The 72,089-nt window shown below is 34.8% G+C and overlaps 3 protein-coding genes across 3 annotated transcripts; 2 read left to right on the top strand and 1 right to left on the bottom strand.

Moving 5' to 3' along the window:
• Window positions 1-23,389: 23,389 nt before the first annotated feature.
• Window positions 23,390-40,571, bottom strand: LOC139693222 (uncharacterized). The gene is made up of 9 exons (XM_071591327.1): window positions 40,341-40,571; window positions 39,993-40,163; window positions 39,175-39,384; window positions 38,526-38,738; window positions 34,473-34,596; window positions 30,703-30,869; window positions 29,179-29,308; window positions 24,133-24,270; window positions 23,390-23,709 (listed from the first exon to the last, which is right to left on the bottom strand). The coding sequence occupies exons 1-9, from the start codon at window positions 40,473-40,475 to the stop codon at window positions 23,390-23,392; spliced, it is 1,608 nt and encodes a 535-aa protein (XP_071447428.1). The 5' UTR covers window positions 40,476-40,571.
• A 5,543-nt stretch (window positions 40,572-46,114) lies between these two features.
• On the top strand, window positions 46,115-51,226 carry LOC139693221 (uncharacterized). The gene is made up of 4 exons (XM_071591325.1): window positions 46,115-46,267; window positions 48,105-48,218; window positions 48,974-49,087; window positions 51,221-51,226. The coding sequence occupies exons 1-4, from the start codon at window positions 46,115-46,117 to the stop codon at window positions 51,224-51,226; spliced, it is 387 nt and encodes a 128-aa protein (XP_071447426.1).
• A 3,995-nt stretch (window positions 51,227-55,221) lies between these two features.
• Window positions 55,222-56,437, top strand: LOC139693220 (zinc finger protein 431-like). The gene has a single exon (XM_071591324.1). The coding sequence runs from the start codon at window positions 55,322-55,324 to the stop codon at window positions 56,435-56,437; it is 1,116 nt and encodes a 371-aa protein (XP_071447425.1). The 5' UTR covers window positions 55,222-55,321.
• The last annotated feature ends 15,652 nt before the right edge of the window (window positions 56,438-72,089 follow it).

The raw sequence follows: 72,089 nt of genomic DNA, 5'->3' as shown, positions 1-72,089 counted from the left end.
TATATGGGTTACTGCCTGAGGTAGGGAGTGCTTTTCCCTTCTTATTCTTGCTGTCCTGGTAACAGTGGCTTCTTCCTTGGCACCTGTTCCTTGTCTGGCTCCGAGTTATCATTCTGGCCCTTGTAATTGTCATGCATGTCGTGTGTAGCAAGTTGCAGTGGCAATTGCTACATGCTCATCTCTTTGTATGGGTCCATATCAAGTCCACTATTCCCATGGTGTTTGATATACTTGTCACTACTTCCTGTTTCTCACTTTCAATTACCATTGATTCTCCTAGAGATGAGGAGTCTGTCTCCCACTCCTTGGGGTCTAGGGTCTGTGGAACCTTTGAGGAACTCAACAAGGACCCCAGGTTCATTAGTCATCTTGTTAAGATGGCTTGGTGCCACAGGGAGTGATGGCATGGGCACAGGCATTTGCTCAGTTGTCAAACCTGGCAAGGGAAGAACGTGTCCCAGCATCGTCTTATGCCCTAAAAGGGCTGCCCGGATTACTGAGTATAGGCATGCTTGGCTCCTGCCTGTCTGCCTGTCCATTGTTGTCGTGGTGGTGCTTGTACTATAATGGTGAGCTGTGGCTGGATAGTATTCAAGGGCAGCTGCAGCAGGCATTTTCTGATGGTGTCTGTTTCCCAGAAATGTGCCAGGATGACAGCGAGTACCCGGATTCTATTTTATACTACATGTTTTACCAGGTCCAGGAGTATCATTCAATAGGCCAAAGTGGCTATCATTACATCAAACTTGTGGAGGTCATGCCGGGTCAGCTTAGATGAATTCCTTCCATCCTTAACTTGTTGGCACAAGGTGAGGACCTAATCATTGCCCTCTAGTAGGGTGATCCATGTGGCCAGGCTTGCTGAGTGTAGTGCCACAAACGTCTTCTTCAGTGCTATGATTTGTACTGGCGGTAGCAGTGTTATCAGTCTTGCTGATTTACAGGGCTGGATTTGCAATTGCCTAGTGTTCTGCATCTCTTGAGATAAGGCCTGAAATTGTATCTGCAGGGCTAAAGCCAATGCGGTTAGATCCTGCTCCCCAAAGCTCAGTATTGGTGACATTCCTTGGTTCAGGAGATAATGGAGACATGCTTGGCTGTGAATGGGATGTGTGTCCAACTTCTGGAATATTTTGCTTGTCGCCAGATGTCTCGGACTGAAGACCTATGAGGTCAATTGGTTTGACGTGTGCGCGATGGGGTACCCACCACTAACAATGGAGAGATCTGGAGGCACTCTGTCTCTCTGAACCTTTTCGACCAACTTACCAACTCAGGCCTTGTCTCACCTATATATCCACCAGGTTCCCAAATCTGAGGCTGAGCAGACTGGATTCAGTATCCCCCATCATAATCACTGAGCATCAGGGAGCAGGAGCCACCCACATGGGCTCTTGCCACGCAGACACAATTTCAGGCCTTATCAGGGAATTATCAGGGTATGGAAGCCAGTTCCTTTTTCTGTTCCAGTTATGCTTTCCCTGGAAGACCTGTTAACCAAAAATGACTATAGCTTTAGTGGAAAAGCAGGTGCCCTGAGTACCTTGCCTGGGATTGAAACCCAGGACCCTCTGTTCAGCAGTCCAATGCTTTACCCACTGGACTACAGCAACCCATTTATTAATATATATATATATATGTATATATTTATGTGTATTTTCATATATATATATATATACATACTCATATAATTATCTTTGAAACACAATGCTTTTTGACCATGCATAAATGTATAAAAAGTATGGAACAAGATATTACAAGAACAAAGAAAGGATACTTACGTGAGTAATTTTGATGGTAGCCATCATAAAGTAGTCATTGGGATAAAAATGAAGACAGTTTTGGTAGGGAAATTGTGAGGGGAGAAGATCTATGTGTCGAATGGGAAATTGACAAGGTGGTGAGAGGGGATTGTTTAGTGGTGACTGAAATTGGACATGATTCAATCTTGGAGGTTTAAATGACTGGAGCACCCAGATATGTGCCATCTCATGCATGTAAGTTTATGCATGTGTATAGTATGTCTTCATGAGTGTGCATTATTTTATCTATTGAGTGTGTGTGCTAGTATTACTGTTATTATGTGCTTTTAGCCACATAGAGGTATGTTTTCGGTAGAGTTTTGTTGTGTATATATGCATGTAATCTCATCTGTTACTGTATTTTTGATACTAATTTTCGTATATTTTAGTATTTCCCATCTACCCTAAAATTTTTAAGCATTTTATTCTCTTGACAATGTTGTTAACTCTTTGATAGTTAAGAGATTTGAGAGAAAATGCTGATTACATTGCCTTGTGAAAACATTGCCTTATATTACAGCTATATTGTAACCATGAAATTGCTGAAATAAACTGTAGTCCATGGTTTAATGCCTGGTTATGTTTAAATATTATAATAAGTAATACAATTGAAGTAATATAAGGATATAAAATTCCACCAGCCATTTTTGAAGAGGGCAATTTCGCACAGAACTTTTCAATTGCTATTTATTCAATTTAAAATTCTATGTAGACTTTTTTTTATGGATCCTCTTTTACACTTACCTCATTTAATCAAGGCTTTACTGTTAATGAGAATTTTTTTTTTTTTTTAGTATTACAATCCTAGAATTGGTGTACTGCAGCCCTCCATGGTGCAGGGCTGCATCTCCTCGGGAGTTTAATGCGGTGGTTTCCCGTTGCCTTCCGCATCGCAGTACTTCGGCCGATTCCGTGAACTTCACTCTCGCCCGAAGCTGTGGCAGTTGATGCCGGGCCGATCTCCTTGATCTGCGCCATCATTGCCTTTTACTGAGAGCTGCTTCCTCTCAGTAGTGGGGTCATTTTGTGCTGCGTGTAAAAGTCGTCGACCGCTGAAAAATATTCTCCCGCAGAATATCCAGAAAAATCTTCTCCGTGCAATGGTCTCGAACCGGCGACCCTCGGAATGAGAGTCGAACACGCTACCACTGGTCCACCCCGGCCCCCTTAATGAGAATAAGTACACTAAATACATGCCTGGCTGGTATTACAGCTGTTCTGAAACAACTGCTTGCCGAAACAAACTTAAGTCCATATTTTAATGACTGTTGGTGTTGACATAACATAAAAGTAATACAACTCAAGTCAAATGAGCATATAAAATTAGAATTGCCATTTTTTGAGGGAGACATTTTGCACAAAACTTTTCAATTCCTATTTATATAACATCAAAGTTGTATGCATACTCTCTATAGAGCTCCTAAATCCCGGTTGCCATGTTTGATCAAGACCTCTTTCTTAATAAGCATTATAATGGTAATTGGAGACCCCTATCATATAAATTTTATCAGTCGTATTGTTTTCAAAAGAAAATTCATTTAAAGCTGGTTACAACTGTCAACTTGAATAAATGTCATTAATCTATGAAGATAGCAATGCATTTTGAATGAGATGGTCCTCAAGTATATAATTTGAACATTCTAAAAATATTTATGATAGATTTCCAGTACCCACTATTCTTATAAATATTTATTGTATCTTAAGTTTGCCAAATTTAAAATTATTTAATGGGTCACATTTTTAAAAGAGCTTTTCTGCTCATCAGTTTTCTCTAGGAAGCTAATTGAATCTGTTGAAATGTATGTGTAATTAGATATAAAAAGGGTAGGCTGATAACTAATGCAAATATATCCTTGTAGAACAGAGAGAATAAACTTCAGAAACACTCCTGGTGACATACCTCCTCATCTCTCATTTGTAGGTTAGAGGTCATTTCATTTATTCAGTATATTTTAAGAAATGCAAATATTTGGTGTATTAGTGCTTTAGCAATAGAATTTAAACAGGGTGCTGCTATGGAATTTAAGTGATGCCTATATTTTCTTAATTAGGGATGAGCTGTTACTTCACATGAGGTTGTAGGAATACAGCTGCTTTAATGAGGAAAAACCTCATTAAGATAAAGAAACTTCTAACAGTATGAAATAGAATGATACAAGTGGGTAAGGTAAATGCACTGTACCAGGCCCATATTTCATATTCCTAAATGAGAAAAATTTAGGATTTTTGTCTGGATTAGTCCTTAGACCAGTTTCAACTTAATCTTTAAAAGTAGTTTGTTTAGACCTATAGTTGCAGTACATTGCTAATGTTTCCTGTTGAAATAAATAAACTAAAATTTCTTGCAGCCCTAGAATTCCTCAATATAGATTCATTTTTTACTGAGGAAATTAATTCAAAGTTAACTAAATGTACAGGGACACTACATCTTTAATATAAACCATTTTAAAGTAGGAAGCAGAACTAAAATATGATCTTATATCCCTTGGAAATGATCCACCTGAAGGATGGCCATAAGGTGAAGCATCACATATAACATTGAATGGCCATGAGTTTATTATATGAAAAGGTGCAAAAAATATTCTGCAAGGAATTAGGGATGAGAAATCTCTGGGCCAGGTGAGTACGGCATTTGTGGAAAGCCATAAACAAGAAAATGTTCAAACATATTTAGCAGCAATGCTTCAATCAATTTAAGAGAAAACTGACCCATTTCTACCTATGAATTATCACAATATATGAGAAATGGCTAGCAACATTACAAACAAGAAACAAAACATCCATCAAAGCATTCGATGAAAGTCAGAGTCTTAGTGCCAAAGATACCAAGTAGAAAAATCTGGTTTGGCTAAGCGCCTTTATATCCAAACCTATCCAGAACCCAAAATTCTGAATGTCTAGATAAGTGAACCTTCTAGGTAGTCCTCCCTATTTCCCCTTCCTCCATCAAGAGATGGTACTCATGACAGAAATACCACAATGTCACTTTATCCTGAAGGCAACTTCCACAAAAGGTAACAGTGTTCCAATGCCTATTTTTGTGCAGAGCCAGATCCTTCAAAGTCCTAACATCCCAACCCACTTTCTTTATGATGAAGTCAGTTATACAATCCCCAGAGTTGCACAGAAAACTGGAGAATGCAATTGCAGTGTTTGATTCTTGACATACAATAGAACTTACATAGCATTAACACACCTTAATTTTTTCCAAACTAAATGCTGTGTGACTAAAGATGGATATCAGCTAAGTGCAAAACATTTTTGTTGCAATATTTCAACTGATTCAAGAGGAAGAAAATCTATTTTGTGCTACAATTTAACGCCATTCATGAGGTATTCATCCAGCACCAAATGCATCAAAACAGCAGATAAAGCAAATTTTGGAAGGGGAAATTTATTTGGCAAAGGGAATATAAAAGTTTGGCATAGGGAATTCATATCCAAACCCAGTTATTCCAACCCTTATTATGAATAACTTCTATAATATTCTCAACAGGCCACTTTTCTCCACTAAGCAGCAGAAGTTTCAGGAGAAATATAGGGTAATCTAGCTCAAAATTTCTGGATAGGTGAAATTTCCCATAGACCCCCGCTATTTCCAGCTCTTCCATTAATACATGGTGTTCCAGACTGAAATACCTCAACTTCTCATTATTCTGAATGAAACTTCAGCAGATGTGTAACTGGGTTCTAATCACTATTTTTGTGCATAACCAGGTACTCCAAACTCTTAATATCCCAAAGATGACGTCTGCAATGCAATCCCCAAGATTATCCACCAAGAACCAGGGAATACCTTCACAGCATTCCAGTATTAACATAGGGGCATTTATGTAAATATACCTTTACTTCTTCCTAACCAAATGCTGTGTGATATAGACAGATGCCTTGTTTTATCTTACTTTCATAGGCATCATGGAACAATTCATTCTTCACCAATAAACATTTGTCAACAAACCATGCCCAACTTTGCATATTTTTTCTTCAGCAACAGTCTAAACATCTAAACCCTGCCCACCTTAGGCTTACCACATTTACTGATAAAGCCAAAGAGAAAACATATACACTCCAATGTCCTGTGAACAATACAATTTCTTTTTTGTCTTGCACAACCAACTTTGCATTATATTCATCTCATCATCTTATTCTTCAAGAAAATTGAAAGCAGGTATATTTCCAAGGAAAAAGGCAAGATGCAAGTGTTTTGCCAAACAACAGATTAGATTGCACAGAAATGAACTTATTAACAATAATTGTAGCATGATTGATGGACAAATGGGTGAAATAGTTTACAGATGTCCATGGAAGCCTTATTTTTGATTCATGTGTAGCAGATTAAAAAATTTAAAAATTGATAGGAATCATTGTTTGAGTTAATGATGAATTAGAAGATTAACATGTAAAAAATTATGAAATTCTTACAGGTTGAAAATTTTTCTGTTTAAATTTGTTATCAAGATGTACATAATCATCCAGAGATTTTCAGCTTAATCTGAAATTATTTTTTATTTAAAAAATTACATAAAACAGGACAATGTCACTGTTAAAGAGTTTATGTTTTACAATTGGTTTTTTCAGAGTGTAAGGGAATATTTGGGAAGAGTTAAGAAATAACAAATAACCCTCAGCAGTCTAATGCACTTCAATTTTATGTAGCCTAAGCACTCTTCTGTTCACAATGCTCCAGGTAGTGAATGATTATTGACATAACTTACATTTTTATGATCATTTTGCAGTGTCATCATGTGCGATATTAGATGACTACGCTGAACGAATGCCTTTGAGCACATGTTGCACGTGTATGCCTTTTCTCCAGTGTGTGTCAACACGTGCCTCTTTAGTTGACTACTCTGAATGGAGGCTTATAAACACATTCTGCACTTGTGAGGCTTTCACCAGCGTGTGCCATTATGTGTGCCTTTAGTTCGCCACTCCGGGTGAATGCTTTCGGACAGATGTTGCACTTGTGTGGCCTTTCACCAGTGTGTGTCAACATGTGCCTCTTTAGATGATTACTCTTAATGAATGCTTTTGAACACAGGTTGCACTTGTGTGGCTTTTCACCAGTGTGTGTCATCGTGTGTGACTTAAGATTACTTCTAGAAGCAAAGGCTTTAGAACAAATATGACACTTGTGTGGCTTTTCACCAGTGTGTGTAATCATGTGTAAGTTTAGATTACCTCTGGAAGTGAATGCTTTTGAACAGACTATGCACTTGTGTGGCTTTTCACCAGTGTGTATCATCATGTGGGAAATTAGATAACTATGCCTTTTGAATGATTTTGAACACACCCGGCACTTGTGTGGCTCTTCGCCAGTGTGTGTCATCATGTGGCCCTTTAGAGAAATTCTTGCTGCAAATGCTTTACAACAAATATGACACTCGTGTGGTTTTTCGCCAGTGTGTGTCATCATGTGTGACTTTAGATTACTTCTCAGAGTGAATGATTTTAGGCAGATGTTGCATTTGTGTGGCTTTTCACCAGTATGTGTCAACATATGTTGCTTTAGACAATTACTCGCAGCAAATGGGTTAGAACATATATTACACTTGTGTGGTTTTTCACCAGTGTGTGTTAGCATGTGCCTTTTTATGGCCTTTCTACAGTATGTGTCAGGATGTGCCTCTGTAAAAGTATCTTTCCAGCTAAAACTTTTAAACACAATGCACATTGGAATGGCCTTTCCCCAGTGTGCGTTGACATATGAATTTTGAGTTTACTGAAATTCAGAAAGTTTTTGGAGCAGAAGTCACATTGGTGCTTTTTCTTAAGAGCATGCACTAATTTGATATGACTTGCAAGGTCATCTTTTCTCTTAAATACTTCCACACAAACATCACATCTGAATAGCATCACCTTGCTAAGGTGCATATGCATTACATGATCTTTGAGAAGGTCCCTTTGTTCAAATACCTTGGAGCAAACATCACACACATGCAGTTGAGTAGATGAAGCATCTTCTCCTGCATCATCCTGTTTTTGGTGTTTATCTGTAAGATATGAAGTATAAGTAGATATTCATTAAAAAGGTGCATACATTTATACAATCATACATCTACTCTTGCCTGTACATACTTATCAGTCTAAATATGTATGTTAGCAATGTCAGTTGCAATAAAATCTCAGGAACGAAGCATCTGTCATCACCTACTGCTGACCTGAATTAGGCCTTTTAGCACTTTTTGTTTTACCTTCGACAGTGTCAAAGTGCTTCTCTTTTGAGCCTGGGAAACGTAAAGAAGTTACAGGAAGCTAATTCCTGTGAGTGAAGATGGAGTGAACATATGATGTCATGCTCTTATTTTTCAAAAACTGCATCACAAAGAGGGCAATATGACAATTTGGCAGTGATCAGGTATGCAAATCTTTTTTTTTCATATGCAAATCTTCAGAAGAAATCCATAACTTTGCATATCATGTCTTGAGCAATACAAATGTTTTGGCTGCCAATTTACCCAACAGGAAATAAAAATGTATTGTAGTGTTTTGCTCTGGAAATTTTACCATCATGTTTCATTGCCAAAATGAAAAAAATATTGTTCCATTGACACGGCTGGTATGAACAACTGCAGCCATTTTTTTTCTGTTACTTTCGTCCTCCTTTCGGTACCTGCAAAACTTTACCCTTTTTGTTTATATGTCAATTGCTTATTTCACCAAGCATGCTCAACCAATGAGCATTTAATCCTTTATAAGTATATAAAGTATGTATTAAAAGTCACTCACAGCATCTTCAAATTCTGACCAATAAATGAGAGATAAAAATTATGTCATTTTGCTTAATTATGTTGGACATAATTAAACAATTAATGGACAAAAGAAAACAACAAATGAATGGCATTGACACCTTTCACATGATATTTGAATCTTACTTAGGATAAAACATAAGATACTGAAAGCGAAAACGGTTGTGTTTGGTTTTATCATTTATAATTCTTAACTGATAAAATCTAAAATCAGAGAAATCAAGCAAAATTGAGAAATGGCTTGAAAACAGCAAGATTAATTAAACATCTAGTCTGAGTAGCTTTATAAATAATAATGAATATATTAATAAATAATTGCAAAAATGATGATAATATTATCATCTTTTTTGCAGTTTATTATAATATTTTTAAAATGGCGCTTAAGTTATTTTTGAAACAATTTTTAAAAGTTAAACCAGTTTTTACACATTACATTAGAAGTACTGCAAGGGTTTATCACCAATGGTTGTAATACACCAGAAATAAGCTAAGATGAATTGATAGCACAGTCCTTAGCTTTACTTACCTTGTTCCTGCAACATCTCCCCTCCCAGTCTTACTTTCATCTGAGGTATATCAGCATCACAATCATCCTTAATCTCCACTTCCTCCTCAGAGGGCATATTTACTTCTGCATCTGCCAAATGATCCTGCAAGATCAAGGAAAAAATATTACAGATTTTCAGGATATGCATGAACAATGTTTTAAAAACATGTTATTTTAAAAATTAAAAAATTGTTAACTTGTATACATTATATTAGTATAATAAAATAGTATTTTAGCTGAAACCTCTTCAAAAAAATTTTTTTTCTTCAAACAATTGAATTGCATTGGTTAGGATGAGACGATTGATATATGCAGAGATTATGAAAGACTTGCTGGGAAATTGTGTCAGCCTGTTTTGTTAAGAAATACAAAATAAGTAACTGCTTACAACTCTACACAGTAAAAAACTTCAAACCTCTTCCTTTAAAAAAATAAAATGGGAGGAACAGAAATGCCTCCTGAGACTTAGCCTCAGCCCTATTGAACAGATATGAAGAACCCATCAACTGAGGCTGTGCAGTTTGCCAACTAGTGCTAACTTCATATGCATTATAATTTTGTTTAGGTAATGAGCGGTTAAGTTAGATTATGGATGGACATAGCTACCAAATAGATATTTTTTCAACTGCTTACAAAACAAAATCCAGTGACAAACTACATTATCTCAGTCTTTATCTCTGAGTACTTCTTCCCTTCACCCAATCCAAAATTCTTATATTGTTCCTGCCCTTTCCTCATTTGACTAGCATTCTCCCTTCTATTACAGTTTTTAGCCTCTTATTGCCAGTCAACATGGCTTTCCTCAACTTCTCCTGCCTCTATGATTTCTTGGACAAACTTATACCCTTGTCCACAATGTCTAGCACTTCCTGATTTGTTTTCTTTTTGGTCAATTATATTTTCTCTATCCTTTTAAATACCCTCATTTCAAAAGCCTTCAATCTACTTCTCTAAATGTCGCATACCAAATTTGAACAAGTTTTCTTTACATCCTTACTCCACATCCCTGTCATTAACTCCTTCCTTGTTATTGCCTCATTCGTAGTGCAGGTTTTCTCCTTACCTCACTGCTGCATTGACAGTATTGGTACTGAACACAATCGAGATCTTTAAACACTAGTTTTCGCCCTCCTTTTTTTCTTTTCTTCAAAATTCTAAAATACTTTTTCATTAATTTTGATTCTTATTCCATAGCCATCATATAATTGACAAACCTGCCTTAAATCTCTTCCTAGTACTGGCCAACATGACCATCAGTTCTTCACTTACACCTTCCAAGTCTGAGATATATGCAGGTTAATGATTAGCCTCCTGTTCATTCTATCTTTTCTTTTTTTCCACATTTACTCATTAGTTCATCCCAATTCACTCTATCAAATGAGCTTTTGAAATCAAAAAGAGATAGGTACACACTGATTGTAATCTAAATTTTTCTTGATTAGTGTTCTCATTGCTTCAAAAGCAATCAGCATGCCTCTCCTATTCTTGAACCTAGACTAAAAATCCCCTTAGTAATTATTTGCCCGAATCTATCATTTTATCGACAATACAAAGTGCCACTTTAGATGTGCCGTATTTCAAACTTATTGTTCTGTGGTTTTCCAATGATGTGACCTTTACCTTACTTGGAAAAGAACTAAAACTTATCACATAACGTTTTCCTGACACATTCCTTCCTCAGAGCTACTATGAATCAGTCCATATACTCTTCCTCTCATATTTACCAAAACATTTTGGTAATTCTGCAAACATATTGTCTACCCATAATGCCTTATTTAACTTAATCTGCTATTAAGCCCTTTTTATGTCATCATTGGATATGCCTGGACCTAAGGCATCTTCTTCACTGTCATCTTACTTTTCTATGCTTAAGCTTGGTGACCTTAGTTCTTAACCATTTAGTTCTTTGTATATTCCTTCCAAGTTTCTTGGATATTTTCTTTGTCTTAGCTTTTTTTTATCTGAGTCAAGTTCTAACACTGTGTTACCATGTTGGCCTAAGTTCTTTAACAGACAGTTTTTCACATTATTCCTTTCAATTCTCTTGGATCTTTTCTATGTCAGCTATAATCTCACTCAACTTATCTTTAACTGCTAGAATAGATCTTTCCTTCTTACTTTCTGATAATGATTTAACCTTCTTAAACAGTACTTTAATTTGTTCTTCCTTCTGCGGACTTATCATATTCTTGTATAATCCTGAGAACCCTCATTTCATATGCTACCAATAATTCAGAGCACCAATTACCTCGAAATATAATGAGTAGAGTCAATCCCAGCTTATGAATGGGCAAAGGATAGGTGAGGGAAATTAGAAGTAGTAGTAAATCAATAAATATTATAAAAATAAATAACTGAATATAAACCAATAAGAAATACAATAAAAAAACTAAAAATAATTGAAATTATTGGAAACAGTAAACAGTTAGAATGATGAAATGGAAGACTGTAAATAAATCACGCACTATCTATCTTGGACTTTATAGCATTGATACTTTCTGGTCACATGCACTCACGCTCTATAAGGTGTTATGAGACTTTTCTCTCTGCATCAGGGGCTCATTAATCACACAAAGGGAAATACAATTAAAAATTATTACAAATGGAAAATAATTACATACTCTCTTGCTTGGATGTATTATATAGAATTGATCCCTGGCTAGTATCAAGCACTTACATTCAATCAGGGCTTAGGAGAAATGCCCTCTGCACCACTGGCCCGTTAGTCATAAGGAATATAATTATTATAAAAAATTACAAAGTGTATGGATTTGATGTACCATACAGCATCGATCCTTGATAGTAGCATGAACTCACAATCTATCAGGGCTTACAAGAGGTTTCCCTCTCCATAGAGGGCCCACTAATTACACTATTATTAGTGAAATAAAATTTAAAATTAAAATAAATAAAAAGTAATCACCCACCCTCTAGCTTGGATGTGCTATATAGCCTTAATGCCCGATAGTCTCAAGGATCACATTCAATCAGAGCTTACAAGAGATTTTCCCTGAAACAGTTGCCTATCACCCACCAAAATGATTACAAACTATCTAGCTTCGATGTACTAAGCAGCATTCATCCTTACTTGTTGCTTGCACTTACACTATAGCAGGGCTTACAAGAGGTTTCCCTCTGCGTCAGGGGCTCACTAATCACACGTAGTGGAATAAAATCAAAAATTATAACAAATAAAATATAATCACCTACCCTCTAGCTTTGATGTAATATATAGCATTCAATCAGGGCTTATAAGAGGTTCCCTCTGCACCACTGGCCTATCAGTCACACATAGTATAATAATAATAAAAGCAAAATAATCACACACTCTCTAGCTTGGATATACTAAGCAGCATTGATCCCTGCTTATCGCATGCACTCCCACTATCAGGGCTTACGAGAGGTTTCTCTCTGCACCAGAGGCCTGCCAATCACCCACTTGCTTGGATAAGCAAAGATGCCTTAATCCTTCCAAAACTCAGTCACAGGTCGACCGTGGAATCTCTTGTGACATTTATACTGTGACTGGTACTTAGTGAAAAGGTAAGGGGAGTGCCCAGAGGCTCTTGCATAATAACACCTTGGAGGACATATTCAAGTCCGACAAGGAAGTGCAAAAAGCAGGAGTCAGTTGGCTTTATGATGTGGCATGAGAAAGGTATGACTCAAGTATTATGAAGCTGTTTACAAGGATAAAAAACATGATTGATTGTCCAGGCAACTTTAAATCTTCAGGTTTTCTTAAGGTTTAAACAAAGTTGAGAATACATTTCTTTTTCCATAAAAAGCAATGCAAGACCTTACTTTTTGAAGGGTCTTTGAAAAATGCAGTGAATGTGAATGACTATAGCTCATGCATATGACAATCTAATAATGGATAAACTTGAACATAAGTTCTCTCATCAAAGTAATACTCAAACCATACTGTCATGTCTTTTTCTTCTTCTTTTTCACAGTATCTTTCAATTAATCTACATCTGACTCGAATATAAATTTCCTAGCTATCAACATTTACACCTAGAAAAATAATTTTAACAGTCTGAACGAAACTAACCAAATATCAACAATAAATTTATTTCAACTGTGGCCAACCATGACATATAAAATCCTTCATCCCCTTCTCACTTTGTCAGTGGCTTTTGTTTCTACAAGAACACTCCTCCCCAATAAAAATACATCGACCAGCTACTTCACTGTCTCAGAAAAAGTGGGAAACCTGAAAAACTGCTGAAGAGTAACATTCTCAAACCTTCATCCCAATAAACTCTTCTTTTTGAACCAAACTGCCTGAAAAGCCGTTACCTTATCATCACTTCTTTATCCAAATATCATAAAATTAAACAATCTGTGAACTTAGCCTTTACTGTAACTTCTGCCCTGCCTAGTACATCAGTCAATGAAACACCACCATTTCCCTCTTCATCATAACCAATACTATTCTACCAAAACCATCATGATCTTTAACTATCCCATCCTTAATCACCCTGCCTCCCAATACCAATCTTTGATGACCACTTCTCTGTTTAGGTGATTGAAAACCTTTCAAAACCTGCAAGTAGCAGATAGTTAAGAAATGAGAGATGGTGCATATCTGAGTGCTCCTGTCATTAAAGGCATTCCACCCTAAGCAAGCCCACCGAATGCATCAAATACCTGGCTATGAATAATAAATTCATGTGTCAGGGAAATAACAAATAATATGATTTGTATGTAGAGGTATTAAAAAGAATAAAGATAAGGATAAACTAAGTTATCCCAGTAAAAAACAGGAATTGGAAGTTGTATCAGAACATTTTATCCAGCCCTATCAGCTGAAGAGTAGCAGAACACCTTATTAAAAACAGCATCTTTACAATTCTGACATATCTCCTTACTTGGCACAAGCTGTCTATTTCCTGTTCTTAAAATTATATCCTGCCTCAATTTTCACACAAATCTAATACATGTCAAGCTACATAATAGCCATTATCTATCTTAACACTTTAATTTGCTATGGAATCCTGGGCATACCTTATCTCCTCTTAAAACACTGACAAATCACTATATTCACCTATTTGAATACACCACCTATATCATGAGCAGTAATTCAATGCTTTTGCCTTTTTCATTGGAGAGGAACTAAAATAAAACTATATGGCCAAAAACATAAGTCAGAAAGACTAATATAGTATAATTAAATAAATAGCATAACATTTACAGCATAAAAAGTAAACAACTGTTCCTCTCATGGTTATCACGATTTGAAAAATTAAGCATCTGTCATTATGACACAAACGCTCTTATTTTTCCCTTACCTCAAGAGAAGTCCTTTCCTGAATTTGAATATTGTGGTCCACTTCCTCCTTGCTAGCTGGAATTTCAATAACCTCCGACTCTTCAATATCCACCTTCTCCCTTTTCACTGTGATCTGCATATATTTGTTAAAAATGATGAACAATAATAAAAAAATATGACTAGCTTTGCCAGTTTTACCATTTAGGTACGAGAATTTTGGAAAGATATTGTGTAACAAAAATGATTTATGTTAGGTTATCATTGGTCATATATGAAGTGAAATGTAAATATCAGACATTACACAATGACAAATTGAGAATTCTTCTTTTATCAGGAATCATTCAAAATTGTATGTTTTGAACATATGACCCTATAACTAACTATATAAGGATTAGATGCTTGTCAATTTCTTGGCAATTTGTATGTTTACCTAAGATTAAATGATAAACTACCATTGGTCCAATGTTTAAATGAATGAAATATTTCTATATAAAAGTCCATCTATTAAAAACAAATACATTAATGAATCTAACAGAGTAGTAAACATACCAAAATACAGAGGAATTACTTTGGCAATGCTATGGAAATAATTGTATCCATAACTATTTATGTATACAAAGCATAAAAAATGAATGCTAAGATATAATGATGAAAAACACCATAATCGTAATCAGAATAAAACACGTCAAAGAAAGCCAGGCTAAGTACTCTTACGCATGCTCTTTAATAAACAAATCATTATTCAATTTTTTCCCACGTACACATCTTTTGTATACAATGTTCACAATTTTTAAGTCATTTCCCATATTTGCCATTTAGTCATTAGACGTTTAGGCATTCCTATTTTAGGGATGAAATACTCTAAATTACTCTTAATTTTCCCTTACCTCAACAGAAGTCTCTTCCTGAATTTGAATGTAATGGTTCACTTCATCCTGGCTTGCTGGAATTTCAATATCCTCCGGCTTTCCAACATCCATCATCTCTCTTTTCATTGTGATCTGTACATAATTGTTAAAAATGTTGAAAATAATAAAAAAATATGACTAGCAACATATAAATTAATGAAGAGTGCAAAATCAACAATTTTTATAGAATGAAAATAATTGTGAAAATTGCTATTACTGAAATTAAACAGCAGGGCTTTTGTCCTGATATCTTATCCTTATGGCATACCATATTTTCATTTTCATCCAAGAGAAGATCATTTGTATTTACGTATAGTTGGGCTAGGTATCACAGCAAAACCAATTAATAATCTAAAAAATTCTAAAATACAGAAAGACTTTATGTTTGCTAATTTCAACATTTAAGGATTAGAAATTTTGAACAGATACTATCTTAAAAAATGAATTGTATTAGGTTATCATTTGATTTATATGAAGTGAAAATTTAAATCTCAGATGATCTCCAATGACTGAAGGAGAATTATTCTAAATTGTGGAATCATACAAAATTATAAGTGTTGAACAATTGAAACCAATAATTTAGATAAATAAGAAAAGATGCTAGTCATTCTCTGCATAAATTTGTTTCCAAAATGAACTGAAAAACTACAGGATAGAAAATTTAAGGAAAGAAATAAACCAAACATGTGTAAAAAATAAAAGCTTAACATTCCTCTTTGCAAAGAAACTCATCAAAAGTGCCCACTGAAATTACTTTGACTTAAATTATTTATTTTAACTGTAAATGTCAAAGTCTTGATGATTTGAGAAGTTGGAGATTTTGAAATTCATCTGTTGCAAAGATGTAATTGCCAATGAACTTTTGTATCCCTCCAACTCCCCACTCCTAGGCCTACCACTCTTGTAAGTCAACAGTCGACAGAAGTGTGTGGAATTGACAAAATCAATTATTTAATTTCATAATAGAACAAGATGGATTGGTAAGATATAAGCTCTCTTTGATGCACCAATGTCACTATGATGATCAATATGATGAATAAATTATTAGCAGAATCCTCATAAATTGCCTGTTTTGTAATATAAAATGTCTAGCCTATATATTAGCATGGGTAGATAACATTCATATCTTTGGAAAATTATTATAAAATGTAAGAAGCTTAAATTGTGTTGCAACAAAAATATTAAAAACCGTTTAAAAAATTAAAAACAACTGCTTTCCGACTATGTCATTAATTGTTACAGAAGATCTCAATGTGAAAATACTAATCAATATGAATAAATAAAACATAAATAAAGGATTTATCAATTTTCCAACGTCCACTTTACACCTATTTGGCACCTGCATTAATTTTTAATCCTTGCGCATCTATGATGCCTAGGTACAATTAAGCTGAAGAATTGCTAAAAAGTCATTGTAGATGTAACTCAAATTCAAATTCTGTTGAAAGCACTGATTAAAAACTACACGCTTGCACATTTTACTTAATAATTCTCGGAGTTTCTTAATGAGGAGGAAATTTCTTCAAAAAAATACAGTTCTACTGACTTTTGAACAAGAAGTGATTACTACAATATACTATTTTCACACGGCATTATATTTCACATAGGTCCATACGTAAATTCATAATCTTTCCCGCTTCTTTACAATTTATGAAGCCTAATTACCTTTTAATGAACTAATTTTTGAAAAGAAGGCCGTCTAAGTACTCTCGTGCATGCTCTTCTAAAAAACATAGAAGTATTCAATTTTTTCTCACGAACATCGTTAATGCAAACAATACTCGCAATGTTTAAGTAAATGCCCGTATTTGCCATTTGGTTATTATCAACTTAGGCATTTGTACACTTGGGATGAAATTTATTTAATATAAACACGTTTATTAAACAATATGACTAAATTCGTAACGGATATTGTTACCACGGACATTATAAAATGAAAACATAACTTGGAGACAACTCACCTTTTCGCGGCAAATATTTCCCTCTTCCTGTTTGTATTCCGTTTGCCTCTCCAACGTAAGATTGTTTTCGTAGCATTGCTGCTTAAACATATAGAAATCGGTCAGTATTTTAAAGCACTGATAGCAAATAAACCACGGGTTGATTCTATCCATCACTACCTACGAAAACAAGATTATTACGGTGTTATGCCACACACATCATCTCTCAACGGAACTCTATTTATTGACATAGTAATGCAAAGCTTTTTTATTGACCCAAAACAGGGAAATACCGAAACCTTTGTGGTAAAATTACGATAAAATCGTCATGGTGAAAACGTAAACATGTAATTGATTGGCCTACTTTCAATTCCAATAACTCTTCTATTGCTTCCCGCACCAACTGCTCAGCATCATCGTTTTCACTAAAAATATTTGTCAACCGACCACCACTGCCAAGACATAATCTACACTTTAAACTTTCTTGTCGAGACATCTTCGTATCACTTAAAATTGTCGACATTATTAAGTCGTAAGCAATAGATTCCAAAATGGCCGACTACGTATCGATGAGTCGTTCGTCCTGAATCGATTCCGAAGTGGGAGTTTGAAATTCGATCAGATTTTCTTTTGCCCTAAGTAATCACCAAATTCAAATAAATTTCTACTTTTGAAAATTATTCAAACTCTTACTTAGTTGACTAAAAATTTTTTTTTACTAATAAAACTCCCTAAATAAGAAGAGTTAAAAATAGTATTTCGTTCTCTAAAAATGACCCAATACAAACAATATTTTATTGTCTGAAGTACTTTATTTATTATTTGTACGTTTACCAACAAGTTTAATCCTATTAAAGTGATGCTTTAATAACACTGCTGAGTTTTCGGATAAAAAATTTCGTAAAAGCGTCAGTAAAAAAATGATTAATGAAATCATTTATGGCAAATATTACCTTTTAAAATGTAGAAGAATTAAGGGCAAATACAGCATATTTATTTGGATTATATTTTAACAAAAAAATTTGAAACAAATACATGGGCATGGAATCTAAAAAATACAACGACTGTTAGCCATCGTCAAAGGATTTGAAATAATTATAAAAAGCAAAAATTAAATGCACTGTTATTTGCTTTTATTTAGACCATTTAAATTGATGGTTCTTATCGTCAGAACAAAGTATTTTCTATTATCCTTGTGCACAGTAATATGCAATATATATATAAAGTTTGTGATATGAATTAATTAAATCCGGGTTTTCGTTAACTTAAAGAGGCAAATCCAAAGTCACTGTGAATTACTAGTAATTACATACCTTTTTAGTAAAAGCTAAAAAATAAATATTTAGATTTTTCTTAACCTGTTAAATTCAGTAAAAACTTGCTATAAATCCATGTTTTTATGGCAGCTTTGTATTAATATGATAATGAATAATAAATTCATATATATGTATTTTCATGAAATAAAGAGTCAATTAACGATATCATAGAACTGCATCAATGATGAATCCCTTCGATTTCTCCCAAACAGTCCTGAAACTCCTCCTTAATTCGCCCATATTTGTCCGTTTTAATCCATGTATTCTTATTCTGCTGCATTTTTCTCCACACTAATATTACAAAAGGCTCCATTGAATACCCATCATATGTTTCGCAGGACAGGTGACTCATAGAACAGACGGCATGCCATAGTCATCCTCCAAAAACTGCCCATATTGTCTCCTCTTTCCCCATTCGCACCTGATAGCAGTCTCAGACATGGGCAGTATGTGAAATAGCTTTCTTTCTCATCTGTGATATAATGCTTGGATACTATTCCCACCCACTTTCCTATAATCAAAGTTAGGTGTTCGTTATTATACATGTGATACGATCAGATTTTTCCATAAGTTCAAGATAATAGTATAATAGCTCTATGATATAATATTAAGATACTCTACCTCTCAGATTTTCCTATGCCCATTACTAGTTAATAACTAGTACTGCAAAACGTCAAGTGAGACTGATTTCATGAGTATGACAATGTAATATTCACCTAAAAACGTATGTATTTTAGATAAGTATGTATGATCATATCCGAATGAATTTAAATAAATTTACCTCAGGTTAATGAATCCATAAATAATATTAGCATGAAGTCATTCGTCTATATTGGAATATAGGTCATAACATTTTTCGAATATCAGAAACGGGGACGCCAACTATCGAATAATATATTTTGTCGAGTATTCTTAAAGAAACCGAATGAAAAATACGGGACAGTAGAACTAATAATATAATTTCTTTACTCTAGGCTTACGACGCCTGTATTATTGGTTAATCTTGAATGTTTGCATCGTAAACAATGCTTATTGTAAATCATTGGACACGGATCTTTGAAATGATAGAACGGAACAGAAATGTTTTCCTTCATTTATCTCTATGTCTATTCAAATGATTTCGTGGATACTACAAAAGCTCATAAATATCTTAAGAAAGGCGGATTCCGATTTTCCATGACTCAATCTCTAATTAAATCTGAGAATTCGCGAGAAAGGTTTTCATATGTGTTATCTGGAATAAGATCCTCTCTTTTAACACCAGCCCATTCCCTTTCCATTAAAAACAACTTCGTAACAAATGAAGTACGAAATGCCAGTGGCCAGCAGACGAGTTACGTATTTTGTGTGTTATTGCTATGTTGAAGACTTAAAATGCTGTGTGAAGTAATGTTTGAAAAACGGCTTTGTACTTCCATAGTTTGTTTTTAGGTCAATTTTTCTGCATACATGAAAACGATCAGCAATTCCGATAAAGCCGAATTTTAATTAGGCAGAGAGCGTTTCAACAGTCGTGAAGTGTTCATTAATGTTTCGGCGAGAAGACTAATTTACAATTCATGCTGGAAAAGAAAATAGAGGATTTAATAGATGTTAAAGTAAGTTCATAAGTCTATTTCGCTAGCTCTTTCAATTATGTGTTTAAGAAATTTCCCAGGCCTGTCGAATGAATGAACGGAACATTCACGACGTAATTATTTTTTTTGTTTTCCACTTTATATCAAAGAATACCTATCATGCTTCATCGCCTAATAAAGATGTATAAAAGGGTTGATTTTTTTCATTTACCCAATTACTAGATTACATTGAAATAGCCCAAAGTATTTGGGATCGGATTAAGATGATTAATTTCCGTATCAATGCATAACCTCACTTCTCAAATTAGTGTAACAGTTGACAAACGAGATGCGAAATCCCTGCTATAATGTTGTTTACTTAGTTTCATCGGCTGTTTTAATAAATTTTAATGCTAGTTCAATTAATGTTGACGTATTGCATTATTTTTCTAGCGTAAGATTCTACAGCAAATCATTCGGCGCACTCTAAAACCTACATAATGTGCGAGAAACACGAATATGAAGTCTGCAGATTGTGCTTAAATTGTCGCGGTCTGTTGATCACTGCTTTCGGCGACAATATTAAATTCCAAAAAATGCTGGAACATGCGATAGAGGATTTAATACATGCCAAAGTAAGTTCAGTTGTCTGATTTTTGTGTTTCAAAAATTTTTTTGGCGAGATATCTGAACTGAATTGGTATCTAGTTTATATATTCCGTCCACTGTTTAAATGTATATTGAAGTTTAGGCGAGATGAGTTACGTGGATTCTATTGTTAATACATAGTTATAGCATATTCAATTAGGTTGTGGAGGATACAAATCATCCCTGGTTTGTGTGTTATACCTACATGGAAAAGCTTACGGAATTCTGGCTGATTAAACATCGATGATCCCAGTGTTTTCTTTGTGTTATATAATCGCATCAAAGAGGGAAGCTATCATTCTAGGAAATACGTAATAACCAATCGAGAAAAGGTCAGTTGTATCTAATAATATGAACTCTATCAATAATGAAGGCAAATTTGGCCAAAAGTTAATAATTCCTGACACATTCCTTGATTAAAATGTGGAAAAAACATTTTATCGTCCCTGCGATCAAACACAGTCATTTAAATGTTATCGAAAATACTACTTTTTGAGGATTGAATGGGGTTAACATTGAAATTGGAATTTAATTTTGTGGATAATTTTTCAAGATATGCGCCTTTTTTTCAAAAGTGTTGAAAATTCAATGTTTCCATCACTTTGCAACTTGAATGTCAAAAAAAAACCTTTCCACATTGAGCAAAAAAATTGGCTTTTTGAGTGAATGATATAGTCACCCCTTCTTACTCTTTGATGGAGTTTTCATCATATATTTATTCGGTCCAATAATAGGGTCAAGCCGATGACTTTGGGCAAATAAAAATCAATCTGCCTTCCTGTGTACTGCAACAATGTCACCCTAACTCTCTAGACATTCCATATCCTTCGCACTAAATCTTGGCAGTGGTTCCTTTTTTTCTAAAAATGATTTACTTCTGTTTATTATTTAACTAATTACATATTTGGCTGTTGTCATTCTTTGGCAAGATAAATAAAATACAATATATTTATATTTTGGTATCCTTACCAAAACTTACATTTAAATTGTAGTCCACCATGCAATAATATGTAATCTTTTTATGAATGGTTGATGTCAGCAATTTAATTGTCTTTAGGTACAATTGTTACTTTTCTGCGAAATGAATGAGTCCCCCATGATTCTAATTAGAAATATATGAAAGAGTTTTGACATAAGGATTTGTTTTCTTGGTACTCTTATTTTGAAATTGTGAAGTAAGGATGTTGATGAATTATGGCATTTTAAAGATTGGCGATACATTTCTGGTGAAACCGAGAAAGAGTATTCTGACGACTTGATTGACAGTGATGTTATTGACAAGTCGGCTGTGTCATACCTGATGACATGATCATTGGCTAAGACGAGGTTGATATTGCCATTAGATGCTCTATTTTTACAGTAGAGGATTTTCATTCATGCATGAATACTGGAAAGTAGCAGTCATTGGTCAGACAATAAAGAGGCAGGTAATATGGTAACTTATTATACATATTCCAGCATTAAAATAATGCACATTCTTGTGGAAAATAAATTTATTATTTAAATCAATTGTACAAATTCATTCAATTCTTCATCCCCTCTTCCTTCCTAGTTCTCTCCCCCTGAAAGTTTAATATGACCAGCAAGCTAATGACATTAGGCAAATGACAATACGTCTGCATTACTATATACTGAACCAATTCCTCCCTTACTTTTTAGACTTTCCACAGCCTCAGACAGCATTTTTTTAATTCTTTTTACTCTATTTTCATTTGTGTTAATTTATTATTTAATTTTTAATGCTTGATTCTACTTAAATCTCAGTATTAATTATCTAACTAAGTTGTATCTGAGTCACCTGGCAATTTTCATTCAAACCTATGTCTCTTAGTGTCAACACAAGTAATAAGTAACAGATAATCCCCATCTTTAACCTGCGGAACTCAATTCCTTTCTCCATGTGGTGATTTCTTGTGTGTAAACTCTAGTCTCCAACCTAAACACCATCTTTTTGCCTTTCATCTCATTCCAATCTTTAATCATCATTGTCTGTTACAACTGCTGCCCTATTTTCCTGCATAAACTCATGGTTTATTATGTCCTCTAAAGGTGGTAAATCCTATCAATTTCTTTCTGCTTATGATTGCTTGGTATGTAGACCAGAATGATGATCAACGGTGTCGAGTCCGTGCAATTTCTTGCTGGAAAGCCTGGGTTTGATGAAAGTAGAGGCAGGGATGTGAGAAGATGCTGGGATATACCTTGGGGAGGAAAATCAGTCCCTCTCTCCCACCTTCTCCCCAATACCAAATTTTGAAATAGAACTTCTTTGAATGGATCGTATTTCATTTCGTCTTCTCTTAGATTTCAGCCATAACATTTTAAGAATCCAATCCACCTGCAAAGGGCAGGGCAGACCTGCCTGTCTCCGCCACACGTCTGACTCTGAAATCATTAGTTCAAGCTCCTCAGACCAGCTGAGTTCCATTACGGAAGAGTCTGTGTGGGCCAAGTGGCTAAAACCCAGTGTGGAAGAAGACAGCAGCTGCTCCTGACCCAACTTGAACACGTTGCTGCCAGAGATCAGTTTGTCCTGGGGTGCCCTCTCATTATTCCCATTGCACCTTGGCTCCTCCATATGAATGACTTCCAACCTGACCGCTGCCTCAGCAGATGATGCTGTTTCACTGCCGGGGATCCTGCCGGCACTACTGGTATGGAGTTGATGAGACAATTCCCACCACCTCCGCACTGTCCTCACTGACCGCTAGCAACTTCCCATTTCCCTTCTTTTTCTCCTTCTCTTCCTCTGACTTGCCTTGTGTGTCATCAGAGATCTCCTTGGAGATCACTGCCTCTCCGACTGACTCCTTGATGGAGAGGCGCAGGTGGGTGCACAGGGAGGACAGCACATGCCTCAGCTTGTAGTGATGCATCTCAGCGGTGCTGGCCATTCCATCCCATGGCCCACCCTTGGATGGGCCCTGGCTGCTTGGGAGCGGTGACCCTGGGGTCTTTTTCAGTATCTCTAGCAAGATCTCCATGCTATAGCAGTTGAGGCTCATTCTGTTCATCTGTAACTGGCGGTGGAAGGCAATTGGTTGGAAAAGTCATCACTGAACTCACAGAAGGGCAAACAGCTCCTGTTCTCTGAGCGCATGGGTGCTTTGGACAGCAGGGCCACTGGATCCTCCTCAGAGAGGTGAAAGCAGCCCATGTCCCTATCCTGGCCTTCCTCCATCTCTCCCACTTGACCCCTGTCAGCCACCTTCCTTGGCTGGGGCACTTCCTCCTGGGCAGGCACCTTGGGGAGAACTGGCACCCTGGTACCCCTCCAGGCCTTTAGCTTGGCCAGGCAGGCACCAGGTGCAGCAGAGGCCCTTTCCGCATCAAGCAACTCAGTATGTGGACACAGACGGTGCTTATGGAAGTTAGTTGTGATACGACCCACCTGACATGGTTACCAGGTGGCAGTGTCCGGTGAAATGGGTCCAGGTGTAGACCATCCCATCACCAACCAGCTTATCCCTCTTGGGTTGAGTCTTCTTGGCAAGGAGGACGGTGTTGGAGGCCCATCTTGGGGTGGCTTCTGTCGGGGATAAAGGTAAGATCCCTTTGTGGAATATGCTGCTGCTGGGGTTGGAGGATGTGGGCAAGGTAGAGGAGGAAGAGTTGGCTAGGGAAGTCAGTTCTGGGAGGAGGTTGAGGGGGTAGGTGGAGTGCAGGGAAAGTTGGATGGCCTCAGCCTGTATTTACAATGAGAGGCTGAAGGCAGGAATAACCTCTTGCTTCCTTACAAGCCAAGAAATAGAGCCATTCTTCTTCACCAGGGTATGGACCTTTGGAGTGATGGGTGTCAGTTTGATGCTTAGTTTGCCATCATCTTAATCATCTTTGTCTTCCTTGCCTCTCCTCACCTTTGTCTCCTCCTCTTCTTCATCGTCCTCATGTCAGAAAATGAGGAGTTTGGTGATAATTGAGGTGAAAACCTTAGAAACATGAAGTTGGGTGGTTAACCAGCACTTCCAAGCACAATTACCATGGTGGAAATACCATGAGGATCACTGCTGGGACTGGAGGATGGCATCATAGAGCCAGTCATAGGAGATGACATGTCCAACTGCCCAGAATAGGATGCAAATAGCTTACTGTTCTCATTAGCCTTCCACTTCAACACTTCATTCTCCAGAACAAGCTACTCATTCTGATGGCATTGCCTTTCCAAATCCTCAGACAAAAACTTCACTCTCTCTTCTAGTTTCCTTTCTGTGGCCAACTTCCTCTGGAGTTGAGCCTCTAGGTCCTCAACTCGGGCTTGCAAAGCTGTATTGTGTGCAAGGGCACTGTTCAAAGTCTGCAATTTCTGTCAATATTCTACCATTTTCTTGCTGTGGTCATACAATTTCACCCTTCATTTCTAATAAATGATTGAGGATGCAATCTAAAAACAGGAAAAAGGAAAAGGAAGGACATTTCCCACTTTCAAAGAAATAAATTTATCGAAGAAAAAAAAGGTACTGAGATAAGAATATTTAAAATAATCCATAATGAAATCAAACTCAAATGACACATTTTTCTTACTGATCATTTAGGTTGTAAGAGTTCCTCTCTAAAAACAAGCTTGATGACACATCTGCTACAACTTTGGAAGTAAGTTGAAAACACTTGCTATGGAAGCAAACAGTACAGTTTAATACAATTATCCTCACATATGAATTTAACATGACTTCTCCTAGAATATATTAATAAAAATAGACTTATTATCCATCAAATATTTATTCAATGAATAACCATAATTTGTTTGCTGTTGGGTATAATAATTACACAGTAAAGACATTATTTCACGAAATCAAAGAGAACTTTTCATTAAAAATGACAGGTAAATTAAAATTAATGAATACATTTTTAATATCAATTTAATGATTTCAACAGTAGATAAGGCAAAGTTATTCAAACAGACATGAGCCCAGGTATCAGTCAATTATCTGCAATCTAATATCTTCCATAAGTTTTTTCCCAAGGCAGTATATGTCCCAGAAGGAATTGAATGTTCAATGGTGGCCATATACTCATGAATAGGTGTTTACTTAATATCTATTTACAATTACATGTGCCTTCCAAAGTTGCAATAATTCATTCTGCAGATAGAAGTTGATCAGAAGTTAAGATTGAGATAATTAATGACTAACATTAACAGCTGGCTATTTGAAAAATCAAGGAGTCAGCTCTGTTAATTTAAGTTTAAATTTAGGGTCTAAGGATGAGAGGGATATTAAAATGGAGATATTATATTATTTATTGTGGATTGTGAAAGTCCAGTTGGTAGAGCATTGGACTGCTGACTAGAGGGTCCCAGGTTCGACTTCCAGGCAAGGCACTCTGGGCACCCGCAGCTCCACTGAAGCTAAAATGATTGTTTGGGTACCAGGTCTCCCTGGGAAACCATAACTTGCAAAGGGGAAGCAACTGGCCTCCCTACCCTGAGGTGGGAATCTTCACATGCTGTATAGGGCTTAGTACTGTGTGATCTCTAAACCCCGTCACCTACTAAACCGACCTTAGGGTTGATTTCTGTGTTTATGGTTTTTTATAGCATTCATCAAAGGAATTAGAGTGTTCTGGAGCTTTTTTTGTGATTGAAAGTATCCCAATGAGAAAAATTCTAGACTGAGTCAAGATGTAATTATTGATTCTAATATTAAGGGTTGTGGTATAATGTGCAATATAGAAGGCAGGGCATTGCTGGCACTTCAGGCAGTGAACCTCATGACATAACAGGCCTTTAATAATTTTAGTGACTGGATAATTCAGCTTTGATTTCATGTTGCTCAGAAATATAATCATTGAAATACTTTTGAAATGTGGGTTTTTAGAAGGTAAAGCGGACAGAAAGGAAAACAAACGAGTATATGCTATTGGTAGATTGAGAGGGAAACGCTGCAAAACATTTTAAGGAGGAAGAAATGATAAAGTCAGAGTTCAGGTCAATCTAATGGTTTCAGCCCAAAGCACCAACAAAATGTTATGGCTTGCAGACTAAACTCTAACAAAGAAACTGCCTTTTTACCAAAATGAACGCTCAAAAAAGTGAATAAAATGCTAGCCAAGGATATTGAAATGGCGTTTATAAATTCCCAACTGAAACAAGTAATTTGGATATTGATTTTACATATACTTGGTACATCTCAACTGATGGTTCATAATAACTAAAAAGGAGACACTGAGGGATGTCAAAAGGCTGTTCCTGATGAAAAAGTCTACCCATAACAGTAGTGAGACCATCTTATCTTGTTTCAGCAACTAATTCTTTTCCCAGGCATCCTTCATCCCAAGGAATCTTAATTACACACTCATCCTTAATTTTTAATTCTTAATTTACAGACAAATAGAATTTTCCATTTTTTGAAGGATCTTGCAAGATCAAAGAAAAGCATTACTGCTGCAAAGATGGTTTTATAATTCCATAGTTATAACCACTGATAGAATTCTTTACATTCTCCTAACCACTACTGCAAACAGAGGTACATAAACTGTAGTCATCAATGGTGACAATAACTCAAGTAAGGTGATGGGATAACAAAATAGAAAGTGAAAATACATATTAAGAGGGAAAATAATTAAAATTCAAATAGCAAAGTTCAAATGTGAACAATACTGATTTCAAAGCACAGATTGCTAACTATGCAAGCAACATCAATATAAACACTCACCAAATTCTCTGCTTTATCATTGCTGGACCTGTCACCTTGCATTGATTTGATTGGCAATTCTATATCCTTTTCTGGAGCAGTAGAGCAACTGCTACAAGTGTCAACCTCCTCTTTGACAAGGATCATATCATTCCGGACATTCACAGCCATATTCTCTTCAGCATCATTGGTAGTTGTATCATCAGCAATCTTTTTTAAACCTTACCAGAAAACTAAGTCAATATAAAAATGGCAGATGATAAAAATTTCAAAAAAAGAATATCACACCGACAAACCTTTTGAGATAATTGAAAAATGAGCAGCAGTAGAAAACCTAATTAATATCAGAGACTTAAATAATTAACTTTGGGAAATAATATTTGTTAAGACTGCAATACATAATTGTTGTATTCTTTCAACTAAATCTTCACTTTGTTGTCATTAATATTGACCATGCCATATCTTCATGTGCCTACTGTATAACTGTCATTTGTCTCAAATGCTGTTATTTGAAGCATATGATTAATAAATGCCATGGCACTACTCAACATCCATATTTTGCATGAAGCAAAATAAACCATGTCCCCTCCTGGCCCTTCCAAACCTTTGTTGCATTGGCTGAGGATATAACTCTGCTCCTTACAAACCACCAACAGGAAAGGTTGATTTTGTAGTCAATGAGAGTTAACAAATATTAAGCCATACCCTGATTTATGTGAAATTCACCTATTAGCAAGGTATTAAAAAGGGAAGAGAGTCAAATTTTCTTGTCATTCCAAAAATAGTTTTCAAGGGGGACATCTGGTACCTTTTAAGGATAAGACAGGGCAGGTGAATGGCAGACGTTGTCCAGAGGTATACATGAGTGGACATGATCTGAAGGCACTCTTCCTCTCTGACCCTTATTGACCAACCGACTAACTCAGACCTTGTCCCACCTATATATCCACCTGACTCCCTAATCTGAGGCAACGTGAGCATAGGGAGGCAGGATAGTCCAAGAAGGATAATCGCCTGGATTATATACCAGGGAATGTACCTCCAGGTCACATTCTGTGACCATTCTTTTATTAAGCTCATAAGTGGATAAAACATATCATGACACATAAGTATAACAACCTTTTCCCCTAGTCAGGGATGCAATTACAGCTTGATTATTGTAATAAATTATTACATTTGTATCGGGGTCCGCAATGCTGATTTTATTATGGGCTGCAAATAAGGCCAATAATGTCTCTGTCTCCATAATTGGTCTCTAATGCGCTATGGCCCATATTTCGGTAGTTTAAAACATCGGGATCATCCATGCCACCTGGAATGGGGTGGCGTCACTGAACACATCTAAAATGTACTTATAATTGGAATACACTCTGGATCCCTGCCATTAATTATCATCCCATAGGCACTCCAGCCACGTGATGGACTTACTCCCTTACCGTGTCCTGGACTAAGAATAGGGTGGAGTTTCAAATTGTAGGTTATCCAGGCAATATATGCCGCTGCCTTGGATATATCCTTTTGTTAGATTCACTGGACCACATCAATAATGTATCTGATCCACTTTAGCACGTATTTTGTCAAGCTGGGCAACATTAATGTAGTGTCCATATGAACCTCCTGATATTTTATTCTCACTGATGGCTTTAACGAGCTCTTTTCAAGATCAAGCAATATTCCTAGGTCCACTTTATGAACTGAAGTATTTGTTTCACCAATGTTGTTTGGTCACTACGCAACAGGATTAGCCAATCATCCAGATATGCTATCATGACTACCTGGAGTTTCTCCTACAGTTCACTTCTAATTGCCTGCACCTTCCATTGCATAATGGCGGGTGTCAATGTAAGACCCATTGGGAGTCTCATCCAAATGTAAAGGATTCCCTGGTGATAAACCCCCTAAAAATGGCGGTGCTGTTGGGTATCTGCCAAAAGGCATCTTTTATATCCAATTTAATCAATTGGATATTGTTGGGAATTGCCTCTAGATTCTGTGCGGCTGAGTGGAGGGTGAACTTTGGAGTTTGGATATACATGATGGATGGAAAGGGGAAAAGTCCCAATTTGACTCAGTGATATCATCCTTTTCAACAAAATCGAACTATGCAGAGGCTGACAAAAAAATTCGCAGTTCACTGGTTTTTTCTTTATTTATTTATAATATTTTCTGCATGTCTTTTTGATTCTTTATTATGTTTAAATATCGTACTGTAAATGAAAAATGTTTTAAAAAAACCTTAGTTTTGTGTCTAAAAATCGTAATATAATTGCTAAAAAAGTATTCTTCAAATTCATGATGCTGTCGTAATTACATTAATTTTTCAGATGATGTAAATATATTACATCATTATTAAATACAATATTATATTTAAAAATAAAAAAACTGCATATGGATATCTTAACAAATAACTTCATAATGGTTTTTTTTCTAAGGTGATACATTTTCTCAAATTACCCTTCGCATTTCTCACTAGTACCCCTGAGATCCCCGCCGCACTAAGAGGGTTAATTATTGTTATCATGATATACATAATTATGCTGAGATTTGTCACTTTATCAATAATTTTTTAATTGAAGAAATTACATAAAAAGGATAATAATGTCACTTTGTTACAAAGTTGAAATTAAAGTTTTACAATCCTTTCCTTAGAGTGAAATAAGCTCTAGGATCTTACATTTTTATGATAATTTTGCAGAGTGTGTCTTCATGTGTGAGATTAGATGACAACGCTGAATGAATGCTTTTGAACAGACATTGCACTTGTGAGGCCTTTCACCAGTGTGTGTCTTCATGTGACTCTTCAGATGATGAGTCAGAGCAAAAGCTTTAAAACAAATGACACACTTGTGCGGCTTTTCACCAGAGTGTGTAATCATGTGTGACTTCAGATGACTTCTCTGAGTGAATGCTTTTGAACAGATGTTGCACTTGTGTGGCCTTAGATCAGTATGTTTAAATATGTGATCCTTAAGAAAACATTTACTAGCAAATGCTTTTAAACATACATCACATTTGTATCTCTTTCCATCAGTATGTGTCAACATGTGCCTCTTAAGGCTACTATTAAGAGCAAATCCTTTGCTACATATTTCACACATGTGTGGCTTTTCTCCAGTGTGTGTCAAAATGTGCCTCTGTAAATGTATCTTTCCAGCAAAACCTTTTAAACACAATGCACATTGGAATGGCCTTTCCCCAGTATGTGTTGACATGTGGCTTTTGAGTTTACTTAAATATGGAAAGTTTTTGGAGCAGAATTCACATTGGTGCTTCTTCTTAAGAGCATGCACCAATTTGATATGACTTTTAAGGTGTTCTTTTCTCTTAAATACCTCCAAACAAACATCACATTTGAATTGCATCACCTTGTTATGGTGCACATGCATTACATGATCTTTGAGAAGGTCCTTTTGTTCAAATACCTTGTTGCAAATTTTACACACATTCGGTTGAGTGGCTGAAGCATTTTCTCCTGCATTATCTTGTTTTTGGTAATCATCTGAAACATTTGAAGGATAAGGTAAGGTTGATATTCATTTAATAATATATTCCTGCAATTAAAGAATTATTTAAACCAGTTTGGATAAACGTATTAATGTAAATAAATTATTATAGGTATTCATGTACACATCATTTCCTGTAAAAAGTCATTGTATGTATGTTAGTAACTTCAGCTGTGCTGAAATCCTAGGAACAAAGCATCTGTCATTAACTAAAGCTGACCTGAATTATGCCTGTGTATAAGGGCTTCTCTGGTTTCGCACCAGGTCAGGTTGGGTAGCACCAACATTTCGACAGCTAATTTCGCCATTGTCTTCAGGGTGAAGTGACATTGCCGGGATTGTGCCCAGTATTTATATGTTTAGCGTGGAGTCCGCTATCTTGTGATTGCCAGAGCCTGCATCCTGTTTGTGTGCACCATATTGAAAAAGATTGGCAGAATCCTTAAGAAACATAAGGTGGAGACAATACATAAACCTCAGAGCAAGTTGAAATCCTTCGTATCCACCGTGAAGGATGACCGGAATCTAAAAAGAGCTGGAGTTTACAAAACACCCTGCGAGTGTGGGAGATCATACATTGGGGAAACTGGGAGAACAGTGGAAAAGCAACTCATTGAACACAAGAGAAATATCCAACTCTGCTACCCCAAGAAATTGGTGGTGGAAGAACATTGCATCGAATTGGAACATAGAATAGAATTCTCCAAGATAAAGGTCCTTTGTCCGGCCAATGGATACTGGGACCGGATTGTCAATGAAAGAGTCCACATAAGATTGAACAAGAACCTGGTAACTTGAGACAATGGATTCCAGATTAGTAATGCATTGAAACCTGTACTCAAAAAGATCACGGAATCGAGAGAACAAGCATCTTAAGCAATCACGAGTGGGCAGACTCAAGAGCAAACATAAATACTGGGCACATTCGTGGTAATGTCAATTCACCCTGAAGACGATGGCAAAGTTAGGTGTCGAAATGTTGGTGCTACCTAACCTAACCTGGTGCAAAACCCGAGAAGCCTTCATCCACAGTATTTGCCAGGAAAGCCTCAGATCATTCGGAATCATGCCTTCTAGCACATTTTGTTTTACCTTCGTCAGAGTCAATATGCTTTTCTCAGGGTAGGGGAAGTGGAGAAATGATGTCATGCTATTATTTTTCAAAAACTGCATCATAAAGAGAAGGGTATAAGCCCAATTTGGCCGCAATAAGGTAGGAAAATCTTTCTTTTCATATGCAAATCTTCAGAAAAAATCCACCAAAAAGAAACGCAAGGAAATTTCAGACATTTAACAGAGTTGATCAATGGTTCTGTGATGATCTTCACCAAAGAGTGTATTGATTTTGTCAATATTTTCATCAGCTACTGATGTTGAAGTGTAGCCTGAATTGGGTTGGTCTTTTGAATTGAATTGGTTCTCAAAAGTATAAATCATTCATAGACTCCGGGTTTCCTTAGAAGAGATTGGCATATCAAGTCTTGAGCATTACTAATGGTTGCACTGGTATTTCATCCAACACGAAATAAAATTATACTGCTGTATTTTACTCTGAATAGTCCATCATCATGTTTTCTGCCAAAATGAAAAAAAATTGTTCCACTGAAACAGCTCTTATTGACTACTTCATGCCAATTTCTGTTACCTTTGGGTCCTTGTTTGTGTATCTCAAAATTTTACCCTTTCTGTTGTTACGTCAATTGCTTACTTCATCCATCATGCTTAATCAAGAAGCACCTTATCCTTTCTAAGTACATAAAGTATGTACTATGAGTCACTCACAATATCTTCAATATCTCCCCAATAAATGAGAGATAAAAACTAGGTTATTTACCTTGGTAATATTTTATTGATAAGATTTAAACTGATATTGCTGAGCAAAAAAGGAATATAGCATGGCCTTGAAGTAAAATGAACTCGGGTTTTTTATTGCAAATAAACAACCAATAAAGGAAAATAGCTAATAAAAGGGTTTATAATTGTCTCGCATCACTGTTCCACATGGGTTTACTTAGTGTTACCCTGATATTAAAACCGTTATTTTTTATACAAGGACTTCAAGAAAGATCAAGAAGAACATTTCTGAAGTAGTAAATAGCATACAGGAAAGGAAATATATCATTTAAAGAATGATATATTTTTCTCTGTGAAGAGAATGTTTAAAATCAGGGAAATTTCATATTGCTGCATATAATGTAAGGAAGAAAATAAATCAATAACAATGGATATGACATAATTAAGAAAAAAATAAGATTTAGACTAAGAAAATGTGAGTATGCAGCAGTTAACATTAAGTTGGGCAATTAATTAGTTTTAATTATCATACATATCTCAGGGTTTCCAGATGATTTGAAATATTCAATAATTGTGTTGGGAACATAAATTGAACATCTTTCTTAGCTAAAATATAATGAATTACTTAGTGGCAAATTGTTTTTGCAACTTTTTATGATGAATTATAATTAACTCTTTATGTATTTTTCAGAAGATATTTAATTAAAATTATTTTTAGTTGCATTAAAAAAAACTAATTAATCACATTTTCACACCAAATTTTTGCAGCATTAAAGGTATCTTGTATATGTATTAGCTTATCTTGATAACTTATTGACAAGATCAATGGTGAGGTGGTGCTGTGTAATGACCTTCTTAAATTCAATTATTTCAAAAAATTATTTTCCTTAGTTTTGATTTGGTTTCATTGAATGACTTATGTACACTTTCACAGACTTAATTAAAAAATATCAACTTTCGGCAAAATTTAATCAAGTTACTAAAGCAAATTGTTTATTTTGCCATACCAAATTATCCCATGAGGACCTTAGGGTAAAATTAAAAGGCACTAAACTAACTCACATCTTAGGATCATAGATTTTTGTGGCATTCAGATGAAAGACTTCTCCTTCTCAGGATATCACCATGCAGGTTCTTTCTCTGACAGCAGTTTAGCCTGTGTTTCAATGAGCAACTTCAGGTTTAAGTACACCAGATCAGGTAACTTTGCCATGAAGATGCTCATTGAAACACAGGCACAACTGTTTTCAGAAAAAAAACCTGTAGGAGGACATCCCGAGATGGAGTCTTAATCCCATCTTAATTTTTCATTAAAAGAATTGTGCAGACATTACAAATACATCAAAAAATTTTGCATGTCAATTTTTTATAAAGCTTAATATTTCTCACAAATGCTTTGGTGAAAGGTTAAAACCAGATATTGAAATGGGGAATGGTTGTTTTGGGTTATTTAAGTTATCATTCCTAACTGATAAAATCTAAAATAAGAATATTCAATCAAAAGAAAAGGCTTAAAAATACAGAAAGGTTAATAAAAGATCTTATTTGAGTAGCTTAATAAATAATATTAAATATATTAATAAATAATTCTAAATACAATGATAATATTACCATTTTTTTGCAATTTATCATACTATTTTAAATGGCCTTTCAGTTATTTTGAAAACAATTTTCAAAAAGTAACTCAGATTTTCCAAAATACCTTAGTAGTACTGCAGGGGTAAATCACCGATAGTTGTATTAAAACTATTGGTGATTAACCCTTCAATCCCACTAGTGTCAGCAGAGTCCTTAGCTTTCCTTACCTTGTTCCTGCAACATATTCCCTCCCAGTCTTACTTCCATCTGAGGAATGTCAGCATCACAATCTTCCTTAATATGAACTTCTTCTTCAGGGGGCATATATATTTCTGCATATTCCAAAGGATCCTGCAAGATCAAAGAAAAAATATCACAGATTTTCAGGATATCATGAAAAATATTTTTGCTAAACATGGTTTTTTTGAAATGAAGAAAAAAAATTGTTAACTTGTATGCATTATATTAACATAATAAATATTTTAGCTGATAGGTCTTGAATAAAATCCCCTAAGTAATTATTTGCTCGATTGTATCATTTTGTTGACAATCCAAAGAAGACCACTGTAGAGGTACCGTATTTCATACTAATTGTTCTAATATTTACCTTATTTGGAAAGTAATTAAAACTTATCACAGAAATTTTTCATGCCAGATTCCATTCTCACAGCTACTATTAACCATTCCAATTTAATTGTAGTTAACCATACTAAAACCTTTTGGTAATTCTGCCAACATTGTCTATGCCTAACACATTATTTAACTTAATCTGCTTTAAAGCCCTTTCTATGTCATCATCGGATATGACTGGACCTTAGCTATCTTCCTCACTGTAAGCTTACTTTTTCATGTATAAACTTGGTTACCTAAGTTCTTAACCATTCAGTTCTTTTTATATTCTTCCCAAGTTTCTTGGATATTTTCTGTCTGAGCATTCTTTATCTGACCCAAGTTCTCTTACTGTGTAATGAAAGTTCTTTAACAGACAGTTTTTCATATTAATCCTTTCAATTCCCTTGGATCTTTTCTATCTCAATTTTCTGACTCAATTTATCTCTGATTATTTGAATAGATCTTTCCTTCTTACTTTTTGATGATGATTTAACCTCGCTAAATAGTACTCAAATTTTGCCCATCTTCTGAAGAATTAATGTGTACTTGCATAATCCTGAGAGCCCTTATTTTATATGCTACCAAAAATTCAGAAAACCAATAACCTCCAAAATGTAATGTGCAGAGTCAATACCAGCCGTACTCTTATAAATGGGCAAAGGATGGATGAGGGAAAAAAGAGAAGATATAAGCAGTAAATCTATAAAAACTTAATAAATGAGTATAAAACCAATAAGAAATAAAATAAAAAAAATTAAAAATAATTGAAATAATTAGATACCATAAATGACAAGAACAATGAAATGGCAAATGCAAATAAATCATGTAGTATCTACCTTGGACAACATAGCATTGACCCTTGCTACTCCCAAGCAACCACATTCAATCAGGGCTTACAAGAAGTTCCCTCTGCACCAGTGGCCCAAAAGTAACACATAATTAAATAATAAAAACAAAAAAAAATACAAACTGTCTAGCTTGGATGTACTCAGCAGCATTGATCCTTGCTTGTCACATACACTCACACTATCAGGGCTTATTGGAGGTTTCCCTCTGCGTCATGGGCTCACTAATTATACATGGGGACATAAAAATAAAAATTACAACAAATGAAAAATAATTATGAACCCTCTAGCTTGGATAAACTATATAGCATTGATTCTTGCTAGAACCCAGCAATCATATTCAATCAGGGCTAATGAGAGATTCCCTCTGCGCTAGTGGCCCGTCAGTCACACGTAATATAAAAATAAAAAGAAAATAATTACAAACTCTATAGCATGAATGTATTAAGCAGCATTGATCCTTGCTTGTTGCATGTACTCACACTATCATGGCTTACGAGAGATTTCCGTCTGCATCAGGGGCTCATTAATCACATAAAATGAAATAAAATTAAAAATTATAATAAATGAAAAATAATCACCTCCCTTCTAGCTTGGATGTACTATATTGCACTCATCCTTGCTTGTCTCAAGCACTTACACTCAATCAGCGCTTACGAGAGCTTCTCTCTGTACCAGTGGCCCATAAGTCATAAGTAATATAATAATAAAAACAATAACTACAAATTATTTGGCTTGGATATATTAAGCACCATCGATCCTTGCTAGTCTCAAGCAATCATACTTTATTAAGGCTGAGGACAGGTTTCCCTCTGCGCCAGTGGCCCACCAATCACTCACTTGCTTGGGTATGCGAAGATGCCTTAACCCTTGCAAAACTTACTCAATCACCCACAGGTCTACACAAGGAATCTCTTCTGATGTTATGTACTGTGACTTGACCTTTGTGAAAGGGTAAGAGGAGTGCCGGGAAGCTCTTGCAGAGTAACACCATTACCATTAAGCATAGAAAAATATTGCAAGACCTCAATTTTTGAAGGGTCTTTGTAAAATGCAGTGAATGTGCATGCCTATAGCGCCTACATATGCCAATCTATTTATGGGTACAATTAAACATAAGTTCTCCCATCATAGAAACACTCAAACCCCACTGTCATGTCTTTTTCTTCATCTTTTCCAGTATCTTTCAATTTATCTATATCTGACTCTGATATAACTTTCCAAGCTATCAACATTCACACATTGAAAAATAATTTTAACTCAGTCTGAACGAATCTTACCAACTATCAACAATGAATTGATTTCAACTGTGGCCTCCCATCATATACAAAATCTTTCATCTTCTTCTCGCTCTGTCTGTGGCTTCTGTTTCTACAAGAACACTTCCCCTTAGATAAAAATACATGGACCAGCTACTTTACTGTCACATAAAAAATGGTTACCCTCAAATACTGCTGAAGAGTAAAATTCTCAAACCTTGAACCCGATATACTCCTCTCATTGAACCACACTGCCTGAAAAGCCCTCACCTTATCATCACTTCTTTTTCCAAATACCATAAAAATAAACAATCTGTAAAGTTAGCCTTTATTGTAATTTCTGCCTTGCCCAGTATGTCAGTCAATTAAACACAACCCTTTCCCTCTTCATCATAACCAATACCATTCTACCAAAACCATCATGATCCTTAATTATCCTATCCTTAATAATCTTGCTTCCCACAACCAATCTTCTGATGACCACTTCTCTGATAAGGTGATTGAAAACCCTTTCAAAACTGGCAAGTAGCAGACAGGTAAGAACTGAGAGATGGCGCATATCTGAGTGCTCCTGTCATTTAAGGCCTTCCAGCCTAGCCAAGCCCACTGAATGCATCAAATACCTGGCTAAAAATAATAAATTCATGTTTCAGGGAAAGAACAAATTATATGTTTTCTATGTAGAGATACTAAAAAGAATAAAGAGGAGGAACAACTAAGTCATCCTAGCAAACACCTAGCATGCCCACAATTCTGGCTTACCTGAACAGTCTTTACTTTGCACAAGATGTCTATTTCCTGTTCTGATAATTAAATCCTGCAATAATTTTCACACAAACCTAATACATGTCATGCTACATAATAGCCATTATCTATCCTAACACTTTGATTTTCTATAGAATCCTGGGAATATCTTATCTCCTCTTAAAAAACTGACAAATCACTACATTAACTTGTTTGAATACACCACCTTTATCATGAGCAGTAATTCAATACTTTTGCCATTTTCATTTGAATAGAATTGCATATGCAGACAATTGCAATAATGCTATTCAGAAAAACCAGTAATCTTGTTTATAAACACTAATACCATCAAGTAAATTGCATGATATTTACAGCAAATTTACAGTAAATACAGATTGCTGGTTGGCGCACAATAACTGATGTCCTGCTGTTTCTGCAACTTGGAGAGCACTGTAACTGGTTTTGAAGCATAGCTTAGAGTCCCTCCTACTTACCAACAGTGACTCAATTCCAATCCTTTCAATAGGAGTGGCATGGGATATGTGATTGCATTACTTTTGGAATACACTGTGTATATATATGGGAGAACATTTAAAGAGAGACTCATCCTGCATCTTATCGAATGAGGGCATTATGGTTATAAATTTGACCTCATATATAAGATCTGGGAGACAAGGTTTATATTAATTGATCTTTGCCCAATTAGTCTTAAAAAATTGAAATGTTCATCACATCTTTTGATGATAACACTGCTTTAAGCCAGAAAGGAAAATTGGATCAAAAGTATAGATTGATAATTATGCTCCCGAAATGCACTCACCAAATGACTTGAATCTTCATTGTCCAACCAATGACTATCATCTTCATGCACTGATGAGCCAGTATCAATTTTCAAAGGAACAGAGCATCCACTGGTAGTGTCAATTTCTTCTTTGACAATGATCATGTCATCTTGCACATCCACTTCACTGCTGTCGACAGCATCACTGGCAATGGTCACGTCTTCAATCTCTTTCTTGATCTCACCAGGGAGCTAATTCAAAGCATATCAACAATATGAATTAATATGGTTTAATGATGATTTATGGTTTTATGATCTAATATGGTATTATAATTGTATATGTTAAACATTTCAAAGTAAGTGATTCAGGGCAAAAAATCTTTTTGGCCAAACTTTGTTATGTATGTCTTGCTCGAAAATAATTTTGGAATCCATTATTTTGCAAAACAATTAACAATTATGACTTCAGGTGCTTAAATTGAATGCATATACAACTCATTCAATGGAATAAACATTATGATGGTTCACCATTTCAGTGCAGGTTTTTGAAAGGCCAGAGCAATTTGCATCCTATTGCACTTCTTCTCCATGCTTAAGAAAAAAGAACTTAAACTTCCAAGACACTATAATATTAATTGTGAAATAGAATTGGTTATGATTGCAATGGATAACTGCTCAATTCACTCACCTGAATATTCACTTCATTGCAATTGTTAACGGCCATAAAATTCATTCCATGGACTGGTGAATATGGGTTCTTCATCTCAACTGATGCTGTACCCACGGAATGTACAGCAGATTCCACGGTACTACTTGAAGACCACACTTTGTCTGATGTACCATCAACCATATGCTCTCTAGGATTATTATTGTCTTGGGTCAGGACATCACTCACCTCCTTATAAACAATAAAAACAGTAATCAAATTCAGTCGGTTTGGTAGGTGATGGTAGCATTCACCCAATACTAAGTCCTTCATGGCATTATGTTAAATTCACCTATTACCGTGGACCCCATTAAGAAGTATAAGGGAATCGAACCCAATCCCACTGTTCGGTAGTGTGAAATTGTCAAATAAGAATGGTTCTTGAATGATTTGAATTATTTTATACATAGATATGACAGGGCGTAATGAAAGGATGTTCAAAAAAATGATCGCATTTACTTTGACATGGAGCGCAGTTATGAACAGTGCGGGAACATGGTCATTGAAGATGCAAGATGATTGAAATAAAAGATAGGATGCTTTTGCATATGTCGGTTTGAGTGGTGAAATGAACAGTAATTTAAACAAAGTTACTTTTCAAAGCTTACATACTCAAATAGTGCACATTTTTGCCACAAATGATAATGCCTGTGATTGATAACAAACTTATCACTCACAGGCATTATGAGATACGGGAATGAATTGTACAGCATATAAATCAACACAGATGCGACGAAATATATTCTTTTGGGGCAAGATATGATTTTGTTACATCGTTCAAATTAACGGATGCAACTGACCTCTTGTCGATTAGTTAACCAGCCTTCCGTCACAGGATTGAACCCCTTTTGGATACGATTGTAGTAAACAAACAGACACTCTTCACATCGATGCTTAAATAGCCGGAATTCCGTAAGCTTCTCGATGCAGTTCGAACAAATCAACCAGGGATAATTTGCATCCTCCACAACCTGATAAAATACATCAAAACATTATTTTGACATTATAATGCTGAAATCTACTCTAGTCTACTAATCACTATAGTTTTCCCCAATACCTTACGTATTCCATGAACTAATTGCTTTTAAGTACAACGAAGATCTTCAAAAAATATTTTAGAAAGGACATCACACACACAATTCACTTACTTTTACATTTATCAAATCCTCTATAGTGTTTTCCAACATAAATTCCGATTTATTATTCTTATCGAAAATGTTTATCAGAACCCCACCACTGTTTAAACACAATCTGCATACCACAAAATCAATTTTATCACACATTATGAACGTTTTAGATTACGTCGGATGATTGACCGGAGAATATAACGTTAAATATATAAACATCTGTCAAAAATTACGTGAAATATTTCGATTATTCACACAATACAACATCAGAAATGCTTCGACAACTTGAGATTGGCATTTCATTCTTCTTATTTTTTCTCCAACACAGCAGTTCATGTGCAAGAGCAAAAGGGTCGATAAAAATGACCGACTCTTTGGAGGAAGAGGATCACAATTCCGCATATTACACAAGTAGCCGAATCCCACTCGGTGATTCACGTCTAATCCAGTAACAAAGTAAATTTAAGGCGGAATAAGTGTGTGTGTAAATAGATTTGAGCAGAATGGAGTGTCACAGGTGTCGGACACGGATTAACTGAAGTACCTAACGGTAAATATATGATAACATCGTTCCCAATTTACTTGAATTACTGTTCAAAATTGATAAAAAACCTTAGTAAACAAAAAAAACTCCCCAGCTGGGCACTTGCGTTTGGTTCTTCATCTGTTCATTTTATTTCTGCGGTATTTCTTGTAAATCAAAGCAATGATACGAGTAGAGTCGATCTGAATCTGGGTCAGAACATATGAACATATTTCGGAATTATTAGACGTATCACGAAACATTGACAGTTAAAATTACATAAAGATTATTTTGAGATCTTCATTATCTGATTAACCATGACAAACAACGTTCAATGTAAACTTGACATTGATTCAAATCGTCAGAAAAAGATTCAGTTCGTCAAAGTCCCGTTCCTACGGGTCGAAGATTTATTTTGATGTGTATTCAGGTGGGAACAGAATGAAGAGACGGTTACATGGAACTTGTAATATTTTTAATACACTATATGTCTACGGCGCACAATAACTTTCGCTTGTATAAATACTGGGTTATTCTTACATTTAGCAATCATCAGCAAAACGTATCTGAATCTTTTGATCAAGGGCTTTCAAATGAATAATCGGAACATATTAGACCTTTTTAGTTTTTTCGATTTGTATATAATACCAAAGAATGCCGGTCATTCTTCACTAACTAATAAAATTATATAAAACGGAATTATTTTTCCTCCCCTTAATTACTAGATTACATTGAAATACCCAGACATATATCTGATCGGATTAAGATTCTTTTTTCCATATCACTCAATTCCATTGAAGAGTGTGACAGATGAAGTACGGAATGCAATTGTCCAGCTGTTGAGTTGTTTACTTTGAGTTTTCGGCTGTTAAAATAAACTTTAGTTCTATTTCAAGTAAACTGTGACATATTGCAGAATTATTTAGGGTTAGATTGTAAAGTAAATCATTCGGAGTAGTCTAAAACTTTCATAATGTGCGATAAAGCCGAATTTGAAGTGTGCAGATTGTGTTTAAACAGTCGTGGACTGTTGATCAATGTTTTCGGCGAGAATAGTAAATTACAAATCATGCTGCAAAAGACTGTAGAAGATTTAATAGATTTCAAAGTAAGTTTAGTTGTCTGTGTTCAGTGCTTGGAATGTTATATGTGTAAAAAATCTTATATGAGATAGAAGTTCGTTTGTATATCGCGTATACTCTTTTGTAAAATAATGGTGATATTAAGACCAGAAGTTTAGTGCGTTATTTGGTGAATATCTGTTTATGAAATATTTAATCAGGTTGTGCAGGATGAAAGTCATCCCTGGTTGGTGTTTTCTTCCTGCATGGAGTTACTGACTGAATACCGGCTATTTAAGCGTCGATGTAGCGAGTGTTTGTCTGTTTTCTATGATCGCATGAAAAAGGGGTGCAATATTACGACGAAAGACTTGATAACCAATCGAGAAGAGGTCAGTTGTATTTATTAAATTGAACTATATCAACGACGAATACTATATTCCTCTATGAAAACGAATCTGCGGGAAAAGAATTTTGTCATCACCTAGGTCATGATTAATGCCAGTTATTAATAAGTGTGCGAAGATACCCAATCCTAGAAAGGGGCAAGATGAAAGTTTCTAAATTTTATATTCTAGGAAAATTTGTCACAAGAGATAATTTTCCTCGTTGTAAAAAGTTAAAAAAAACGGAAATGTATTCTATAAAATTAATGCATTAAATTGAACAATATCAAAAACGAATACAGCTTTGAGCTAGAGGGAATCTTTCATTGCATCCTCTCTGAAATGGATTTTGAAGTGTTTTCTTGAACATAATAAGTAATCTTACTAATAACCTTCTGAGTTACCTTGAATAATTTTTCCTTGTATGAGGTGCTTTGTGGAGGGCACTTTGAGTGAGTACGCCGTCCGTCGGATGGGACGTTAAACTGCGGACCCCTTGGCGCCTTTCGTAAAAGAGTAGGCTAATGCCGACGCCGGGTTTCTCTCCACCCTTCATCCTTTCCTATCCATCCCCTATGGCGCAAATGACCTTAGCTGTCGGTCGCCTCCCCTCAAAACTACTACTACTACTCGAATGCCTTTTTTGGTTTTGGTTAGTCATTGCCAAGTTTGTTGATGACTATCCGCTGTCTCTCTCCTGCAGAACTCAATTTCTTTCTCCCTACATGCATTAGTTGCGCATAAACCATAGTCTCCCTCGTCATCACCATCTCTTCCATTGCACAGTATTGCATATCTCTCTGCAGTCACTATCAAGGGTTTCCCTGAGTGAAACAACGATTTAGCAGGGTACGTAAACAACGTTATAGCAGGGCATTTGCATTTCGTTTTTCTTTTGTTACACTCAATTGAGTTGTGATGCTATGGATTGAAATGGAAATGAATGATCTTAATCCGATCCTAATATTTGGGGCTATTTCAATGTAATCTACTAATTAGGTAAATGAAAAATCTACCATTTAATACATGTTAATCATGCGATGAAGTATGGTAGGCATTTTTTGATATAAAGTGGAAAACGAAAAAACTAATTACTTGGTGAATGTTCTGTTCATTCTTTCGACAGATCTGGGAAATATCTTAAACACACAATTTAAAGAGCTAGCAAAATATTCTTTTTAACTTGCTTTAACATCTATTAAATCCTCTATTTTCTTTTCTAAGCATGAAGTGTAAATTAGTCTTCTCTCCGAAACATCGATAAAAACTTCACGAGTGTTTAAAACCATCTGCAGAGTTAAAATACGGCTTTAGCGGATATTCTGATCGTTTTCAAGTCTACAGAAGAATTGAACTAAAAACCAACTATAGAAGTACACGGCCGTTTTTCAGACATTACTTCACGCAGCATTTAAAGTTTTAAATATTGTAATAACACATAAAATACCTAGCCCGTCTGCTGGCCACTTGCATTTCGTTCTTCATTTGTTAGGAAGTTGTTTTGAATGCAAAAGGAATGGGTTGGTGTAAAAAAGAGAGGATCTTATTCCAGATCACACATATGAAAACCTTTCTCGCAATTACTTAGATTTCATTCAATGCGGAGTCTTGGAAAATCGGAATCCGCCTTTCCTAAGGTATTTTTGATCTTTTTTAGTATCAATGAAATCATAGAATTGGCGAATAAATAAATGAAGGAAAACATTGCTGTTCCGTTCTTTCATTTCAAAGATCCGTGTCAAAAGGTTTACAATAACCATTGTTTACGAGGCAAACATTCAAGATTAACCAAAAATAAAGGCATCTATCAGCCGTCGTAATTCTAGAGTAATGAAATTAAATTATAAGTTCTACTGTGCCAATTTTTCACGAGGCTTCTTTAAGAATACTCGTCAAAATAATTATTCGATAGAATTTGATGAACTGCTCTAATAGTTAAAAACTAGTAATGGGCCTAGGAAAATCTGGGAGGTAGAGTATCTTAAGGATTATATCATAGAGCCATTATACTATTATTATCTTGAGCTAATGGAAAAGTCTGATCGTTTGAACTACCATAATAACGAACAACTAGCTTTGATTATACGAATATGGGTGGGAATAGTATCTAAGGGATATATCACAGATAGGAAAGAAAGCTATTCCACATACTGTCCATGTCTGAAACTGCTATCAGGGGCGCATAGGGAAAGAAGAGTCAGTATAAGCAGCTTTAGGAGAACGACTATGACATGCCGTCTAATTTATTGTCACCTGTCCTGCGAAACGTATGATAGGCGTTCATTGGAGCCTTATGTATTATGAATGTGGAGAAAAATGTTGGAGGTTAAGCAGACATGACTGAAAACGGATAAAAATGGGCAAATAAGGGAGGAGTTTGGGGATTGCTTGGGAGAAATCCAAAGGATGGATCATAAATGAATTTTAATGATGCATGAAATCGTTCATTCACTTATTATTCAAAATAAACGTAATTTCATTTTAATATTAACACAGAACTGCCTTTAAAACTTTGATTTATAGCAGGTTTTTGCTGGAGTAAACAGGTCAAGAAAAATCTAAATATAATAATATTTTAGCTTTTGCTCTAAAGGTATGACTTTTTAGGTAACCATATACTATTTTAAACTCTTGCTATTTCAAGAGTTTGATTTGTTGATAAGAATGATTACACCCAATTAACACGTGACTTTGGACTTGCCTCTTTATAATTAACGAAAACCCGGATTTAATTAATTCACAATACAAACGTCACATATTTTGCAAATGACTGAGTACAAACATATTACCAAATACTTAGGAAAATAACTATCAATTTAAATGGTCTAAATAAAAACAAACAACAGAGCACTTCAAACTTTGCTTTTTATTATTATTTCAAATCATTTGACCTTCGTCTAACACTCGTTGTAATTTAAAAAATCTATGCCATGGTTTTGTTTCAACTTCATATGTTAAAATTTATTAACTGCAAAAAAATGACGTATTAAGTAATTTATGCTTGGTTCATTAAGACATTTAAAAGGTAACTTATGCCATAAATGATTTCATGAATATTTTTTTCACTCTGAATAGTGACGCTTTTTAGAAAATGTTTTATCCGAAATCTCAGCTGTGTTATCACAACATCACATTAAAAGGATTAAACTTGGGGGTTAACGTATAAATAATAAATAAGGTTAACTCTAATACTACGGAATTGTAATATTATTTTTAAATTGTCGTTTTTAGGTAACCATATACTATTTTAAACTCTTGCTATTTCAAGAGTTTTATTTGTTGATAAGAATGATTACACTCAATTAAGTGAGAGATTAAATAATTATAAGATGAGGAAATTTATTTGAATTTGGTGATCACTTGGAGCCAAAAGATAACCAGATCGACTCTACACCTCGCACTTAGTAATCGATTCAGAACGACCGACCCATCGATATGTAGTCGGCCATCTTGGAATCTATTGCTTACGAGTTTTTAATGTTGCCGTTTTTAAGTGCTACGAAGATGCCTCGACAAGAAAGTTTAAAGTGTAGATTATGTCTTGGCCGTGGTGGTCGGTTGACAAATATTTTTAGTGAAAAAGACGATGCTGAGCAGTTGGTACGGGAAGCAATAGAAGAGTTATTGGAATTGAAAGTAAGCTATCCATTGAATGTTTACGTTTTCACCAAGACGCTTTTATGGTAATTTTACCATAAATTTGTCGGTATTTACCTGTTTTGTGTCAATAAAAAGCCTTTGCATCACTATGTTAATAATAAGAGTCCTTTTGAGAGAAGATGTGTGGGGTTTATTAGCTTGATAATCTTGTTTTCGTAGGTAGTGATGGATAGAATCAACCCGTGGTTTATTTGCTATCAGTGCTTTAAAATACTGACCGATTTCTATATGTTCAAGCAGCAATGCTACGAAAACAATCTTACGTTGGAGAGGCAAACGGAATACAAACTGGAAGAGGGAAATATTTGCCGCGAAAAGGTGAGTTGTCTCCAAGTTATGTTTTTATTTTATAATGTCCGTGGTAACAATATCCGTTACGAATTTAGTCATATTGTTTAATAAACGTGTTCATATTAAATAGATTTCATCCCAAGTGTACAAATGCCTAAATGGCTAATAACCAAATGGCAAATACGGGCATCGACTTAAAAGTTGTGAATATTGTTCGCATTAACGATGTTCGTGAGAAAAATTTGAATACTTGTATGTTTATTAGAAGAGCATGCATGAGAGTACTTAAACTGCCTTCTTTTAAAAAATTAGTGAAATTAGTTCATAAAAAAAGGTAATTACGCTTCATAAATTGTAAAAAAGCGGAAAAGATTACGAATTTACGTATGTACCCATGTGAAATATAATCTCGTGGGAAAATACTATATTGTAGTAATGACTCCTTGTTCAAAGCCATTTTCTTGAAGAAATTTCCTCCTCATGAAGAACCTCGAGAATTATTAAGTAAAATGTTCAAGTGTGTAGTTTTTAATCAGTGCTTTCAACAGAATTTGTAATTTGAATTAGAGTTACATCTATAATTACTCTAGATGCACAATGATTAAAAATTAATGCAGGTGCAAAATAGGTGTAAAGTGGACGTTGGAAAATTGATAAATCTTTTTTTATGTTTTATTTATTCATATTGATTAGTATTTTTCCATTGAGATCTTCTCTAACAATTAATGACATAGTCGGAAAGCAGTTGTTTTTAATTTTTTAAACGGTTTTTAATATTTTTGTTGCAACACAATTTAAGCTTCTTACATTTTATAATAATTTTCCAAAGATATGATTGATATCTACCCATGCTAATATATAGGCTAGACATTTTATATTACAAAACAGGCAATTTATGAGGATTCTGCTAATAATTTATTCATCATATTGATCATCATAGTGACATTGGTGCATCAAAGAGAGCTTATATCTTACCAATCCATCTTGTTCTATTATGAAATTAAATAATTGATTTTGTCAATTCCACACACTTCTGTCGACTGTTGACTTACAAGAGTGGTAGGCCTAGGAGTGGGGAGTTGGAGGGATACAAAATTTCATTGGCAATTACATCTTTGCAACAGATGCATTTCAAAATCTCCAACTTCTCAAATCATCAAGCCTTTGACATTTACAGTCAAAATAAATAATTTAAGTCAACGTAATTTCAGTGGGCACTTTTGATGAGTTTCTTTGCAAAGAGAAATGTTAAGCTTTTATTTTTTACACATGTTTGGTGTTCTTTAATTCTTTCCTTAAATTTTCCATCCTTTAGTTTTTCAGTTTATTTTGGAAACAAATTTATCTAGAGAATGACTAGCATATTTTCTTATTTATATAAATTATTGGTTTCAATTGTTTAACACTTATAGTTTTGAATGATTCCACTATTTAGTATAATTCTCATTCAGTCATTGGAGAATGTCTGAGATTTATATCTTTACTTTATATATATGAAATGATAACCCAATACAATTCATTTTTTAAGATAGTATCTGTTCAAAATTTCTAATCCTTAAATGTTGTAATTAGCAAACGTAATGTCTTTCTGTAGTTTAGATTTTTAAGATTATTAATTGGTTTTGCTGTGATACCTAGCCCCACTATACGTAAATGCAAATGATCTTCTCTTGGATTAAAATGAAAATATTTTATGCCATAAGCATAAGATATTAGGACAAAAGCCCTGCTGTTTAATTTCAAATTGCAATTTTCACAATCATTTTCATTCAATAAAAATTGTTGATTTTGCACTCTACTTTAATTTATATGTTGCTAGTCATATTTTTTTATTATTTTCAACATTTTTAACAATTATGTACAGATCACAATGAAAAGAGAGATGATGGATGTTGTAAAGCCGGAGGATATTGAAATTCCAGCAAGCCAGGATGAAGTGAACCATTATAATCAAATTCAGGAAGACTCTTCTGTTGAGGTAAGGGAAAATAAGAGTAATTAAGAGTATTTCATCCCTAATGTAAATAAGCCTAAAGGTCTAAGGACCAAATGGCAAATATGGGAAATGACTTAAAAATTGTGAATATTGTATACATAAGATGTGTACATAGGAAAAAATTGAATAATGATTTGTTTATTAAAGAGCATGCGTAAGAGTACTTAGCCTGGCTTTCTTTGACGTGTTTTATTCTGATTACAATTATGGTGTTTTTCATCATTATATCTTAGCATTCATTTTTTATGCTTTGTATACATAAATAGTTATGGAAACAATTATTTCCATAGCATTGCCAGAGTAATTCCTCTGTATTTTGGTATGTTTACTACTCTGTTAGATTCATTAATGTATTCATTTTTATTAGATGTACTTTTATGTGGAAATATTTCGTTCATGTAAACATTGGACCAAAGGTAGTTTTTCATTTAATCTTGGGTAAACATACAAATTGCCAAGAAAATGACTAGCATCTAATCCTTATATAGTTAAAGTTATAGGGTCATATGTTCAAAACATACAATTTTGAATGATTCCTGATAAAAGAAGTATTCTCAATTTGTCATTGTGTAATGTCTGAGATTTACATTTCACTTCATATATGACCAATGTTAACCTAACATAAATCATTTTTGTTACACAATATCTTTCCAAAATTCTCGTACTTAAATGGTAAAACTGGCAAAGCTAGTCATATTTTTTTATTATTGTTCATCATTTTTAACAAATATATGCAGATCACTGTGAAAAGGGAGAAGGTGGATATTGAAGAGTCGGAGGTTATTGAAATTCCAGCTAGGAAGGAGGAAGTGGACCACAATATTCAAATTCAGGAAAGGACTTCTCTTGAGGTAAGGGAAAAATAAGAGCGTTTGTGTCATAATGACGAATGCTTAATTTTTCAAGTCATGATAACCATGAGAGGAACAGTTGTTTACTTTTTATGCTGTAAATGTTATGCTATTTATTTAATTTAACAATATTAGTCTTTCTGACTTATGTTTTTGGCCATACAGTTTTATTTTAATTCCTCTCCAATGAAAAAGGCAAAATCATGGAATTACTGCTCATGATATAGGTGGTGCATTCAAACAGGTGAATGTAGTGATTTGTCAGTGTTTTAAGAGGAGATAAGGTATGCCCAGGATTCCATAGCAAATAAAGTGTTAAGATAGATAATGGCTATTATGTAGCATGACATGTATTAGATTTGTGTGAAAATTGTGGCAGGATTTAATTTTAAGAAAAGGAAATAGACACCTTGTGCCAAGTAAGGAGATATGTCAGAATTGTAAAGATGCTGTTTTTAATAAGGTGTTCTGTTACTCTTCAGCTGATAGGGCTGGATAAAATGTTCTGATACAACTTCAAATTCCTGTTTTTTACTGGGATAACTTAGTTTATCCTTTATTTATTCTTATTAATACCTCTACGTACAAATCATATTATTTGTTCTTTCCCTGACATATGAATTTATTATTTGTAGCCAGGTATTTGATGCATTCAGTGGGCTTGGTTAGGCTGGAATGCCTTTAATGACAGGAGCACTCAGATATGCGCCATCTCTCATTTCTTACCTATCTGCTACTTGCAGGTTTTGAAAGGTTTTCAATCAGCCTAACAGAGAAGTGGTCATCAAAAATTGGCATTGGGAGGCAGGGTGATTAAGGATGGGATAGTTAAAGATCATGATGGTTTTGGTAGAATAGTATTGGTTATGATGAAGAGGGAAATGGTGGTGTTTCATTGACTGATGTACTAGGCAGGGCAGAAGTTACAGTAAAGGCTTAGTTCACAGATTGTTTAATTTTATGGCATTTGGATAGAGAAGTGATGATAAGGTAACGGCTTTTCAGGCAGTTTGGTTCAAAAAGAGGAGTGTATTGGGATGAAGGTTTGAGAATGTTACTATTCAGCAGTTTTTCAGGTTTCCCACTTTTTCTGACACGGTGAAGTAGCTGGTCGGTGTATTTTTATTTGGTGGGGGTGTTCTTGTAGAAACAAAAGCCACTGACAAAGTGAGAAGGGGATGAAGGATTTTGTATGTCATGGTTGGCGACAGTTTAAATAAATTTATTGTTGATAGTTGGTAAGTTTCGTTCAGACTGTTAAAATTATTTTTCTAGGTGTGAATGTTGATAGCTTGGAAAGTTATATTCCAGTCACAGGTAGATTAATTGAAAGATTATGTGAAAAAGAAGAAGAAAAAGACATGACAGTATGGTTTGAGTATTATTTTGATGAGAGAACTTATGTTCAAGTTAATCCATTATTAGATTGTCATATGCATGAGCTATAGTCATGCACATTAACTGCATTTTTCCAAGACCCTTCAAAAAGTAAGGTCTTGCATTGCTTTTTATGGAAAAAGAAATGTATTCTCAACTTTGTTTAAACCTTAAGAAAGCCTGAAGATTGAAAGTTGCCTTGACAATCAATCATGTTTTTTATCCTTGTAAGCAGCTTCATAATACTTGAGTCATACCTTTCTCATGCCGCATCATAAAGCCAACTGACTACTGCTTCTTGCACTTCCTCTCATCTGACTTGAATATGTCCTCCGAGGTGTTACTATGCAAGAGCCTCGGGGCACTCCCCTTACCTTTTCACAAAGTACCAGTCACAGTATAAATGTCAGGTGAGATTCCACCGTTGACCTGTGAGTCAGTTTTGGAAGGATTAAGGCATCTTTGCTTATCCAAGCAAGTGGGTGATTGGCAGGCCTCTGGTGCAGAGAGAAACCTCTCGTAAGCCCTGAAAGTATGAGTGCATGCGACAAGCAGGGATCAATGCTGCTTAGTATATCCAAGCTGTAGAGTGTGTGATTATTTTGCTTTTATTATTATTATACTATGTGTGACTGATAGGCCAGTGGTGCAGAGGGAACCTCTTATAAGCCCTGACTGAATGCTATATAGTACATCAAAGCTAGAGGGTAGGTGATTATTTTTCATTTGTTACAATTTTTAATTTTAATCCATTAGGTGTGATTATTGAACCCCTGACGGAGAGAGAAACCTCTTGTTAGCCCTGCTATAGTGTAAGTGCAAGCAACAAGTAAGGATGAATGCTGCTTAGTACATCCAAGCTAGATAGTTTGTAATCATTTTTGTTTTATTTTTATATTATGTGTGACTGATGGGCCACTGTTTCAGGGAAAATCTCTTGTAAGCCCTGATAGAATGTGATTCTTGAGACTATCAAGGATTTAGGCTATATAGCACATCCAAGCTAGAGGGTGGGTGATTACTTTTTATTTATTTTAATTTTAAATTTTATTTCGCTAATAATAGTGTAATTAGTGGGCCCTCTATGGAGAGGGAAACCTCTTGTAAACCCTGTTAGATTGTGAGTTCATGCTACAAGCAAGGATCAATGCTATATAGTACATCAAATCCATAAAGTTTATAATTTTTTTTAATAATTACATTCCTTATGACTTACGGGCCAGTGGTGCAGAGGGAATTTCTCCTAAGCCCTGATTGAATGTAAGTGCTTGATACTAGCAGGGATATATGCTATATAATACATCCAAACATGAGAGTATGTAATTATTTTCCATTTGTAATAATTTTTCATTTTATTTCCCTTTGTGTGATTAGTGTGCCCCTGATGCAGAGAGAAATGTCTCATAACACCTTATAGAGTGTGAGTGCATGTGACCAGCAAGTATCAATGCTATATAGTCCAAGATAGATAGTGCGTGATTTATTTACAGTCTTCTATTTCATCATTCTAGCTGTTTACTGTTTCTAATAATTTCAATTATTTTTAGTTTTTTATTGTATTTCTTATTGGTTTATATTCAGTTATTTATTTTTATAATATTTATTGATTTACTACTACTTCTAATTTCCCTCACCTATTCTTTGCCCATTCATAGGAGTACGGCTGGGGTTGACTCTACTCGTTATATTTGGAGGTAATTGGTGCTCTGAATTATTGGTAGCATATGAAATGAGGGTTCTCAGGATTATGCAAGAATATGATAAGTCCGCTGAGGGAAGGCCAAATTAGAGTACTATTTAAGAAGGTAAAATCATTATCAGAAAGTAAGAGGGAAAGATCTATGGTAGCAATTAAAGATAAGTTGTGTAAGATTATAGCTGACATAGAAAAGATCCAAGAGAATTGAAAGGAATAATGGGAAAAACTGTCTGTTAAAGAACTTCGGCCAACATGGTAACATACAGTTAGAACTTGACTCAGATAAAAAAAGCTAAGACAAAGAAAATATCCAAGAAACTTGGAAAGAATATACAAAGAACTGAATGGTTAAGAACTATGGTCACCAAGCTTAAGCATAGAAAAGTAAGATGACAGTGAAGAAGATGGCTTAGGTCCAGGCATATCCAATGATGACATAAAAAGGGCTTAATAGCAGATTAAGTTAAATAAGGTATTAAGGGTAGACAATATGTTTGCAGAGTTACCAAAATATTTTGGTAGATATGAGAATAATGGACTGATTTATATTGGCTGAGAGACTTTGTGATAAGTTTTAATTCCTTTCCAAACAAATTAAAGGTCACATCATATGAAGATTACAGAACAATAAGTTTGAAATACTTCCTATCTAAAGTGGTTCTTTGTATTGTCGATAAAAAGATAGATTCGGGCAAATAATTACTCAGGGGATTTTTAGTCTGGGTTCAGGAAAGGGAGAGGCATGCTGAATGCTTTTGAAGGAATGAGAACACTCGTCAAGAAAAATTTAGATTACAATCAGTGTGTACCTATCTTTTTTGATTTCAAAAGCTCATTTGATAGAGTGAATTGGGATGAACTAATGAGTAAATGTGGAAAATAAGAAAAGATAGAATAAGCAGGAGGCTAATCATTAACCTGCATATATCTCAGACTTGGAAGGTGTAAGTGAAGAACAGAGGGTCATGTTGGGCAGTGCTAGGAAGAGATGTAAGGCAGGGTTGTCAATTATATCATAGCTATGGAATAAGAATCAAAATTAATGAAAAAAGATTGTAGAATTTTGAAGAAAAGAAAAAAATGGAGGGCAAAAACTAGTGTTTACTGATCTAGATTGTGTTCAGTACCAATACTGTCAATGCAGCAGTGAGGTAAGGAGAAAACCTGCACTAGGAAATAAGGCAATAACAAGGAAGGAGTTAATGTCAGGGATGTGGAGTAAAGATGTAAAGAAAAGACTGGTTCAAATTTGGTATAGGACATTTAGAGAAGTAGATTGAAGGCTTTTGAAATGAGGGTATATAAAAGGATAGAGAAAATGTAATTGACCAAATAGAAAACAAATCAGGAAGTGCTAGAGATTGTGGGCAAAGGTATAGGTTTGTCCAAAAATCCTATGAAGGCAGCAAAAATTGGAGGAAAGCCATATTGACTGGCAATAGGAGCCTAAAAACTGTAATAAAAAAAAAAGAATTTTGGATGGGGTAAAGGGAAAAAGTACTCAGAGATGAAGACTGAGATAAGGTAAGGTTTGTCACTTGATTTTGTTTTGTTAGCAGTTGCAAAAATACCTATTTGGTAGTTATGTCCATCCATAATCTAACTTAACTGCTGACTACCTAAACAAAATAATAATGCATATGAAGTTTGAAAAAGAAAAAGGTTTGAAGTTTTTTACTGTGTAGAGTTGTAAGCGGTTACTTCTTTTGTATTTCTTAACAGAACAGGCTGATGCAACTTCCCAGCAAGTCTTTCATAATCTCTGCATATATCAATCATATCAGCCTAACCAATGCAAGTCAATTGTTTGAAGAAAAAAATTTTTTTTGAAGAGGTATCAGCTAAAATACTATTTTTATATATTAATATAATGTGTACAAGTTAACAATTTTTTAATCTTAATTTTTAAAATAACATGTTTTTAAAACATATTTTTCATGCATATCCTGAAAATCTGTAATATTTTTTCTTTGATCTTGCAGGATCATTTGGCAAATGCAGAAGTAAATATGCCCTCTGAGGAGGAAGTGGAGATAAACGATGATTGTGATGTTGATATACCTCAGATGAAAGTAAGACTGGGAGAGAAGGTATTGCAGGAAGAAGGTAAGGAAAGCTGAAGGACTGTGCTATCCCTTCATCTTAGCTTATTTCTGGTGTAAAGAACTATTGCTGATTAACCCCTGCAGTACTTCTAATGTATTGTGAAAAACTGCATTAACTTTTGAAAATTGTTTTAAATATAACTGAAAGGCCATTTAAAATATTATAATAAACTGCAAAAAAGATGATAATGTTATCATCAATTTGCAATTATTTATTAATGTATTTAGTATTATTTATATAGCTACTCAGACTAGATCTTTAATTAATTTTGCTGTGTTTTCAAGCCATGCCTTAATTTTGCTTGATTATTCTGATTTTAGATGTTATCAGTTTAGAATTATAATGATATAACCAAAATCAACCATTTTCCATTTCAATATCTTATGTTTTATCCTAAGTAAGATCTAAATATCATGTGAAAGATGTCAATGCCATTCATTTGTTGTTTTTACATGTCCATTATTTACAGTTAAACTATTTTCTTTGGTTTTTGATGTCTATTATTTCTTAGTAAAGTATTTCTTGCTTTTGTTTGAAACAACAGCAACTTTGACTCTGATGAAGGTAAAAGACAAAGTGCTAAAAGGCCTAATTCAGATCAGCAATAAGTGAAGACAGATGCTTTGTTCCTGGGATTTTATTGCAACTGACATTGCTAACATACATATTTAGACTGATGAGTATGTACAGGCAAGAGTAGATGTATGATTGTATAAATGTATGCACCTTTTTAATGAATATCTACTTATACTTCAAATCTTTCAGATAAACACCAAAAACAGGATGATGCAGGAGAAGATGCTTCATCCACTCAACTGAATGTGTGTAAAATTTGCAACAAGGTATTTGAACAAAGGGACCTTCTCAAAGATCATGTAATGCATGTACACCTTAACAAGGTGATGCAATTCAAGTGTGATGTTTGTTTGGAGGTATTTAAGAGAAAACATGACCTTGCAAGTCATGTCAAATTAGTGCATGCTCTTAAGAAGACGCACCAATGTGATTTCTGCTCCAAAAACTTTCTAAATTTCAGTAAACTGAAAATTCACATGTCAACGCACACTGAGGAAAGGCCATTCAAATGTGCATTGTGTTCAAAAGTTTTAGCTGGAAAGATACTTTTACAGAGGCACATGCTGACACATACTGTAGAAAGGCCACACAGATGTGAGATCTGTTCCAAAACATTTATTACCAAAAGTCACTTAAAAAGGCACATGCTAACACATACTGGTGAAAAACAACACAAGTGTAATATTTGTTCTAAACCATTTGCTACAAGAAGTTGTCTAAAGGGTCATATGTTGACACATGCTGGCGAAAAGCCATACAAATGCAACATCTGTTCAAAGGCATTCTCTCAGAAAAGTCATCTAAAGTCACACATGATGATACATACTGGTGAAAAACCACACAAGTGTAAAGTCTGTTCAAAAGGATTCACTTCCAGAGGTAACCTAAATTTACACATGATTACACACACTGGTGAAAAGCCATACAAGTGTGACTTTTGTTCAAAAGCCTTTGCTTTTAGCGGTAATCAAAAGAAGCACATACTGACACACACTGGTGGAAGGCCGCACAAGTGCAAAATCTGTTCAAAAGCATTCACCCAGAGTGGTGGACTTAAGTCACACATAAAGACACACACTGGTGAAAGGCCACACCCGTGCAGCCTGTGTTCAAAAGCATTCATTATAAGTACTCAACTAAAGAGGCACATGTTGAAACACACTGGGGAAAATCCATACAAGTGCAACATCTGTTCAAAAGCATTCATCCAAAGTGGTGAACTAAAGTCACACATAAAGACACACACTGGTGAAAACCTGCACTCGTGCAGCCTGTGTTCAAAAGCATTTATTCTAAGTAGTCATCTAAAGAGGCACATGTTGACACACACTGGGGAGAAACCACACAAATGCAACATCTGCCCAAAAGCATTCACCCAGAATGGCGAATTGAAGGCACACATAATGACACACACTGGAGAAAAGCCTATCAAGTGCACAATGTGTTTGAAAGCATTCATTCAGGGTAGTCAACTGAAGAGGCACATGCTGACACACACTGGAGAAAAGCCACACAAGTGCCATATGTGTTCAAAGGCATTCATTCAGCGTAGTCGTCTAATATCGCACATGATGACACACTCTGCAAAATGATCATAAAAATGTAATATATGTCAATAATCATTCACTACCTGGAGCATTGTGAATAGAAGAGTGCTTAGGCTACATAAAATTGTGTATTAAGTGCATTAGACTGCTGAGAATTATTTGTTATTCCTTAACTCTTCCCAAATATTCACTTGCACTCTGGAAAAACCAATTGTAAAACATAAATTATAACTCTTTAACAGTGACATTGTCCTGTTTTATATAATTTTTTAAATAAAAAATAATTGATAAAGTTGAAAATCTCTGCATGATTATGGACATCATGATAACATTAATCTAAGAAGAAACGATTTCAACCAGAATTATAATTTCATAATTGTTTACATGTTAATCTTCTAATTCATCATTAACTCAAACATACCTATATTTTTTCAATTTTGGATCTTCTAAACGTTAAATCAATTTTAAGGCTTATATATATATATATATTTCATCTATTTGTACATCAATCATGCTAGGATAGTTATTAATAAGTTCATTTCAGTACTATCTACTAAGTTGCCTTTTTGTTTAGAAATATACATGCTTTTTATTTCCTTGAGGAATACGATGATGAGATAAAGATATTGCAAAGTTGGTTGTCCAAGAGAAAAAAGAAATTTTATTGTCAACGAGACATTGGAATGTATGTTTCCTTTTCGGCCCTTCAGTAAGTGTGGAAAGTCTAAGATGGACAGGGTTTAGATGTTAAGACTGTTGCTGAAGAAAAAATATGCAAAGTTGGGCATGGTTTGTTGACGAATGTTTATTGGTGCAGAATGAATTGTTGCATGATGCCTATGAAAGTAAGATGAAACAAGGCATCTGTCTATATCACAGCATTTGGTTAGGAGGAAGTAAAGGTATATTTACATAGATGCCCCTATGTTAATACTGGAATGCATTGAAGGTATTCCCTGGTTCTTGGTGGATGATCTTGGAGAATGCAAAAATAGTGATTAGGACCCAGTTACATTCTGCTGAAGTTTTATTCACAGTAATGAGAAATTGAGGTATTTCAGTCCGGAACACCCTGTATTTATGGAAGAGCTGAAAACAGGGGGGTCGATGAGAAATTTTACCTATCTAGACATTTTGAGCTAGATTACCTCATTTCTCCTATATAAATTATTCATTATAAGGGTTTGAATAACTGGGTTTGGATATAAATTCCCTTTGCCAAACTGGAAGCATTTGATATTGGTTTTCTTACTGCCAAAATACAGGCTTTAAAAACTTTGTTTATCTGCTGTTTTGATGCATTTTGTGCTGGACCAAAACCTTATTAATTTCATTGAATTGTAGCACAAAATAGATTTGCTTCCTCTTGAATCAGTTGAAATTTTGCAACAAAAATGTTTTGCACTTAGCTAATATCCATCTTTAATCACACTGCATTTAGTTTGGAGGAAATTAAGGTGTATCTATGTAAGTTCTAATGTATGTCAAGAATAGAACGCTGCAATTGCAATCCCCAGTTTTCTGTACAACTCTGGCGATTGTATTGCGGACTTCATTATAAAGAAAGTGGGTTGGGATGTTAGGACTTTAAAGGTTCTGTCTCTGCACCAAAATAGGCATTGGAACGATGTTACCTTCTGTGGAATTTGCCTTTAGGATAAAGTGACATTGTAGTATTTCTGTCATGAGAACCATCTCTTGATGGAAGAAGGGGAAATAGGAGGACTACCTAGAAGGTTCACATATCTAGACATTCAAAATTTTGGGTTCCAAATGGGATTGGATATAAAGGTGCTTTGCCAAACCAGATTTTACTTTTTGAATATCTTTGGCACTAAAACTGGTTTTCATTCAATGCTTTGATGAATGTTTTGTTTCTTGCTAGTGGTAGACTTGGGAGCCATATCCCATATTTTGTGAAAATTCATAGCAAAAAATGGGTCAATTTCCTCTTGAATTGTTGAAACATTGCTGCTAAATTTGTTTGGACATTTTCTTGTAACTGGCTTTCGGCAAATGCAGCACTCTCCCTGCCCAGAGATTACCCATCCCTAATTCCTTGTATGTCTTTTTCACCTTTTCTTATAATAAAAACATGGCAATTTGATGTTTTATGTATTGCTTCACCTTATGGCCATCCTTCGAGTGGATTATTTCCAAGGGGTATAAGATCATGTTTTAATTATGCTTCCTACTTTTTAATGGTTCATATTGAAGGAGTTGAGCCCTTTACATTGTGTTAACTTTGGATTAATTTCCTCAGGGATAAATGCATCCATATTAAAGAATTCTAGGGCTGCAAGAAATTTAAGTTTATTCATTTCAACAGGAAATATATTATCCATGTACTGCAACAATATGTGTAAACAAACTACTTGTGAGATTTAGTTGAAACCGGTCTAAGGACATATGTATCCAGACAGAAACCCTAAATTTTTCTTGGTTTGGAATACCAACTATGGGCCAGGTACAGAATATTTCACCTTACCCAATTGTATCATTCCATTTTATATTCTTAGGAAATTCTTTATCTAAATGAGGTTTTTCCTCATTAAAGCAGCTGTATTCCTGCAATTCCATTGAAATAACAGATCATTCCTAATGAAGAAATTATATACATCACTTAAATTCCATAACAGCGCCTTGTTGAACTTGTGTTTCTAATGCATTAGAACTGGTCCAAATACTTCCATTTCTTAAAATATGCAGAATGAATGAATTGTCCTTTTACCTGCAAATGGGTGATGAGGAGATATATCACCAGAAATGTTTCGGAAGATTAATATTTTTTGTGTTCTACTAGCATATCTGCATTGGTTATCAGCCTACTCTTTTTTATCAAATTAAACATACATCTCAACAGATTCATATAGCTTCCTAGAAAAAACTGAAGCTGAGCAAAAAAACTTTTAAAAATGTGACCAATGAAATAATTTTAAAGTTTGCAAACTTATGATACAATAAATCTTTGCAGGAGTAGTGGGTACTGCAAATATATCATAAATATTTTCGGAATGTTCAAATTATACACTTGAAGGCCATCTCATTGAAAATGCATTGCTGCCTTCATAGATTAATAAAATTAATTTGATTTGACAGGTGTAACCAGCTTTAAACAAATATCTTTTAAAAATAATAAAACTGGGAAAAATCATATGAATGGGGTCTTCAATTACCATTTTAATTCTTATTAAGATAGAAATGTTCATCAAACAAGGTAACTGTGATTTAGGAGCCTTACTGACAGTATACATACAATTTTGATGTAATATAAATAGCAATTAGAGTTTTGTGTACAATTTCTCCCTCAAAAAATGGCAATAGTGATTTTATATCCTCATTTTACATGAATTTTGTTACCTTTTATGTTATGTCAACACCACCAGTCATTAAAATATGGACTTAAGTTGGTTTCGGCAAGCAATTGTTTCAGATCAGTGGTATTGCCAGCCTGGACAGCATTTAATATAATCATTCTCATCAAGAGTGAAGTCTTGACTAAATGAAGTACGTGTAAAAGAGAATCCTTAGAGATATCGTACATACTATTTAAAAATTGAATAAATAGCAATTGTAAAGTTTTGTGCAAAATTGCCCTCTCCAAGTTAACAACATTTCAAACAGAATGATATACTAAAAAATTTCAGGGTAGATGAGAAATACTAACACATATAATTATTATCAAAAATACAGTGACAAATGCGATTATATACATATATATGCACAACAAAACCCTTTCAAAAACATTCACCTATGCAGAGAAAAACACACTAACCGTAATACTAGCACACACATACAATAATGCACACTCAAGCAGACATACTAACACATGCATAAACCTACAAGCATGAGATGCCACATAATTTGGTGCTCCAGTCATTTAAACCTCCAAGATTGTATCATGTCCATTTTTAGTCATCATTTAAATATCCTCCTACCACCTTGTCAATTTCCTATTCTACACATAGATCTTCTCCCCTCAAAACTCCCCTACCCAAACTCTTCTTTCTTTCCTTAATAACTACTTTCATATATATATATATGTATGTATGTATGTGTGGGTTGCTGTAGTCCAGTTGGTAGAGCATTGGACTGCTGACCAGAGGGTCCCGGGTTTTAGTCCCAGGCAAGGTGTTCTGTACACCTGCATTTCCATTAAAGCTAAAGTGATTTTTGGGTACCAGGTCTTCATCGGAAACCGTAACCGGAGCAGAGAAAGGAACTGGCCCCCAATAGCCTCCAAATATCCAGATAAGGCCTGAAATTGTGTCTGCAGGGCTAGAGCCCATGCGGGTGGCTCCTGCTCCCTAATGCTCAGCGGTGGTTATGATGGGGGCTCCCAAATCCAGTCTGCTCAGCCTCAGATTTGGGAACCAGGTGGATATATAGGTGAGACAAGGCCTGAGTTGGTCAGTTGGTGGAATAGGTTCTGAGAGGGAGAGTGCCTCCAGTTCTCTCCATTGTATGTGGTGGTTACCCCACCATGCACATGTCAAACCAATTGACCTCACCCATCTTCAGTCCAAGAAACACCCGGGGACAAGCAAAGCATCCAGAAGTTAGACACACATCCCATCCACAGCCAAGCATGTCTTCACCATCTCCTGAACCAAGGAACAAGTCACCAAAGCTGAGCATGGGGGAGCAGGATCCACCCGCATTGGCTCTAGCCCTGCAGACACAATTTCAGGCCTTATCTCAAGAGATGCAGATCATTAGGCAATCGCAAATCCAGCCCGGTAAGTCAGCAAGACCGGTAACACCACTACCAACAGCACCAATGATGGCACTGGAGAAGAAGTTATTGGCACTGCTCGGCAAGCCTGGCCACATGGATCACCCCACCAGAGGACAACAATGAGGTCCACACCCTGTGGCATCTGTTAATCATATGCATCAAATAAAAGCATTTGGGATAAATGACAGTTATAAAGTGGCCACATGAAGAAATTTCATGGTCGCTATTAGTGACAATAAATCCAGATTTAGTTCAAAGAATTCAGCAACAATGCATTGAAGTTTTAAAAAAATATTGTTTCCCAAAGTTAATGATTAAAGTCTCTGATATTAATTAGGTTTTCTACAGCTGCTCAGTTTTCTCAAGCTCAAAAGATATGTCAATGTGATAATTTTTTTTGAAATTTTTATCATCTGCCATTATTAAAGTGCATAATGTCTGCCATTTTTATGCTGTCTCAGTTGTCTGGTGAGATTGAAAATAGATAGCTGATGATGCAATTGCCAGTGATGCTGTAAAGAATAAGACTGTGAATGTCTGAGATGATGTGATCCTTGTCAAAGAGGAGGTTCACACTTCTAGTGGTTGCTCTGTTGCTCCTGTAAAGGATGTAGAATTGCCAATGCTCAAATCAATTCAAGGTGACTGGTCCAGCAATGATGAAGCAGAGAATTTGGTGAGTGTTCATATTCATGTTGTTTGCATAGTTAGCACTCTGTGCTTTGAAATTGGTATTGTTCACAGTTGAACTTAGCCATTTGAATTTTTATTATCTTCCCTCTTAAAATGTATTTGCACTTTCTATTTTGTTATCCTATCACCTCACTTGAGTTATTGTGACCATTAATGACTGCAGTTTATATACCTCAGTTTGCATTAGTGATTAGGAGAACGTAAACAATTCTATCAGTCGTTATAACTATGGAGTTATGAAACCATCTTTGCAGATGTAATGCTTTTCTTTGATCTTGCAGGACCCTTCGAATAATGGAGAATTCTGCTTGTTTTTAAATTAAGAATTGGAAATTAAGGATAAGTGTATAACTAAGATTCGGATGGGATGAAGGATGCCCGGGAAAGGATCAGTTGCTGGAACAAGATAAGATGGTCTCATCACTGTTGGAGATACACTTTCTCATCAGCAAAAGCCTTTTCACTGCCCTCAGTGTTTCCTTATGAGTAATTATGAACTATCAGTTGATATGTATCAAGAATATGTAAAATCAAAATGCAAATAACTTTTTTCAGTTGGCAATTTGTAAATGCCATTTGCAACATGTGTTGGTGTAGGTCTGGATCTACTCTAGTGACAAAACACTTCCCTGGTAGAAATTGGTATGCTAACTTTTGCAAATGGAAACTGTTTTTCACTAATCCTCAATAAATGGCTGATTTGAATATTTGAAACATTCAACAAATTTGGTTTTTCTCCTGCTATCAAGTGTAAATGCCTTTTTAATTCATGTCACTAAGTTCATTAAATAATTTGGAATTAACCCTATTATTATAAGTTTGCATTAATTTGCAGAGATAATCAACATAGTTCTTGGTTCAGTATTTTATTTAATTTTAGCATTTGAGGATAGTCATTGCAATGTTGTTTTAAATACAAGTGCTGATTTTATTCCTCTATCAGTAAGAAATTTACTAAATTTGCCATTCGAAAATCTATCACCCATACCACTTTGAATTTTCAATGGTTGCTGCTGACAAAAATATTTTTAAATGCTTTAGTTACCTCCTCTGGCCACTTCTGTATCGTAAAGTTCCGGCTAAAGAACACCCCAAAATAAATTGAAAGCCATTCATATGCAAGCATTACCATGATTGAATTCTTTCAAACACCACATATGAATCAAGTTGCACTGCCTGCCTTCATGAATGTTAGACTTCTCACAGCTATTTCTCTGAAATTTTCTTCTCAAAGTTTTACAAAGGTATATATGCCTCTTGACCTTCAAACTATCCCTGCATAGGTGAAAGTTCCATTCCCACAGCTTCCCAAAACGGTTTATTAAAGGGCTACATAATAAAAACATGGCCATGGAAGCCTCATGGTTGATATATTGTTAAGTACACCAAAAACATGAAAATTCATTTTTCAAAAACAATGTAATTAAATTGAAAATATGCTAAATTGATGATTATGGTATTTTAATTTAAACGGATGAAAGAGTTCTTTAATAAATCGATGTAATCATAAAAGAAAAGTATAAAGTGATGTATTCTATCATATTTTATTAAGAAAATCACAACACAACATGATAATATCTAAGAACAATAATTTTTTAATTATAATTTTGGTGTTTTATAATAAAAAATATATTTAATGTGAGGGAATTGAAGCGAGCAGCTTTACAAATTTCATACAGAAGTAAGTCTTCTTTTGCACTTCAAATATTAGTCATTTGTTTCTCTTTGAGTGATAGATGTGAGTGTGATATTAGGGCACTTTAGTCAGTGTTTACTTCTTCATGCAACTTAATATGCTTCCTAAGGTTACTTTTATTAATAAATAATTTCAAACATATTGCACACTTATAAGGCTTTTCAGCAGCATGAGTCAGAAGATGATTATCCAGGTAATCTTTGCGATTGAATGATTTCGGACAAAACAACTTGTAAGATCTCTCGTCAGTATGTGACAACAAGTGCTTCTTCAGATTACTGTTTAGAGCTAATGATTTCGAGCACATATTACACTTGTATGTCCTCTTGCCAGTGTCTGTCAATATGTGTCTCCTTAGATCTCTATTTTCAGGAAATGCCTTTGAGCAAATTTTGCATCCGTGGAGCCTTTCATTAGTGTGTCTCAACATGTGACTCTTTAGATTTCTAAGGTGAGTAAATTCCTTTGAGCATATATCACACTTGTATGGTCTTACACTGACATGCGTCTTAATATGCGCCTTCAGATTACCCTTGAGAGAAAATTCTTTAGAACATATATTACATTTGTGCCTCATATCAGCAGCATGTGTCAGTATGTGTTGTCTTAGGCTTCTTTTCATTGAGAATACTCTTGAACATATATCACACTTATGCTGCCTTTCATCTGAATGTGTCAGCACATGATTCCCAAGGAGACGTTTCTCCTTAAAAGATTTTGCACAGACCTTACATTTGTGTGGTCTCTCCTTAGAATGTGTGAACAGGTGTCTCTTTAAGATCCACCTTTGAAAAAAACTTTTCAAACATGTTCCACATTTAAATAGCCTTTCTTCAGGATGTGTTAACATGTGGCTTTTGAGTTGACTCAATCTTAAGAAGTTTCTGGTGCACTGTTGGCATTGATGATATTTCTCCAGAGAGCATTACTTTGATATGTCTTGCAATGTCATTTTTACACTTAAATACTTCCAAGCAAATATCACATATGAATTTTATCCTTTTCTTAAGCTGCACGGCAAATTGACAAGAGTGCAGTAGGTTACTTTCAGGATTTTTCCCAGTACCATCCTGCTTCTGGCCTCTCTCTAAATATTTTAAGAAAAAGATGATAATCAATGACTAGTTATAAACGAGTTTTTCATCACAAGTGGGGATATTCACGTTTCTATACATAAATAATAATATTTAAACATATTTGTATACATTCTTATTGTATTAATGCATGTAGGTTTACAATCAAATGCTTAAGTCTGCCATCATACAAATTCATCAGCCTGTCTGTGTATCTTATCAACTGCAATAATGCTAAAGTCTCAGGAAAAAGGCAGCTGTCATCACATAATGATGACCTTAATAGTTACTTCAATGAGATTTTCCCAGAATGTCCACTGAAAATACTTGTACTCACAAAGAAAAGATAGACTCAATACTTGTTAGCCTTTATATATACATTTTTTTAAGAAGTATATTGTCAGGAAATGGAATGACATTTGTGACAATTTATGTGAACAGATACTTTTTGCTCAATTCTATGGTTTTATAAAATCATATCAAAGAGTAATTTTTAAATACTTTAGAAATTATTTCCTCTCGTTGATAATTTAAACTTTAACTGCCATTGAATGAAAATATGGCCCTTGTGCAAAATTTCACCCTATTGTTGACTATGTCAATAGACTTTTTAACCCTACATACACCTTTTTGTTCACTTAAAACAAGTAGGTATTAAAAGTCAAGAAGGGATAGGGTTGATTAATGTTCAGAAGGGATAATTATATTTCCTATGCTTTAAAAGAAAAGCAAGCAGGAAAAGAAAATAGCACATAGAGAAGGAAATTCTTTAACATAAAGAACAGAAAATTAAATTAAAAACATAACATTATACTGCTTTCAACAAATGGAACAAAGTAAAACAACAGTCACTGAAAAGGCTAAACTAAAAAAAGTAACATGGGATATATGAAAATGACAATACTTAGCGATGAATAATATCATGAGTTCAATCATGACCAATTAATTAATGAAAAAAATGGTCAATTTAGTTAGTGATGGTTTAATTCTCCTAACAACCAAGCCTTATATATAATTATGTGAAACCAATTATAAGCGCAGTATTATTAAGGGGTCATATCCTTATCCTGTGCTACATGATTTCCCAATTAAACATATGGGACACTTATTATATTGATTACTTTTTGTTTAGCAAAAAATGATAAAAAGGAATTATTTAAAAAAAGGGGTTTCTATGTTGTCTTGCAAAACTTTTTCAGAAGTGTTAATTTAGGATATTTATTTTTTAAGAAAATATATTTTTGACAGGAACTTTGAGAAGAAAAAAAGAACCTTCCCTGAACCCGAATCATTAAGGAAAGAAATTCTTTAAAAGGTCAAAATACAACTTTCATGCTTCTGCTATTGATCAAAAGTAAAAAATAAATCAATAACCATTGATATGGCAATGAACATATGTCAGTGAACTTAGGGTTATGTTATTCACTAGTTTTGGCTATGGCATATTATATGGAGCATACAGATTGTTTTTTCTGTTAAATAACTGTAATTTTGTCTTGGCTTGCCAAGTCTTTTCTCTGGAACAGGGAAAGGGACTGGCTCCCATTCCCTGATGTGTGAATTTAAGTCAGGCTTAGTACTGGGTGAGCCCTACTGCTACCTAGCGAACCAACTTTCATGTTCATTACAGTTAACAAATTAACCTCTTAACCACTTACCTGCATGTTTATATATGTTATATATATGTATGTATACTTTATATATATATATATACAGTATACATACATATATATAACATATATAAACATGCAGGTAATATATGTATGTATTTCATGATTAACCACATACATATAGGTACACATCTATATCTATCCTGAATGAGGGCAGTTCAATAAGTACCGGTGTTTAATAACAAAGGGCCTTTCTGAAGGAAGTATATGTCTTCATTGTGTGCTGCCATCTATCAAATGATGGGGAAATAAATTTCAGACTGATTTAAAGGTTAGTTTGAATTTGGCAGCTATTTGAGAAAGACATGTTTTGTGATTTTTGCTGAGATGGAAAAAGAGCGGTATTATTCAGTAATTCACTTTGTGTATTTGAATGGATAGAAATGCAAGGAGATAAAAGCAAAGTTGGTTGCTGTTTATGGGGAAATTTTGCCAACCATGACCACAGTTAAATATTGGTTGAATGAATTTTAATGTGGACAAACATCTGTTTTGATGAAGAGTGACCAGGACACCCAGCAGACATGGCTACCCAGAAAATTATTCAAAAAGTCCACACCATGGCTCTTCATAGTGCACAAAATAGCAGCGGCCATGGGAGTGTCGACCAGAATGGCAATATTTCACATGATAAGCATGGGATGAAAAAATTGTCAGCACAATGGTTGCCACAATTGCCTATTGTGGACAACTAGCTGATCTAAAGATGTCGACCAAACTGCATCAGCTACATTACGAACTCCTGGTTCATCCCTCTTATTCACCTGATCTACCTGTGCTACCTGTGCCTTTCTTATATTTCCTAACATGAAGATATGAAAAATTCAGCTCAAATGATAAAGTTATCGCTGAGACATAGGCATATTTTGGAGATGTTGACAAATCCTACTTTTTTGGAGGGGTTAAAAAAATTGCCGCAATATTGGCAGATGTGTATATTTCTAAAGGACTATGTTGAAAAATAAAAAAATATGTTTGAAATGTGGTTTTTTCTTTTCTAACATGGGTACTTATTGAACTGCCCTTATACGTGAAGAAAAGTTGCAAGAAACTTTTTTAAGGAAGGGACAGAAGGAACTAAGTAAATCATTTTTACAGAAGGGTCTGAGGATGCTGGATGGAAGGGATAGGTATGGTGAGATATGCTAAAGTAGATTTGAAAGGAAAATATCTCAATGGTCTGGGTTATTACAGATTCTATCTTTTTATGGATAGGTAATAAGAAAGAACCATTTAGTTTGATATGGATAGCAACTGTTACAATGTAAGTATGGTTCTTTGTTATTCAGCTGTATATGTAGAGAAGAATAAAATCTGGGTTCGGGAACATCCCAATCATTGTAAATACCTTGCATGAGGCCGCACATGATTATTAAGTCTAATATTGAGGGATGTGACACACTGTCCAAAATTAGAGGGAATGGCAAAGTTGGTGATTCAGAAGATAAACTACATTATTGGAGGTCATGATGAGAAGGTAATTGGTGAGAGAGTTAAAAACTGTATGGGATATGGGTGAGATTCTGGTTTTTAAAACAAATATTTTACATATAATTTTACTGCAAGGAATGCGAGTTATTAATGGAAAAGTTGAGATGTTAACGATGGGAATGTTGGATTTGAGGTGTGATAAGTTGGTAGGGCATTTGAAAGTTAACAAGGAGCAATTAGGAAAAAGATTGAAGAGGGAACTATCAAGTTTGAGGATAAGCTAGAGATCTTTAAGGATAGATCCATCTCCCTGATTCATGAAATCCCCTGGTACCAACCTAGGGTATGTGCTGGGGAATGGATGTATTAGGGATTTGAAACCATTAATATTTTGTTGAATGGATCATTAAGCTCTGGCTCTGTGTGGCTTTGTATCATAGTCATTGGAAAGAAAGAAAAACATAATAGAAAGTGTTATTTTTTGAGAGAAGGTGGACTGTTAGGATAAACCCAAGGGAAGCAGGATTAGGGGATTCACAGTGCTGCTCATCCAATGGCATTAGTCCACAACACTTGCAAATTGGCATGCATGCAGACTACATCTTGAAAAATAAACTTCACTATGATTGCACAAAATGTTAAAAAAGAGAATAAACAGTTATCAAAGGCATTGGCTTTTGGCTTTTACAAATAAGGAAGATTAACAAGTTCCTTGAAATTTGGTTTTAACATATACTGTTGGTATACACAATAACAGTTCTATCTCATTGAATAGGAAACACTGAGGGCAATGAAAGGGTCTTGCCTAAAGCAAAGTGAAAAACTAATAGGCATGAGACCTTACCTTGTTCCCGCAACAGATTCGTTCCCAGGAATTTATCCTCCTGAGGAATGTCAAAATGACAGTCTTCCTTAAAATCCACGTCCTCATTTATGAATAATGAAACATCTCCATCTTCCAATGGGTCCTGAGGAATGTCAAAATGAAAGTCTTCCTTAACATCCACTTCCTTATTAAAGGATAATGAAACACCTCCATCTTCCAATGGGTCCTGAGGAATGTCAAAATGACAGTCTTCTTTAATATCTACTTCCTTATTAAAGGATAATGAAACATCTCTATCTTTCAATGGGTCCTGAAAGACAAACATTACAGATAAAGTAAGATCTCATTACAGAGAGAGATGTGTTTTCAGAGAACAAAAATGACTAATGGAAGTATTAATATTCTCCTAACAACTTCTGCAAAAAGGAGAATAGGAATTGAATTGCCTAATGGTCAAAAAACATACAGAGGAATGAAAGGATAACTAACAACCAAGTGCAACCATCAAGATAAAAGAGGCTTTTCAAGAAAATAAACAGGATAGTTTTATTCCAAAGAAACTGAAGGAGATGCCGCAAAAGTAACTTTTAACAGAGTCATCTGCTAATTTGCATTTCAATGCAAAAATTTCAGATTTTAGTGGCAACTCCCCCAATGTCGTTGAAATTTGTCAATGTATAAACACCATAAGTGTTTAAAGTTGGCTTTAACCTTGTGGGATGTGGCACATTGTGCACAAATATCAATGCCTGTGACATTGTAAGCACAATAATTCAAACAACATCCACTTCCTCTAAAAGCCCAAAAATTTCAGAGTTTAAGAGGACGCCTCAGTAGCTTAAGTGGCTAAAGAACTCGACCAGATATTGAGGGATCTGGGTTCAAATCCCAATCAATGCGAATGATTTTTACACTCTGAAGTTGTTGCAAGGAAAGTTTTACCTTAAATAGGCTAGATTTAATATGCAGATGGTTAATTGTGTACACATTGTTATACATACACACCCAACATTATATATAAACACTCACCAAATTCTTTGCTTCTACATTACTGCACCAATGATTTTTACCTTCCTGAATTCATGCAACCATTGGCAGTTCTACATCCTTTTCTGGAGCAAAAGAGCATCCACTAAAAGTCTCAGCCTCTTCTTTCACAATAAGAAAGTCATCTTTGACATTCATGGCACTACTGCCAACAGTGTCAAAGGCGAATGCATCTTTAATGAAGTCTTTCTGATTCTAAGTGGACAACTAATGGAAAGCATAAACAGGTTATAATATCATAATGGCAGATGATTAACATTTACAAATAAAAGCATCAGGACAATACATCTTTCCAGTTAAGCAATTACTAGAAACAGCAGTGAAACACTTGATCACTCGAAGATAATTTGGTAATAAACTTTGTGAAACAACATTTATTTTCACTGCATTGCATAATAGCTCAATTCTTTAACCTTGATCAATAATTTGTTGTAATTATTAGTGGTAATCCAATTTTTGCAAGTGCTCACGAAATAATTGACATCTCTATCAATTATTTCTGTTCAAGGCGAATGATATGAGATGCTACAGCACTACTGAATGTCAACAATTTGCATGACGTACCACAAACCATATCCTAGCCTCTATGCACCTTTGTTGTCATTGCTCAGGACATCACCCTCCTCTTTATAAACCATTAACACTGCAATCAATGGGAACCTCCATTTGGCAGTTAATGTTATAGTTCACCCAACTTTAACCCCTACATGTCATTATGTGAAATTCAGCCATTACAAGTGTATTAATAATTAGGAGTAGATAAATTCATTCCCTGTGCCATCAATGATTTTTCAGGATTACATCTGGTAACAAAATAAGATTGAAAATGCTGAAGTCCATGATATAGAGTGACCATAGCAGTGTGTGTACAAATCCAATTGAAGTCTCCCAGTTGGCGATTCAATATCTATCACCTGCCTACCACACCTCAATCTACCATTTATATTTCTTCTTAATCCCATGTAAATAGCAAAGAAACCTCCTGCCTTGATAACATTTAATAAACCTTTAGTATGAGGGTATGTTATTGATGGACATATTACACCACCGAATATGCAATATTAAATATCAGGATGGCAAAATTATGAAATGAAAAAGTAAATATAAACCTAATCAACATCGACCAAGCAAAAGATAGAATACCATTGGTAGAAGTACACAGAACTGACAGACTTGATTATTGATCAGGTCTTAATGCCTCGGAGGAATCATAAGGTGGAATAAATTGACATAATATACCATCAAATTCGTTGTATTCGTTGTTAATATAGTTCAATTTAATAAATACAACTGACCTCTGCTCTATTGGTTATCAAGTCCTTCGCCGTAAAATTGCACCCCTTTTCTATGCGATCATAAAAAACAGACAAACACTCGCCACATCGACGCTTAAATAGCCGGTATTCAGTCAGTAACTCCATGCAGAAAGAACACACCAACCAGGAATGAATTTCATCCTGCACAACCTGATTAAATATTTCATAAACAGATATTCACCAAATAACGCACAAAATCTTCTGGTCTTAATATCACCGTTATTTTACAAAAGAGTATACGTGACATTAAAACGAACTTCTATCTCATATTAGATTTTTTACACACATAACATTCTAAGCAATGAACAAGTAAAACAACAGTCACTGAAAAGGCTAAACTAAAAAAAGTAAAATGGGATCTATGAAAATGACAATACTTAGCGTTGAATAAAATAATGAGTTCTATCATGAGCAATTTTTTAATGACAAAAAATGGTCATTTTAGTTAGTGATGGTTTAATTCACCTAACACCAAGCCTTACATTTAATTAAAAGAACCTAATTATTGGCGCAGTATTATTAAGGGGTCATATCCTTATCCTGTGTCGCCTGATTTCTAAATGAAACATATTGGACACTTATTATTTTTTGTTTAGCAAAAAAGGATGCAAAGGAATTATCTAAAAAAAAGGGGGTTCCATGTTGTCTTGCAAAACTTTTCCTAAAGTGTTAATTTAGGATATTTATTTGTCAAGAAAATATATTTTTGACAGGAACTTTGAGAAGGAAAAAAACAACCATTCCTGAACTTTAAAAAAATAAGGAGAACAATGAAAAAATAATAATTAGGGAAGGATTTCTTTAAAAGGTCAAAATACAACTTCCATACTGCTCCTTTTACTCAAAAGCAAAAAATAAACCAATAAAAACAGATATGGTAACACATATGTCAGTGAATTTAGGGTGATGTTACTCACTATTTTTGGCTATGGCATATTATATGGAGCATACAGATTGTTTTTCTATCAAATAACTGTAATTTTTTCTTTGCTTGCCAAGTCTTTTCTCTGGAAAAGGGAAAGGGACTGGCTACCTTACCCTGATGTGTGAATTTCACAATGAGACTTAGTACTGGATGAAATCTACTGCTACCTAGCAAACAAACAAACTTTCATGTTGATTACTGTTTACAGATTGACCTCATAACCACTTGGCTACATGGTTATATATGCTATAAATATATGTATAAATACTGTATATATATAAA

This window comes from Hetaerina americana, unplaced genomic scaffold, assembly GCF_022747635.1.
Source record: "Hetaerina americana unplaced genomic scaffold, ioHetAmer1.1.p SCAF_45, whole genome shotgun sequence".
In the NCBI taxonomy this organism is placed as follows: Eukaryota; Metazoa; Arthropoda; class Insecta; order Odonata; family Calopterygidae; genus Hetaerina; species Hetaerina americana.
Note: the sequence above shows the minus strand (reverse complement) of the source record. Positions and strands in the feature narration are given on the sequence as shown.

What these genes read in the sequence shown, in the direction of transcription:
- LOC139693221 (XM_071591325.1), top strand. Translation starts at nt 46,115, where the DNA reads ATGGATAGAATCAACCCGTGGTTTATTTGCTATCAGTGCTTTAAAATA. An exon ending in GAAATATTTGCCGCGAAAAG is followed by an intron (nt 46,268 to 48,104) that starts GTGAGTTGTCTC and finishes AATTATGTACAG; the next exon opens with ATCACAATGAAAAGAGAGAT. An exon ending in AGGAAGACTCTTCTGTTGAG is followed by an intron (nt 48,219 to 48,973) that starts GTAAGGGAAAAT and finishes AAATATATGCAG; the next exon opens with ATCACTGTGAAAAGGGAGAA.
- LOC139693222 (XM_071591327.1), bottom strand. Translation starts at nt 40,475, where the DNA reads ATGTGTGATAAAATTGATTTTGTGGTATGCAGATTGTGTTTAAACAGT. An exon ending in GAATATGTTGCAGGAACAAG is followed by an intron (nt 30,870 to 34,472) that starts GTAAGGAAAGCT and finishes CAAATGTTTCAG; the next exon opens with ATGATTACCAAAAACAAGAT. An exon ending in CCACCTGGTAACCATGTCAG is followed by an intron (nt 23,710 to 24,132) that starts GTGGGTCGTATC and finishes AGATCTTGCTAG; the next exon opens with AGATACTGAAAAAGACCCCA.
- LOC139693220 (XM_071591324.1), top strand. Translation starts at nt 55,322, where the DNA reads ATGTCAACGCACACTGAGGAAAGGCCATTCAAATGTGCATTGTGTTCA.